Source organism: Phallusia mammillata, chromosome 5 (genome assembly GCF_965637545.1).
Source record: "Phallusia mammillata chromosome 5, kaPhaMamm4.hap1.1, whole genome shotgun sequence".
Lineage (NCBI taxonomy): Eukaryota > Metazoa > Chordata > Ascidiacea > Phlebobranchia > Ascidiidae > Phallusia > Phallusia mammillata.
The window spans coordinates 2,553,216-2,621,191 of NC_137256.1; the positions used below are offsets into that span (position 1 = coordinate 2,553,216).

The following is a 67,976-nucleotide window of genomic DNA, read 5'->3' on the forward strand; positions in this document are numbered from 1 at the left end:
GTTCGTAAAACTTTTATCCACGCAGCCGACACTTGCTTTTTACGTTTTATCATCATTTTTTGCGTTTTTTTTTGGTGTTTTCCCGTTTCGCCGCGATTTTTTGATTGCAAGTAGGGCCGGATTCGGGATTGGGTTCGAATAAAACAGACTTGATTCGGACCTGGCTTCACACTAGACCAGATTTGTGTCGTAATTTAACCTTGGCGAACCGATTTTTCGGGACTGAGTTGGACTTAGGGGGCGATACAGGGGCGTGGTTTGCTCCGGAAACAGACCGGAACTGGTGGATGGCAACGAAAACTTTCTTGACAACCCTAAACATTGGATGCATGCCAAACACGTTTTACCGGGAAAGTTACTTCCAAATAATCTGCGCAGCTGCATACCGCCTGCAAGTTATTAGCCCACACACAAATGTGCTGCACCTACAATTAGTGTGGCTGCGTCGGTATTATCTAGTTTTAATTTCAGTATACTTTTGCAATTGCTTATTTTAAGCTAAACAATCCATTCAAAATTAATGCTTACCACACGTTTGCAGGTTCCAAGTGACGAAATTCCAAATTATCGGATCCGACAAACCGTTCTTCTCACCGTACAAATAACAGGCAGCGCATCCGACTTTACAGACACCGTAGAGATATACCTGAGCAAGGACAGCGGTTATATCTTCCTGATTACTGATCGTCCGATTTACAAGTAAGTACTAGACACAGAGTCACACGTTATACCGAATCTAGTCGGTCTTCTAAGCTTAATATTTTAAAAATAGGCCTATACACTTATGAAAAGCATAGGCTAAAAATATCTAGCCTGCGGTGGGATTCGAACCCATGACAGGCGTCTATTAGGGAATCGCGCTCTACAAACTGTGCTACACAGTTTTTTGTGGTCGAATTACAAGCAACGTTGCCTGCCTCGTATGCATCGTGCTGCACATGTCAGCTTTGTGGTGGGGGATCGCCAGAACGACCGATGACTGGCTAAGCTGAACAGATACTTGTTACTGGTACAGCCTCAAAGCTAATCCCGAAGACTTCAGGCCTGATCTCAGTAATGAATGTCTGTTTAGTTTAACTTGAAACACAAAAAATGTTAAGTTATTTGGTGCATTCACTGCCATACATATGTCTTGGCAGATGCTTTGCAATTTAGGCAGCAGCGCCCTCCTTTGGGTGTTTTGTAAAATTAGGTGAAGGGTCAAATATCCCGTTTTGGGGCAACGAAAAGTTGCGTCGAAAAAACATGATTTAAGACAATTGACCCATTGCGCCGAAAAACCTTCTTAACTTTGTGGATGAAAGTAGCAAAACAAAATGTATTTTTTTCTTACAGACCCAATGAGCTGGTGAAGATTCGAGTATTTCCGCTGAAACAGAGAATGGGACCTTCCGATCAGAACGTGGAAATTCTTATTAAGGTAAAATCATAGAGGTCTGAGATTTTTAACCGGGGTATTTCAAAGCCCCAAGTCTAAAAATAGAAACGAAAATAACTCAGCTAAAGAAACTTGGGTGTAATTTATAAACTTACCGTCAAAATATGACACGGGGTAGACAGGAGAAAAAAAAAGATTAATGTTCAAACACATGTTTAGTTTATTTTTCTTCTTTTCCGCAGACCCCAGACGGAGTTGGAGTTGAGAAGCGAAATCGAAATCTTCCCGTTGCCGATTTCATCTACGCCCAGTTCAGAATTCCAGAAAATCCAGTTTTCGGTTTGTGGTCGGTAGAAGGAAGATATTCGGATAAGGTAAAGACTCCACAAAACACGATTGCTCTACACACAAATATTTGAAAACAATTGTTGATATAAAGTGGCGGATTAAGATTATATTGATTCCCAGGTTGAAACTTTGAAATTAGCTCTATTCGCATGTATATTAATACAGATAAAACTTTCGTAACTAGGGCAAAAAGGCCAAAACTTAGGAATTGTGGGGCCCTTAATTGTGACTGTAGATCAGTCAGCTATTTATATGCTTTCTAAACTTTCCTATGTTGTGGACAAATTCAAACCGATAGTACAGATTCGGGTCGACGTATAAGAGAATAAAAGCACTAATTTCCGGTAGTGCTATTTAGTCACAAAAGTTGCAAAGTTAAACCCGCGAGGCATTTAAATGATTTCAATCAGCTCTTCACAAAACAACACAATCTGCTGTTAGCGGTTTGGTATTTTCTGAAACGAAGCACATCGCCTGTGGCAGAGCAAGGTTTGATGTTGTGTCATGTGAACGCCGATTTGATCACGTTATCCAATATTACGACGTCGAAAACAATAAAAAAGAAAATAATCTTAACAAAATCCGAACCTTGTTGGTTCGAACCCGGGCCGTTTGTTTTGTGATTATAAAATAGGGAATTCAACTCAAAACCTTTAATGAAGCATTACTAAATCAGTATACAAATAGATTCATCTTGTTTACATTTTGCTATGCTTTTTGAAAACGTTTGTCCTAATCTTTCATATTGTTCACAGGGTTATGAAAGCAGCAGTACCATAAGCTTTGTAGTGCAAAGATACGGTAAGTAGACGATAATATCATATTTGGAAACAACCAGATTTTTACGAAATATTGATAGCTTTTGAAACGTTGTTTAATTCCAATTTAATGTGAGGATTAATGTCCAATAATCATGTCGTTATTTTAGAAACACGTCTGAACCTTACTGATGCGTAGTTAAGAAAACTGATGTAGGCTATCACTAACAAGATAGTAGCACCCAATTAATTCACTAAGTTTTAAGTCAGGTTCGGGCTTTAGATCGATAAAAAGAGACATGATTCGTGCCTGACGGTTCATGTGTATCGCAATTTTTCGGGTAAACGGGTGAATCGACTGAAGGGCTTTCTGTGTTGGTTTGCGGCCTACAATATAGTATGACCCTCACCCATCTCACTTAAAAGACCCAGTAAACTAAGATATGGAAATGGTTAGTAAATGAGGAAAAAAACATCTTTGAGAACCAATGGGTTGGAGAAATAAATACTTTTTTTCCTTTCAGTGTTGCCGACGTTTCAAGTAAAAATCGAAACCAAACCTTACATTCTACTTTCCGACGACGATATAAAGGGAAAGATTAAAGCTGAATACAGGTAACGCATTTAAATGTGAGATGTTGTAGTTGATAGGTTAAAAAACAAAGCATTAAATAATGACTGGTTGTATTTTTAACATACGGCTATTGCTGTTTTTCTGTGGTGGTTGACTGCTTTGGTAATAGATTTAAAAGACTTAGTGGTTTCTGATCATTTTGTTAGACAAATTTGTTTCTTACAGCCAACTAGATTATTATGTTTCCCCTTCCTTTCAAAGTTTCGTAAATTTTAAAAGTAATTGTGAGTTTAGCTAACAACGCTAACAAAATATAGAGTTTTCAACTTAAAGTTAACTCCAATCCCTCATAACGTGGACTTTCACATTTACTCCTGATCCTTATAGTTATGGAGAGAAAGTAACGGGAAGTTATTTCCTGTCGGTGAAACTGAGAAAAAATCCAGATAGCAAAGCAGTTGAAATCTTCAGGATACCGGGAGAATATGAATTCGAGGTGAGAGTTTGTTAAACCGGTGCTTCTTAACTCTTCGACTATATTTGCTTCACTATAACCATTCGCGAAATCAAATCATGAAAACAACGAATATATAGTGTTGTTGCGAGGCTTATTGCATAAACTTTCCTTTATGACTCGCGTGCTAACACGATGAAGACTCTATTAACCTGTAGTGTTCGATTTTATGTTAATGTTCGCTAATGTGTCTCAAGGTTATAACCGCGTCACTACAAATTAAAGAGGTATACCACCGTCCTTAACCTCCCAAGATCCTGAGCTTGTCAGGACAGAGTCGAGTCGAATCCTTAATTCTTTAGCCTAAAAAACGGATAAAACGTGGTCTACTAGACCAGTGGTCGGCAACCGCCGGTCCGCGGTCCGGTACCGGTCCGCGAGGAGTTCGTTACCGGGCCGTATGATTTTCCAGGTTAAATGCTATAAAATAATTTGCCTATGTATACCGGGAATGAAAAAAAAAAAAATTTAAGCCTTTTATTGCTAAATATTTGTAATTTTTGGCCGGTCCGCGAAAAAATTTCAGTTTCAAAACCGGTCCGCAGTGCAAAAAAGGTTGCCGAGCCCTGTACTAGACAACAGAATTTTTACAAAACTTAATTGTATTACATTAAGAGCGGTGGTACTATGGCAGTTACAAACTTGTTGATCAGAATATTAGAAAACACAATGGGATGTTGTCCTTTCAGGCGTTGTTCGTAAACGGAGTGACATCTTTCGAAGTTCCTATCAACTTTATCGATTTGCAACTGAATGCGGAAGAAGGTGAAACCAGAGAAAGTCTTTTCGAGGCTGGAGCTTCCATTCTTATTCTTGCGACAGTGACAGGTGATTGAGACATTCACAAAATTTGATGTCAACAAAATGTAGAGTTGTATCAATCATGTTGATCAAATACGAAACTGCCATAAAGGTCGTATACAGAGAATAAAATCTATTGCAAAACGTTTTAAAAATATATTACTTTATTTGCAGGCTCTCCGGTAAATTTTGGCTTTTGTTCAATACATTATCTTATTTCGTGCAGATTATTCTTAATTTTTTCGACAATAGTCGTTGCTTAACTCAGAGTAGTTCTCTGTAGGGACATAAAGTCATAGCTTGGGTAAATTGTTGTGAAATCTGTTTCTTGTTTTTTTGCGGTCCTATTTTCGTTCCCTTTTCGTATGTCTTAAGGCTGTTACCAAGCAAATATACGCTTGTAATCATGGTTTCACCATAGATCCATCAGAAATTACCCCCCCAAAAGATTTGAAAGTAGTAACTACCGAAAAACATAGAGATCGTTGTTAAACCTCCAATTGTTTTGTCACATGCAACGTTGTTAAATATTTTGTTCGATATTGTGCAGGATCAGCTGATGGGATTCTTGAATCCGCGCTGACTCAGGGAATTCCACTTGTCAAGTCACCCTACGTCATCGACTCTACTCGACTTTTGAAACATTACGTTCCTTCACTCAGCTACACCGTACAGGTATTTCTATTAATTAAAAGCTATTAAAACATTATGTCATATGACTACCTAAATCTTTACCTAAAACATTTTACAGCGTTAACTTTCCGCTAATTTTCTTCAAATTTACGTTAGTTTTTGTACCGTAATGTTACACACTAGTAAGCATTCTAGACATACTTCAACTTTCAAATGCAAAAAAATCAAATCAAAATCACTTCAGTAACTGCTTACGAACTGGCATTTTGTCAAAAAGGTAAAATACACTAGCTAGCCTATAAGTACCAAAAACTAAATTGTACAGATGAATGTAACCTGTCATTTATTTACAATTTTAATATCGTACACGTAACATTATAGCAGTAACTATAAAAGACTTTTTTTTCGTAACACAGGTTGACATTAAGGACGCTGTGAAAGGAGCTCATGTAAAAGATGTGCCAGTTGTCATTAAAGGTTGGTACAGCAAAGTTTAATTGAGAAAGTTGAAACAGTTAATAAATGTTGTCATCCTGAATGAGTTTGCACAAAAAATGTTTGGGTCTTTTCGTTCTCGTGTATTTCAATTTAAAAAATAATCTTTAAAAAGCCCAAGCCACTAAATTTGGGTAAAACATATTTTGATTTTCCATCATTTAAAAAAGTTATAGAGTATGTATCGAATTGACAGAGGAAAGAGTTTGCTTTAAGAGACAGTTTACTCTCAATGTTTAGTGAAGTGATTGATGTCGACTTTATAATTCCATTGATATTACAATTGTTTATAACTTTACACCTAGTTGGAGAAGGCGACGACGTCAAAAATTACGAGGATATTGCTGATGGAAATGGTCAGATCAACGTCCTGCTAGATTTTACGCAACCGGGAAATCAGGTAAAAATGTTGCTCATTTACTCGAAACAAAGATTTACCAAGACACTTGGTTGTTGGTTTAAATCCAACTAAACCCTCTAGCTGGTATAACCAAATTTGTGATCACTTTTTTGATAAGTGTAAAAAATGTGTTACACATAATCTGCGGGTTTTATTTACAATCATTTGAAACGTAACAATTTGTTTCGGCCAACTACAGAATTCACAATGTGTGGTTGTAGCAAAACGAGACTTTAAAAGTAGAGCAATCAAAAGCCAGAGACCTTGTTAACAACGAATTCATTCTATTAAATACGTTTCGACAATCGTTTGGCACTGATGATGACAATAGGGATTGTTAAAAAAAGTTTAATGATAGAATGTGCTTGCTATAAACCAACTGTCAGTCAATTTTGTTTATTCGCATCTTTGTGCCAAACGATTGTCGAAATTTTTGTTTATTCACATCTTTGTGCCAACGTTTCAACAATCAGCAGTTGACAACCTGCACTAATGATGACAACAGCGATTGTTGAAACGTCAGCTCTGGTGTGTATTCTAAATACACAAGCTATCTGGCAGTAACAGTTTTTTAGTAGTTAATTATTTACATACAAGTGTTCCTAAATTAAAAACTAAAATTAACAATCTAAATATTCTCGAATGCTTTGACAGCGCCTTGAAGTTACGACCAACGACGCAAACTTAGGCAACGCGGATCAAGCAAACGGTGTGTTCCTAATCGAACCGTACGTATCCAGCAGTAAAAGTTATTTGCAGGTGAGTGGCAATCTGTAGCTTATGTTTAAATGGTTCGGGCCTGATTTCACACATTTCAACAAAGCAAACTGAACTTCCAGGCCTAATTAGGGCTTTATTTACAAACAATCGGGTTCGGGTCGGATTTGGGGCCAGTTACTACTCTGTTTCAAACAAGTATATTTAGATAAAGTTTACATTGTAATACAACGATGAATGTTAAAACCCCTCGGTTAAAGCAAATCAATTAGTTCCAGATCAAAGTAACAACGATTTCACTTATTCACCATCGTCAGACCTTATTCAAATAGAATTAAAACAAACGTTTTAGTTTTGAAAGCATGAAACAAACTTGGTTGTGATACAGTATATCTTTAATGTTAGCTTTAATGTTTGGTTCTGTCGCGCAAAACTTTGGCTGTGTTGACATGCATTTTAAAAAGTTTTTTGAATACACAGATTACAAGCCTCGAAAAAGTTGTGGAAAGAGGACGTCGAATGTCGTTTGTTCTTGACTTCCATCCGCTGCCAGCACCTCCAGAGATCAGAATTTTGGTACGAAGTGTTAAAAGTTGAATTATAACGAAGAAACATTGTGCAAGATTTTACTTTATGTACTCCATGATCACTTTCAATGAATCAGTTACTTGATGATACTTTTAATACTTTGTTATGATGATTTTATTAAATACTTCAATAACGTGATGATTAGTTTCAATAATTCATGATCTGCATAGATTTAAATTTTACTCTAAGAATTCTCTAACTTGAAGATAATTTTTATTACTTCATAATAACCGGATAACTAGTCCATGTTGAACTAACAGCGAAAGTGCTACTGATTAAGTTTCAGCTAATCGCTTTTTGAATCGTTTCGTTTAGAGCGAGTCATGCTTTTTTAAAGCAGGGAAAAAAACTGTATAACTGTTTGAAAAAAATATATGATTTTTAATTTGACGCGTTTAAAACTATATTCTTTTGATTGTCAGAAGGTTTAATAATTAAAAAAGGTTTAGCTAAGTATGTTGCTATGAAATCTACGTTTAGTTTTCTATTTGAATTAAATAAACATGAACCGTTGGTGTTATTTAATTTAGCTTCACAGAATGTTTTTTTTTCACTTTTTAGATCCTCGCCCGTGGTTCCATCGTGTATTCAGATGTCGTTGAAACAACAGCTGACAACCAGGTAGCGACGAAACGAATCGTTACCACCCAAAGTATGATTCCTTCTGCAAGAATTGTCGCTTACTACATGAAGGGAGCCGAAGTTGTGTCCTCCTCCATGTTTTTCGAAGTTATCAACCAATGCAAAGACGTAAGACAAGATAACATAGCAAACAACATTGGGTTTAACGTTTTAAAGTTGTTTGTAAATTACACGAGTCTAAGGCGGCTAATATCCCGTTTCCATGGCCGTTGGTCCGATCGGACTTTTAAAAGTCCGATCGGACCTCCTCGCGAGGAGGTCCGCGAAAACACTGAACAAAATGCTGAGTCATTCCTTATTGCGTCCGATCGGACAGAAATAGCGGAAAAGTCCGATCGGACCAACGGCCATGGAAACGGGATATAAGTTTGGAAAATTGTCTGTAGTTAAATGTATCCAAGACCTTTGCTTAAAACATTGGAATTTTGTTTGTAATTTGTAATTATAAGCCTAACTTTATTCGTAATATAAATGAATGCTTTGTCACATAACAATGGCGTTACATGTATCATAAATCTATTAGGAAATCCCTGTATACTTTTCGTAGTCTCTTGATAACCTCTACAATGTTTTGTTTAGTAATGTTTCTATGATACGCAGCCCTCAACTTTTTTGTTCAGTTTTTGATTTTTTTTACTGAGGCTTTGTTGCAATCAGGGTTGAAATTTCGGGAAAAATTTGACAAGTACTGGTTCGTTCCGGTAACAAAATAATTATGTCATGATACTGTACACATGTGGAAATAGCTTTAATGCTGGTTTTACCGACTTTTCTTACTTGAAATGCTTTTTTAGGAATTGGAAATTTCAGGCCCGGCGGAAGTTTTGCCCGGCAGAGATATTGATTTGAATATAACAGGTGAGGATATGTAACACAATAAGTTCAAACTGCCCCAGAACATGTAACCAAATGCCAAATGTTCACTTTTTTATTCCGCTATCTAAGGTAGCAGCAGGCATTAACGCCAACTGCTTATAATGTTTAATGTAAGTTATAACAGTAAGAATCTTGTATTGTTTGACTTTTACAACGAAGTAACTCTTATTAATGAAATATCCTTGCAAACAAAGAAAAGGACTGCTATGATTCAGCGTCATTAATTTATGACTGCAGGATAATTCGAGGTAAAAACAAATTCTCGATTTTTATAAACCCTACATACTCACAACGGTTTACAAAGTTTGCAAACTGTTCGTTTCTTAGTTGTAGGAAGCAGTTTACATATGGGTCTTAATACCATGTTTTTTTGTCAAAAAACTGTTTGCCACTACTGCAACGTGTCTTTGTAAAATGCTAAACCCGTCACAACCAACATTTTGAACACTAGGGTCGCCAAACTCTATCGTGAGCTTGGTGGGAGTCGATCGAGCGGCTTATTTCTTGTACGACAAGAGCAGACTAACGAGAGATGTGATGTTCAAAAAGATGGGAACATTCGACCAAGGATGTGTACAACAGGGAGGAAAAAACGGAGAAGACGTTTTTGATGTGAGTAAACTTTTGTTATATATCAACAGTCACTTGTAGCCTTTTAAAAGCTTTTAAGATTGACATTGTTATGAAGATTTTATTTCGTAATTTTTAATAGTTTACTTTTTATTTTGTTGCTCAGGAACAATAAAAACGCGGGGTGAACTTACCTGTTATCAAAAATATAATTGACATGAAAGCCTGTTGTATAAAGTAAATACAGTATATTAGAGACTTCAGAAATCGTTGTGGCTTGTAGAAAAACAGTAAGGCAAAATAATGTTTCTTTTATTATACGTTATAGTACAAACGGCCCGGTAAATGAACACGTTTTTTCTTCCTTTGCACGATTTCAGGGTGCGGGTCTTATTATCGGCACAAACACGATACAACCAAAGGAAATCCGAAGTATTGCTTGTAATCAGGATTCTAAAAAGCGAAAGAAGCGAGACGTTGCCGATCAAAACTTTGACCTTGGTGAGATTGTGAAGGACAAAAATTTCAGTGTGACATTAAAAGCACGAAAACCGTGGTTGCTTTGAAAACTAACATTATGTGTCTTTCCGCTCACAATAACGCATTCACGATCGGTATTACATTGACAAAACCTTCTGTTTTGAAACAATAAAACCCTTAGACGACAAAACTCTTGCTTAAATTGAACTCAGTCATAACGGTAAATTCACAATTAGCATTGAAATTAGAACCTTCGACCGTTTCAAAGCAGAAAACCTTTAGAGCAAAACTCTTGCTTAAATCGAAATCAGTCAGTTTTGGGTAACACATGAACTTATATTTCGTCTACTAAGCAACATTTAATTCTTATTTAAATATAATGTTGAGATTATTTTACAAAAAAACAGGTGCAAAGCATAAATCGCTTCTGAAAAGCAAAATTTGAAATTTAAATTTGATTTAAAGAGACGATTTTACGCTTCCTGCCGTTGCAACAGGCAAAACATTCTCGTTGAAGTAGGATTGTACGTCTGATTTGAGGCAATAATTTTTCTTTTTTACGTCTATTGTCTGCGTGAGATTCCATACCTAAAAAAGTGTTTCACCTTATTCAAATAGAATTTCTTTTCTGAGTTGGTTACAACGGTATAACGCAGGGTTCTTCAACGGCGGCGATATCGCCCCCCAGGGGGCGATTTCGTCCACCGAGGGGGCGATGGTGACAATTTTTGAATTTGGGGGGCGATTTGACTTTAAAGGGGGGCGATTTCAACATTACTGATTGTATAAATATGTAACTGTGAGACTCAGCTAACTTTAACTTACACGCAGATTTTATTCGTCTTGCAAACACCAGGGACACAGGGCGCTTTAGCATAAACATGTTGCCATTTGAATACATTGTGTTTGCTGGTGATTGTTTTATTTTTTGTCAGCGAGGTTGGGCATTTCATTTGCCACAAGGGACACTTTATTCAGGCTATGTATGGTGACGGGCCATACTTTTTAAATTCAACGGTAACGAGCATTCCCTTAAGTTGGTTTGCTTTTTGCACTTTCTATAGGCCTACTGGCGCTTCCCAAACTATAAGTATTTGTAACATTCAATTTGGCAAATCCATTGCAAGTTGATGTGGAATGTACAGGTTTCTCCTCTACCGAGTAATGCCCTATTATTTTCAACAACAGAAGGCGATTGTTCGCGCATAATCGTAATATTACCTTGTCTAAGATGTAACAAATTTTCCTCAGCTGCATTATATAGAATTACCAGAAATAGATCCTGCGAGTTGTAGTAGAAATTAAATTAAGTTTTAACTATTAACTGAAGATTTTGTGTTGCTGGGTGAATCTAACCGCCCACATCAATTTTAAAGGGGGGCGATTTTGAGCCAGTGCCCTTGAAAGGGGTCAATATCGCTAAAAAGGTTGAAGACCGCTGGTATAACGGAAGAGTTTTTAATTTTAACAGAGGCAGAGTTGTATAAATGCGAGTTGCAAGGAAGACTTGAAAGCCCCAACCCTGAAGACGACTGTCTGAAACGTGGCAATCGTGTCAGGGATGCTTTTGAGGATATTTACAAAGGCTGCTGGGAACGATTCTTTCAGGCTTGTGTCAATGAAACTGGTGAAAGGTAAGAATTACTGATGCACCGAAAGTTTTCGCATTGTGAAAGTGATTTTGGTTTGTCATAATTGAGTTTACTTGCTGTATGCCTAACCCACAAGACCATATACTAGCGGTTTAACATACTTTGTCGGAAAACTTGATGTTTCAAAAAAGTATCATGCTTGAAGAAGGGAGAAATGAAAGACACTGAATGTCCAAAAATTTAACGATATCTCCTTTACTCACGTGTCTAGTGCTGTTTCCACAATCTCTGCTTTCCTACTGCATTTTGAACAAACGAAATGGGTCACGCAACTTGTTTTTGAATTGTTTAGTGTTATAGATTTTAGGCAACGCAATTCTACTGTATATAGTTTAAGCCTTCATGTACATACTGCCTATGGATCGCAAGGCGTTTGTGCCGAAAACCACTCAGTCACCTTGGTGGCCTTTATAATAACAACGGAACTTTTTTCCTTTAGAATCATTCGGTTGATTCGCAGCGAGCAGGGCAAATCTGGAGGTCAACAAGAAGCCGAGCAAGGTGTCGCCGATGCGCTGATCAGAACCGACTTCCAAGACAGTTTATTCTTTACCACTGTTGCGCTGTAAGTTCAAAGTATGACTTACGGAGCTGAACAGAATGACCCAAGTAAAAAATGACATGCAACATTAGTTGAAAATTTCAGTAGCAAGTTTGTTTAACTGTTTTTTGGTTTATCCAAATGTGCATAAATCTTAACAACCAAAGGTCCAGTGGAAAATACTAAAGAAGCGTTTCGTCCATTAGGATGCATATACGAACAAAATTTTGAAGAAGCCCTACCGTTCTGGTGGGCAACTCTTCAGCAAATTAAATTCTAAAAAAAACAACTAATATCTTGTTTGGAATCACACCAGTTGAACGAACTTTATTCAACAATGGACCAGTAACCCTTAAGGGCAGAAACAATAACAATGTGCATGACCATTTGTCTAGTTTAAATGTTTTACAAAACATATGAATACTTAAGTGACATATTATTACAGAAACAATGCCGGTGTTGGATCAAAGAGCACAACATCGCGTCACAGTATTACAACCTTCGACATCGACGCTGTGAGCATGCAAAGTTCACCAGGTAAAAAAAACGTACTGGTATGTTGCAGTAATTAGTTTTCTTTGGTACACTATACACGGATCTGAAGTTTCATGAAGGGAATAACGCTACAACTTCACGTCACTGTTTCGCACCTTTTTATCGATCTTTTATGTGAATCAAGTGTATATAAACGGTAGTAACTGATGTAGCCCTTCATATCACTGATGATGGCATGAGCATTTGCCGAAACGTTTCATTCATAAAGCCTGTTGCATTTTACGTCAATTTGGGCCGTTTTACTCGCTTAAAAACTATCATTCAACATCACAGCTACTCTGACTAATTGACGTAAAGGAACTCTATAATAGCAAGTGAGCAAATCGTTTTAATTTTTACAGATGGGTTCTGTGTTGCCGAACCCACACAAGTTCGAAGTTTCAAAAAGATTTTTGTCCAACTTTACATCCCATACTCGTTAAAGAAACGTGAGCAGGCCAACCTTAGGTTATCCGTTTTCAACTACGATCAACAGAACGACAAAGTGGTAAGTACAAAAATCTTTGTACTGTAACAACTGTGTGTGCCTAAAAGTAAATAATCAGTAAGGTTGAAAATGTTGCCCTTAATCGTTTTGTTTCCAAGTAAATAAACCACCAAAACTGCAAGACAAGTTTGTAATTTTTTTTTATTGGAGTTGTAAGCGGGTCTAAAATTGGGTCCAAAACATAAAGTACAAGCCCGAAAACCGGCACGATCAGTTTGCAAAAACAAAAGAAAGCCCATACGATGTAATAGCGGTGAAAATGATGCCGCTTGCAAAGCCAGGCCCCAGACCCGTTTGTTTCAAGCGAAAAGTCCGCCCCGACAACTCTTAACTATGCAGATTCACAGTCAAATATAAGTTCACAACGTCTAAGTATGATCATCGGTCTCCAACCACAATTTGTTAGTGTTTGCTAAAAAAATAAAAACATAATTGCTCCTGGGGTTTAATACAAAAATTTGCACCGTTTTCTTGTTAAAGTATATTGATACTTTCAAAACTACAAACACCAATCAGCTCTACAGTATAATAGTGTATGTCCTTAATCGGTTATGAGTTGAATTGGAATTTCGCAACTGCAACTTACATTGCCAGGTTTCAATTGAAGTGAATCCCGGACCAGGACTGTGTTCATACTTCAAATCAGGTAAAAATATTTTTTGACAACTTCTAAAGTGCAGGATTTTGTATTAGTTGTGCATAAATTCCCGAAATATGCGGTTTGAAACAGTCTGTAAAAGTACGGGATATTTTTTCAGTTTTTTGTTTGAAAAACCCCAAAGAAAACAGTATTAGTGTTTTTTTTCGGCCAATTTAGTCTAGCAATAACAAACCGCCTAAATTAGGGTTAACAACATTCGCTGTGAGAAAAAAGGCAGAAGAAAATATGAACAGTTACTGTGCCACCGAAATTATTTAAAGTTTATGTAAAACACAAATTGTCCAACTCATTTTAACGCCACAGAACCTCTATTGGCCTCATTTTTCTCTATCGAACCTCTATTGGCCTCAATTGTATGGCTTTCACAAACTGGAGAACTTAAACGCGAATTTGATTGGTGTTACAAACGGTTACAACCAAAAAGTTTCATTCATTTTGGGCAATAAAATTCCCGCTGTATTATTTTGGACACAAAATGGCGTCCATAAGGCCAATACAGACTTTGGAATTAACATGTTGCATTTTGTCGACAGATGATTGGTCACTTTTGAGTGTGATGCGCGTGAGACGAGGAAAATCGGCCTCTCAAACTATCACTGTGCTTCCGCTGGAAATCCCAGATAGTGGGAAGGCAATCATGCGTGTCCGGGTGAGGGCACAAGGTGGCGCTGTGCTGGATTCGGTCGAAAGAAAAATTGTTATTGAGGTAAGACAGGGTCAATCAAAACAAATTTCACTGATCACAATGGTCCTCTGTGTACTCGGGAAGCTTGTGTGTATGCCCAGTCACGTAAAAGTCTATGTCGTGGATATACCTGTGTGTAGCCACAGTGCGCACATCTAACGTTGCTTTAAGTGTTACTCAATGTACTCAGGGAGCTTGTGTGTATGTCCAGAAAGATGAACATCTATGCTGCGCATAAACTGGTATGTGGTCACAGCATGCACATCTAATGTTGCTCACAGTGGTCCTCAGTGTACTCAGGGAGCTTGTGTGTATATACCAAGACATATAAAAACCAAAACGTTCTAAAAACATTCAGTTTCCTGAATGATGGATCCCACTTTAAGTCAATAACAATCGTTTATCTTGAATTTGTTTGCAGGAAGTTGGAGAGATTAAAGATATAAGTGGAAGCGAACCGATTGATTTGAAACACGACAGACGGACGACCTTTGACCTCCAGTTCTTGTTCCAGGAACGATTTGTTTACGGGACAAGGAAGTGTTGGATTTATGCTTACAGTAAGTTGACAGCCCGACGTGCAACATCAGAAAAATCAATTGTAGGACCGAAATTTTCGGGTCGTGTTCGAGCTCTAGTTTAAATAAGCCAGACGAATTCAGGCGTGGCTTTACACTTAGCCACTTTTGTGACGTAATATTTCGAGATTTTTGTTCATCATCTTAACTGAAACTGGTCAATCTGGCGATCCCCCACTACGAAGCTGAGATGCGCGGCATGCGAGGCAGGCAACGGTGCTCGTGATTCAACTTTCGGCGGATCACCCACTGAGCCTGTGTAGCTCGGTTGGTAGAGCGCGATTCCCGGAAAGACTCCTGTCGTGGGTTCGAATCCTACGCCTTACCATATGCAGTGAATAGGCCTGGCGTACTGTGATCCAACAAGGGATGCGATCTGAACTTTTAGTCTTAATTGTACCTTTTTGTCTGGAGCTCAACTTTAGATCCATTTACAACTCTAAATTAGTTGTAATTTAATGAGTAAAATGGATAATTGTTGGGACCTGTAACGTCGTGCTTAGAACCTTAGCCGTTTTTCGTTCTCATGCATGCCATGGTGCCTAAAGGATTGCTTAACCCAACGTGTTTTAGGCAAACTAAGCGAAACAAATAAAACTTAACAATAGATAAAGACATTCTGGTAGTTTTATTTTGTTTGGCTAAATAATGCTTTGTCCAAAATACGACCAGATTTAAGCATGTTATTTGATATGGTGCATATACACTTTGCGTATTGTTACGTTGTGTTCGTTTAATAGGCAACTTCTTGGGACCTACGATTGAGGTTGACCCGATCAGCAAAGAACCGCGAGATATCAAGAGCATTTTCAGGTAAGAACAACAGTAAAAGCAAACACAGCTTACCCACATTATCATGATTAAAGGTTTTAGATCTCAGTGACAACATTTTGGTGCGCATGACAACACTAGAACTTCATTTCGTCGTTATTCGCTACCAATAACAGTCTACTAATCAAATTGAAGCAAATTAATTTGTTCAATTTTGTTTGTGAAAAGCATTTTCTCAATGAGAAATCATATGGGTTACTTAGTTCCTAAAGTGAAAGAAGAGTTTTTAAAACATTTTGAAGTTTTGATTAAATATAAATAATAATGAAAACATCAAAGTTTATCAGCAAGTGAATGAATTTCGATTTTTTTTCAGAAATCCCGGTGGTTGCGGAGAACAGACAATGCTTACCACCGGACCAAACGTGTTTGCGCTCGACTATATGGTGAGAAGCAAGAAAATGGCGGAAGGTACGCCAGAGTACATCGCAAACGTCAATCGCATACAAGCCGGTAAGTTCAAATAGATCGAACTTGGGTTCGTCACATTTTCGTAATGTCGCCCTGATCATTTGTCATCATTAAAATTACATCGCAACACAATCTGACCTTAATCCCATTTGTTACCATTATGTGTTGTGACAATGGATCCTGAACTAGTTATTATCGTTACCCTTGAGAATAGTCAGACGAAATTCATTAAACCCCCAAAAGATATTGCACTGAATTATTTCCTTTTTGCATTTCATTACGTTACCTACATTCAGTAATCAACCCCCACAAAACACAGACAGTTAACGGCACTTAATAATAAAAATACATCTATAGACACCGTTCCGTTCAGCAATTTCATCTCAATATAAATATGCTTAAATGCTTGTCAAAATATGTTCAACTCATGTACAATATCGAATCATATGCAAAACCAGACTGAACAAAAGTGGTCGTCTTTTTTAAAATTATGGTTGTACGGAAATTTTAAAAAATCTAAAAAATATCAAAGTCGACCACTTAAATATGTCAAATTTCGTCAGAATCCATTCACTATCGCAAAACACAGCACAACAAGGAAGTTATATCAAAGTAGGGCAGCAAAAGACTGGAAATAAAGTGAATCTGCAATGCTAGATCAGCAAGCAGTGGTGACCACCTAGCAACCTGATATTATTTTGTCTTATTCAATTTGATCTCACAAATGTCTTTTTCAGGTTTCAACAACGAACTTGCGTACAGAACCACAGCTGTTCCATCAAGACCATGGGCTGTGTTTACTCATTATCCTCCAAGTACATGGTAAGACAAATTTATTACCGCAGAAGTAGTTGTCCCCACGTCAATAAAATGTTCCTGTCACTATATCCGAAATGAGAGTGATCACAATATTAAATCAAGAATATGTATTCACCCTTTTTCACCACATCAAACTCAAACCTAATGTTAAAGTGGATGATTTTAAAATAATTAAACCAAAGTAAAATTTGGCTATTTCCATTGATATATACGGTCCACAGATTGAATGTAGGGGATAAATAAAATTTTGGGATATTTCGAGTTATTTTCTTAAACACAACCGAATCTAAAACTATTTCACCGCTGTGGGGGGTTAGTTCAAAAAGCTTGCAGTATATAACTTCATCACCTTTATCACAAACTTGCATTTAATTTTGACAAACAACAGGTTAAACGCTTATGTGGACAAAGTCTTCGCCAAAGGAAAGCAGTACTACAAAGCGATGGACATCACCCCCATATGTACTTCACTTGCGTGGCTTCTAACTGAACAACAAGCGGATGGTCACTTCCGCGAACAGAGACCCCCGCTTCATAGGGAAATGCACGTAAGTAAATTTTTCGTACAGTTTTTAAAATTACTTTGTGAGAAGTAAAAATGGCTAAAATGAAACGACAAAGAAAAATGAACCTGAAGTTTTAGTTTTAAATAAGTTAGTTTTATAAAGTTACAAAAAGTTTTTGCTAAAATTGAGACAACGCAACACAAATATCTTTCAGTTTGCTTGTGTTATTTTTTTCAAATATAACAGCAAGATTGCACCACAAAATAAATAATATCTACAACAGACAACCACACAACACAATTCTTCATTTTTTAACCAGAACGCTTAAACATCAATACTGTAAAGGCTTTGTTTACCTGTATATTTTTATAACACACTATAGATACATTTGAATGTGTTTGATGTTTGAGAAAAGTGTCACTACCAACTCCAGCATTTGCCCTCTGTTTTACCGAAATAAATAACATGCTGAAATCAACCATAAAAGCACATTGACCATCTTCTTATGTGATGTTCTACACAGGGGGCAGTTGGTGGATCGCTGACTCTTACCGCTTACGTATTAATCACCTTGCAAGAGACGCGAAGTCTGTGCTTGCCCGCACTTAACATGCAAGTACAGAATGCTGCCACCAAGGCAGCGACATACTTGCAGAATAACAAGGACCAGGCGGCCTTCCATCGCCCATACGGTGTCGCTTTACTGGCATACGCTCTAGCTCTACATGAACCCTTCTCAGCGTTTACTGCTGAAATCCACCAAAGGTATGTCATACTTATACTTTAAACTTGAATCCCTCAGCTCGTTGCTTAGTAGATGAAGACTTTAACAAACCGTATGTTTATTAATTCAAGTTTATGAAATCATGACGTCATTCATCCTTCAGATTTTAAGATATATATAAATGTACATATTTCGCTTTTATGGCATCATCAGTATTTAAACGCAAGTGTAAACACAGGTATGTGGTATAATTTGTTCTTTGCAGGACCTACACAATTGACATCATCTTTTTTCTAAATAATTTACGATGCACTAACATTTGAACAGTGAGTTTTGAAGTGTGTTGCTACAATTCAAGCTTGAACAAAATTCACATTACATTGTGTACATTGCAACGCTATAAGCACTTTTTTATCCCATCTATATTACCAAAAGCATTCTCAGGACTTACTTGGTGCTTTTTGACCTGTAAATGTGCCCCCCGGGTAAGAACATGTCGGTTACCAGCTTGCCACAAGACTAAAATATCTAAGAACAAGTATTGGAGTCTAATGAGTTCGGGGGATAACTGATAACCTGATGTAAATGAAACCCGGAATCTGAAGGATTCAAGGACAATTAAAAACTGAAGTCGCCCGTTTGCAATAATAGAAACAAAAATGTTTCATAATTAAATAAGACTATTTGAACAAAGTTAAAGAAAAGAAGTCTAAGACCAAGCTAGTCAAACATAAAAAAGGCAGTGAATATAAAACCAAACAATTCATTCCATTCATTCAATACAGGTTGCTGTCGATGAAGACAACTTCCGAAGACAAACGCCTTGTATACTGGCAAGCCCGTACTGCAGCTGAGATAGCTGGAACAGGCATTCATTCATACTGGTACACAACCAGGCACTCAGCCGTCACAGTGGAAGCCACTTCATACGCTTTACTGGCTCTGGTTGAATTGGCTAAACTCCAACAACCAGGTACTTGTGTCTTGCATTGTCGGCAAATAATCATTTTTATTAGATAAATGATAGACACTGGTTTTAAAACTTCGTTATTCTGTGGCCCAAATGTTTATGATTCATAAATTGTGAAAAAGCTTTAAACATTACCACAACTCTACGGTCATATAGGCAGTTAGGGTACCATCATATAGTACTACAACTTCAAAAATATCTCGGTAACATACTTAAAATGTTTTATTTGCCCTATTACTTGGCCATTGCTTACAGTTTTAACCCATTCGCTTGCTTTAGTAACACAATACCAACAGCAAAATAAAGGTATTGGTTTTGTTAAAGTTTACGTCTTGTTAATGGTTGTTTACCTGAAATTTAAAGCCATATTTTACAGACGGACCAGGTTAATTGAGATAACCGTTTGATTGCATAAGGGGCCGTTATACTTTTTGAAGACAAAGTTCCAGTTAACTGCGGTTAATCGCATAAAAAACTTAGCCATTGGTTATGCGAACAACCGGATTCGTCTGTATATCCTATGTATGGCAACTTTAACACATGAATCTTTCGCAGTCCGACAAACTGACCTTGACCTAAACCGAAAAATTGCTAAGTGGTTGATTGGCCAGAGAAACGACGGAGGAGCATTCACATCCACCCAAGACACAGTGATGGGTTTGCAAGCATTGGCGAGTTACCAAATATGGGTAGACAGCGTGGTAAGTTGGACACGAACCAAGAAAAAAAAATATAGCTATATCCAAATATAACCGGAAAAAATACATTCATCAAGACAATAATTTCGTACTTTTTGACACAGGAACCTCCGAATACAGAAACTGATATCACTCTTAGCCTAAAGGGTGCGGTAGGAACCGATTGGGCGCCTGGGTCAGAATTCATTGAGCAGTTGGATAACAACAACATAAACCTCAAGATGCAGATTGATGTTCCTGACAATGTCATGCAATCCGAGTTGGTTACAGTTACAGCGACAGGTGATAAATGCACGAAGATTAATGCTTAAATACCCAAATACCAAAAACGCCTATTTCTACTTGATAACTAATAATTGCTAGCAGGTAACACATACGATATTAGGCTTATTACAGATGTGAGAAGTCGGTTATCAGTTATGCGAATCAGAATCCAATCTTTAAAACTTTTCCGGTTCTGACTTCAAGCAAAAACCCAACATTTATGTTGCCCTTGCAAACGTTGCTGTCTATTAACAAAATTGGCCAAAGTCGCCAAACAATTACACCACTTCACAATAATTTGAAACCCAACATCGATTGCACGTTAAAAACTCGACAACCTCATATCTAATTTGTTGTGACACTTTGAAGACATCTAAGAAATCTAAGACCTCGAGTGTAAAACACATTGTTGGTAAAAGTTTAAAAATTATTTTTTCAAGCCCGCAGATTTTTATCGACCCAAGAGTACTTTTGTGCGTCAACTGCATTGTGTCGTTAGAAAAATTCTCCTACACAAGTTAAAAAAGAAAGACAGTTCAATAAATGCGAAACTTGAAGTGTATCAAGCGTTACCATGCACACTACAAAAGTGTTCAATGTTCTGCTAACTTTCCCGCATATGGACGATACGACAAAAAAATAATGTACACTGAAATGTCGTGGTCGAACGAAATAATTATCAAGAGGTCATGCGTCTTTATTGTGGGCATAACGCAGCCATTGCCTAAACAGTGGTTTAAACTACTATAAGATCAGGCCCAGTCAAACCAAAATCACTTTGTAATTTAAATATGTTGTCAACAAACAAACCAACAAGTCCGACAGGTGTCTACTAGAAACATATTAAGCTTGTAGACCAACTAGAATCATTAAACTACTTTAGAGTCTTACACCCAAAGTTTATGATGTGTACCTTGTTAAGAACAAATCCTGTGTAACTAAATCGTCCAGCAAACAAATTTACCTTTTGTCTTACACAGGTGTTGGCGAAGGTGTTATGTCGTACCGCTGCATCTACAGGACAGAAGTAGACGCAGACACTTGTGCTTTTGATCTCAGTATCAATATTCAAAAAATCCCACGCGACGTTCCACTGATGAGAGTTAAAATGACTGTAAGTTATATAAAGGCGGTGTTAAGGGACCTTAAATATTGAATTATTTCTTGAGAGTAATGGCCTAAATGCTCAGCTGCATGTCTGAATAATTTAACTGATCAATGAATTGACAGATTTTGAAATGTCTGAAGTATTTGATCCATTTTGAACATACATATTGATAAATAGACTTCTTCAGAATCTTATTTAAAAGGAACAAACTCATCAATTAATCAATGTTTGTTTTGTTTACCAAAAAGTAACCTGCGCGCATTTAAACTAAAAAGGAAACTGATGGCCGGAAGACATGAAATAAATCAATGCGTCAACAAATGTTCAGGATATTTATTATATCATTGAGAATGACATGGTAATTTCCGAAACGTTTGAGAAGAAAAGAATGTCGTTTTTACGAGCTTATAAATCTTATATAATTACCTAAAACGACTAAAATCAGATTCGCGTATAGCAGTGGTTCCCAACTTTTATCGACGAAATCCTCCCCTAAAACTTCAAAACATTTTCATTTCTCCCCAATAGACTAGGCTACATAGTACATGGTATTTGCTCACTTTTAGACATCATAAGTGTCTATTTACAAAACACATGTACAAATTAAAAAAGTAAATTTCAAACTGCACCACAATATCATATCGTTTTTAGCTTATTATTTGATTGCTCGATGTTTTTACAACGTTACTTTCCTGAAGTTTCGAAAATTCCTAGTTGGGAATTACTGGCGTTTCGTATCCCATGAAAAGTATTGGTTTGTGAAAATAGACTTATGCACACAGATCACAATTTCGAAGCCAATTGGCGATTCAGCTGGCATGTCGATTGTGGAGGTTGGACTTATGTCAGGATTTGTTCCAGTTCGGGAAACACTAAACCGACTTTCAAGAGACCACGTACGTGATGGAATAGGTCAGTAGAATATTCCCCTCCCTCCGTTCTAATCACAGCACAGAAAGTTTATTAGAGGCGTTTATACTGAATCAATGCTTAGATAACCGGCTTGTGTAGCCGATTCGGCAAACCTCCTGTCGTGGGTTCAAATCCCACCGTGAGGCTAAAGTCTGCCTTGTCTTGTCATATGTGGGAATGCTTGGTGATCGGTTGATTTAGTGTTTCGCTTTCCATAGCCCTGGCGTACCATGATTTGTTTATTGATGTGCCCTGATCGCTGATATACATACATATATATATATATATATATAAACGGTTCAGCGCCTCCCCAGCAACTGGTTCATAAGTTCGTTGCTCCCCATTTTTTTATACTCGCCCCCTCTCGCACTTATTACTTTAGCTTAATTATTATATTACTTTAGAATTAGTAGTTACCTACTTAACCAGTAGTTACTTTTGTGTGAGCAGTTGACAGGTTCGAAATCACTCAACAGTCAGTTATACTCTACCTGAACAAAGTAACTGATCTCCCAGAGTCTCTGGTTTTCGACATGGAACAGGAAATCGCTATAGCTGAACCTCAACCGGCTAAAGTCAATATCTACGATTACTACGAACCCTCAGTAAGCACGTATCTTATACACACGGTTCTGGATAATCGCATTTGCAATTATAATCCAGCTTTATAGTTAGCCAGAATATACGATTCAAGGGAATTATTTCTTAACTTATGGTTTGCTTGTAATGTAGAATTTCTATTAATGAGTATATATGCTAAACTGAAGCTTTCAGTACACTTAAATCAGTGCGTGTATTTCGTGATGCAATGCAACATATAAACACAACATTTTTTTATACCTTTTTTTAACAAGGAAACCGGTGTTTTACCCAAAATGCAATTAAAATAAATCGCCTGTGTAACTTGTTTGGATATTTATAAGCTACAGTTATGCACCTTCTTGCCGTTTTGACCTAGGCGTTTTATGCAACAAAAACACTGGGAGCACCCAATGTAAAGTTACAAACCTCATGCTATAAGTTGTTCGTAGTGTGTTGTGGAATGGTAATGCAGTGAATGTCACTATTCTAGTCGGTCTTACTACGTATTAAATAAACAAAACCTCTGTGACAAATGTGCTAAACCATCTTTGGTGTTCCATTTTCCTTATTTACTTATTTTCGACCAGGCGTAGTATAATAGCAAATATATGAAGACCAATTTGAGCCATAGTGTGTATGTAAATGTAAGCGCTCTTTACACCCCCGGATCAATACGAGTTGCCACGAAGCATGAGCAAAATAAACGCGTTGCCAGGTTTACCTTGAACCACAACCTTTGTAGATTTGATGTATATTACCGACCAAGCTCGATTGTAACTACATGAAGCCAAAAACTAACCTATAGTGTAGGTAAACGTTGCGCCCTTTTTTTCGGATCAACACAAGTTGTCATTGATCAGGGATTGAATTAGTTCGCTTTTTGGGTCTCATCTTCAAACCAACTTTTGTAGATTCGATGTGGCAAGTTTTATGCACTTCCTGGTGAGCTTACACAACTTCGAACGTCGTGTGACGATCGAAACGAACTTTGCCGATGCGCCGAGGGAGGATGTCCAAAATGCCGGTAAGTCTGAATCAACATCTAAATGTAAACAAGATATCATTAGTTATGTTTCCATTGCGTCAATGTACAAGAAAATTGAGTAAAGTTGAATGTTTGCTACCGATTAGAACTGTTACCAAATATGTGTTCTTAAAGTTATCAAATATATGAAAATAATTTGTGGTTTTAAATCAAACAATCACATAAGTCTAATAATTTAAAATATCAAAACGACATAGTAGTCTTGAGTATAAGAATTATATAATTTAATCCCTTATTTAATCACTTGAAATAAACGTCTCGATCTCATTGGTAATGTTCAGAACGAGAGACCAACAGTTGAGCGAGAGCATCTGCACTGGACAAAACGAGGAAGAATATTGTGCATCATGTGTGGGGGATACTTGTCACGATATGTACGACACTGCCTGTAAGAGGTAAGATTGGGAACTGGCGTTGGCCGAACTACTGGTTCTCAAAATTGATTCAATGAGTACCCCGTAAACTGTGCCCTAAGTTAAAAATTTTACACCATAAACTCAGTTGAAAAACAGTAAGTTTGCTATGTGCACAAATTTGTCTTACACACATAATTACTGCAGACATATTACCATTGCTGTCGGAACGATATTTTGTTCTGTGAAAAGAGATTTTTAGGCAATGTCCCTTTTTTGTTTTATAATTCTATAAGTTTGCCATGCAACTCCAACACTCATTACTACAAATATATTACCAATATCTTTGGAATGATAATGTATTCTATTCTAAGAATACTTTTTCGAACACAACAAAAATTCGTTAAGCGATAAAATAGATTCACTGAAATTGTTGTTTTTTATAACTTAGCAGTTAGAAAACACTTTTATAGCAGTTAGAAAAACACTTTAACTGCGTTTTTATTTAATAGTGCATCGGATACGTCTAAAACTTTCATTACATATTTTTCGTTTCGTTTTCAGCAAATTCGCGCTCGTTGTGACGGTGGTACGTTCCTTCCCAGCAGAATCAAATGAGATCTTTGTGGAGTTTACCGGTCAGATCGTGGAATCGTTAAAGAAAGGTGGGTGAAAATGTTTATTTGCTATTTTAACATGCAAATTTGTGTAACGTATGGCTAAGCCTATCAATTCTGTTCGATGTCACTCGAATGTTGTAGTCAAAATTTGCACGGATATATAGGTTCGAAATGAAGTTTTTGCTAACTGTATTTCAGTGACAAACAATATACAAGATCTGATACCACTAAAAAGTGCAAAAATTAAGTAACAGAATCAGTCAATGACCATGCTGTATGTTGAAAGGTCGAATACTGTTCAGTATAATCACTCTCATATTTGATACCAGCATCGATTTTGTGTGTTTAGGTACTGACGTGGGAGCGGAGAAAAACAGCAACAGGACATTTGTGGCGCGCAGTGACTGCATCCAGAGTTGTATTGATCCGGCATTAGAACAAGCAGCAAAAAGTTCCAATAAGGTACAGTTACATGGTAAACCTTCATAAGAGTTTAAAGCACGGGTGTCAAACTCATACAACTTTAAGCGCCAAAAACAAACTTTTAATTAAGTGGAGGGCGGCATTATAGAAACATTTGTTACAGTGTAACATGACAACAAAAAACTTGGCATGATTAAAAAGTAAAATGTTCATTATTGCCATGAACTACATTTACACTAATAGAGAATGATTGTATCATGTAAATCTCACTGGTCTGACAGGGTATTCCGCTTGAGTAAAACACATAACTTCTAAAAGTTACTTCGCGGGCCGCACTACTTTAATGGCATCAGCAGACTCGATTTTGCCACTTTAATGACATCAGCAGACTGATTCGAGTAGACTGAAAGTTTCCGTTGAGTATCACTATCCGCAACTAGAATCGTTTGCATTGAACGCACATGGGTTAAAACAATTTTTGTGTAGCACAGTTTTATTGCCTACGGGTATAGCTTAGGAGATCCCCCCAAAAATCGTTTTCCTTTTTTTATCAGATAGTTTCTTTGTAAAGTTTTATCTTTGGTAACTGTTTACTGTAAAACACATCACTATTGTAACTTAGCGCATATAACTCGACCTAAAAGTGGCTTTTCAACCTTATCACCTAGACCAGTGTTTCTCAAACTTTTTTTGTTGCGACGCCCCTGGACAAGTTTTTCTGGACTTGCGACGCACCAGCAAATAAAAGTTAATGAGGAAACTTATTATTAAAGTCGGGTTTATTGATACAACAACAAAAAGCCACGAAACAAAACTTTTTTGCGACGCCCTTGAAAAATTGAAACGACGCACCAGGGCGTCGCGACGCACAGTTTGAGAACCACTGACCTAGACAGTCAGACTTTGAATGTTAGAGTTAGACAGAAACAAGTATGTTTTTAAACCACAGTATGTAGGCTATATTTTTATCACAAAAACTTGTTTCGATAATTTTCACAGCGATTGCCAAAATGTCTCCAGTATCACAATATAGTATTATTAGGGGATGCTCTAAAGCAGTGCTCTTTAACCTTTTTTGGTTTGGTGAACCCTTAAAGTTGTTGTGATGAACTCATGCACCCCGTTTACTTACAAGGTAAACTTAGGTAATAAGCGACATAAAAAATCGTTATGCATATCATCACGTAACACAGACACTATCAAACTTGACACGGGGTTAAAACATTAAAAAAGTTTACCTTGGTTATACATCATTTGAAACTTACATACTTTTTTCTAATATCCTGAAATTCAAATATTAATGGTTCATTAAAAGTTTGTGATGCACCCTTGTATACCCCTTCGTACTGGTGCACCCTAGGGTGCACCGTGCACACCGGTTGAAGAGCACTGCTCTGAAGTACGCAATCTACCAATAAAACTTGTATAAATAAAGCTGTTGACGGTTAGGGCTTTAGGGTCTTGGTGTGGGTTTGTATTAACAATAACACTACAATTTAATCTCAGGTAGCCCTGATTGGCTTAATCTTATACGTGTTCAGGGTGGTACTTAACACCGTATGGTACCTCATGTTAACGCTTCTAAGAGTATTAAGCCCATAAGGGTATCTAAAATTTAATTATAACGCTATTACAAACCCTCACCTCGAATAGCCCTAAACGTCAGCATAGTTTTTTTTAGCAGTATGGATATAGATTGCGTAGTTTGAGTATTTTGGAGTGGGCCTATTAATAGTATTAGCATTACTCTTTTTGACAAAAAAGATCGTTGTTTATATTTTTTCAGACTGCCAACTACTTTAAAGAAGGTGTCATTTTGTTCGTGGTGGGAGATGTTCAAGACAAGTATCGAACTCCGGATGGCCACTGGGGGTGAGTAACTGATATTCTATGGATAAATATTACTTGAGCTGTTGCGATATCCAAACGTTTACCACGTTAGAACAAAAGACAAAAAATCGTCAAGAGCTATACAGAGCGCTTACAGAAAATTAGGATTTTTTTATAAAAAATGACAAACAATTGAAGAGTTCAGAAAATGTAACGTACTCGTCTATATAACGTGAAAAAGACATCACATAATAAAACAAAATACAATATTATATACTGCAAACTGTTGAAATTGTAAGCAACATCAACGGATCGCGAATTTCCAACTTTTAAAAATGTGAAAGCAGGCTAAAAACCCTTGATTTATAATGAAGAAATCTATTAGTTACAATAACTTTTCATAAGTTTTTATGCACTGTTTTTGCTGCTCAAATTATTTTTGTAATACATTTTATTTTTGTTATTTGAGACTCAAAAATTTACCCTAAATTATTTTCTTACAGTGAAAAGTATCATTTAACCGAGAGAGCGGTATTGGAGCGGTACATTCCGGATAAAAAGTGTAAACAGAATAGAAAGAAATACGTAGACCTGAACTGTGTCAACCCAGCACCGAATAACGTGAAGAAATGCACGAAGGCAGCTCGCTTCAAAGCTTCGTGCGATAGCATGGACAAAATCAAGGAGAGACTCGTCCATTCGTGCGATTAAATAACAAAATAAGTTGATTTATGTAAAATAATGCCTTGCCGTATGTGGTGAACTGTTTATGTGAAAGCTTGGCAAATGTTACTGTACATCTACAATAAATTGCTTGCAGCATTAAAGTTAAAAATCATAGGCAGGCTCAGGAAGAACTTGTGATTTAACAGCCCAATTTGTTCGAAAGTAAGCAGAATACTCTTGTCGCTAGTCTTGCAGCGTTAGGTACGAGCCGAAACCCAGTATTTCAATCAATCAATCACTTTTTTACCAACGAAAGCAAATTTTAAATTGAAAACAAACATGGTGGCAAGGAGGCATCGTAATAACCTGTCGGTTTTCGAGTCAAGATGCCCCCTTTAAAAACATAACTAATTGAGTAGAGTTTCAGGATTGTATGTCGCCAAAACATTAAATGATTGCGGCCGAACATAAGAACTCGGCAAAAATGTACGTTGGAGAAAAAAAATCGCAGGTTATGATATAGGTACGATTGATTGTTGATGTCATTCTGCAATACTTTTCATAATGTCACCAACTGCACAAACCACCTAAATGCAGACAATACAACCCACGTTTTGTAGGGACAAGTTTATTTGTTACGTTTGCTTTTGGCGTTTGTAAAAAATGTTGTTCAGTAAGACGTTAATGTTATATAATAATTAAGTACGGGTCAAACCGAAAAAACAACAGAATATCGCATTTGAGCTTATTGTTTTGATCCACTGTATCACTATACTTATAGTAGTAAAGTTACCTACTACGATAAAGGAAGTAACTGATCTTGTATCAAGCGGCTATGAGCCCTATAGCCAAGTTATTTCGTTAGTGACGTGATTTTGTGTATTTGCTTAGTCATACATACGTCATTGATGGGGCGTGACTCATCAAAATAGGCGGAAGGTGGAAGCGAGTTCATGATCTATATTAAACTGAATTGCACAGTTGCTGGCAGAAAAACAAACCATGTCAGTTACCTACTGAAAGGCCTGTTTAGTTTCGCACTGAAATGTTTTGTTTCCGCGACTTCCAACATATTTCCTATTTACCAGAAAACAATTTCGTGTTACTTCAAGATTTTACAGAATAATTTGCAATTCCAGGGAGACAAAATTCACTCTAAGCTATTGTTAAGACGTTGCAGGTGATATAATCAAAAAGATTGAGTATTACTAGTATTATATTGCAATGTCAACTGTTAAGATAAACAATCAACAATACACATGTAGCTACAATTTGGACGTTTAAATTTATTTGGCTAGATATAATTGTCAGCGACAAGTATGTTTGCCAATAGACATCGCAACTGCTACAAACACGACTTCTAAACGAACGTTTACACCGCAACCGTCATAGCTCTGTTTCATGAAGCGATGACAGTAACGCATACAACGTAGCGGATGCACGTCAAATATAAAACGCGTCATAATATAATTTGGCGTGAGCTCATCGCGCGCCAGCTAGTTTAAGCGGAGGTATCAGCTCTGTTGTTGTCGATGAACACAAAGCGTAGTCGAACAGCTGTGGCGTTACAACAAGGACAAAGCGGACATCACAATAGTGAACTGAGTTTTCGATGTCAGGCAGAGGAATGGCGGCGAAACGGCTTAACAAAGAACTTCGTGATCTAGCAAACGACCAATCAACTAATATTTCTGCTAGTACCGTCGGTGATAACTTGTATTCATGGACAGCTACTATCTTTGGACCACAAGGTACACCTTATGAGGGCGGATTTTTCATGTTGACCGTTAACTTTCCAACGGATTATCCATTCAAACCACCGAAAGTCAAATTTGAAACACGAATTTACCATCCAAATATCACGTCGAAAGGAGATATATGCTTGGATATACTGAAGACACAATGGTCGCCTGCACTTACAATTACTAAAGTGTTGTTATCTATTTCTTCATTATTATCTGATCCTAACCCTGACGACCCTTTAGTTCCTGACATTGCGAGGCAGTATAAGAATGATAGGGAACGTTTTAATAGAACTGCTCATGAATGGGTGGTAAAATATGCAAATTAACTTGTTTATGTTAGTAAAGTAAACCTTTTTAGAAATTATAGATTTATTATAGATGACTGTGCAATAAAGTAATTATATAATTAATTAATTTTTAAGCCTCTGTGTTCATATTGTTAACTACATTGTGACTAAATGTGTCAGTATTTACCTGAATTCAAAGTATTTGAATGTTATTTATATATTGCATTAAGTGTTAAGTTTCTACTTTTTTGTTTCACAGTTTTTCTCGACATATATTTTACAAAACGCAACACATGTTATGGGAAAAGTTTTTGTATTTTAGATGGGCAGAACTTAATATCTGCTTGTTTATGTTGAAGAAATGTGCTGGTATTTTTACAAACTTTTTGTTGTTTCCTAACGTGAGATGTATTTGTGTGATTGCTATTACATCTATAAAAGCACACCTTGTAATTGTAAGTGAAATGAACAGCAATATGTAAATGATTGCCGGATTCGTCTACACTTTTTACAGAAAGTCTAAAGCGAATACTTTGCCAACAATTTGTCTAGAAATTTCAAAAATAATATCTGACCTTTCGCTTCACTCCAGCATCATCAGGTGATGTGCTGAGATTCTTCTTGTTTCACTTTCTAACATAACTTGCCTGTTTTATCCTAAAAATATCAAAATCAACAACTTGAAACTAATAGACTTGAATGTAACTTGACACAAGACTTTGCCTCTAAACAATGATAAAAATACTGTATGAAGCAAATATTATAAAGCAGTGGGCACTTCAGGCTAAAAAGCACATTTGAAATACACTGAAAAAAATTGGTGCATTTCAAATAGCATAAAATTTCAAAAACTTTCTATCGAATATGTATTACCAATTACTTCTTAGAAAAAAAAAATTTGAGGGGCCAACCCTTTTTGTTCAAATACTGCATAGATACATAGTTGAAAAGAAGTGCATTAAGTCAAAATAGTTGTGAACTGACCCAATTTAAACACAGTTTCTTCACCCAAATCATTTCCTTGCATGTTCACCTCTTTCAACTTTGACAATTGTTCAATATGTTCTCCACTTAAGTTGGTAATCAAATTATTTGACAAGTTCAGTCTTTGTAGTGATGGACATAACACGGGTATGCTGGAAAATTTATTGCCAGCAAGGTTTAAATAAGTGAGCTTTTCATGCTGTGAAAATCCATCTGGTAACTTTGAAATGTTTTCATTTGATGCACAAATAAATTCCTCCATCTGGGTAAAGTGCTGTGGAATCTTTGATGAAATACTTTTTAGGTAGTTGCCTGACAAGTCACATTTCTTTATGCTGTGACGGTGACCATCAGGAAGCATCAGAAACATGGCTTTCGGCAATGCAGTAAGCTTACATTGTGATAAATCCAGCAGACCAGTTTCCTTTGCATCCAGACATCGTCTTGCCACCAAAGCTGCTTCTGCTGCCATGTCTTGGAACTCAATGTAGGCATAAAACAAAGTCTCAAAAATGACTTAGGGTTAACTTTAACTGCATGCAAAACTATGCAATCCCGGTAAACGGTGCCCGGCGGCGGCGCACGCACAACGGTTCTACTCCACTGGGTCTTTTAAATTCTGCAGCAAAGCCTTTTGTACTAAATGTTTCGTTTAAGAGCAGCGTTGACCACATTTATTGGCTTTTGCCATTATTTCGCAACATTTGATAGCCCAGTAGATGTTATTGGTTAGTAAATAATAATAAAAGCGCCCAAGTACGCCAATTACACAGCTAAAATACTTTTACTTGTTTTAAATTTGATTTTGCCAGTTTAAAAAGTTTTAGCAAGAGGGGATTCACCGGTATTATAAATTGTCGACATTCAACATTTAACAAATAGTTCAATACTACTGACAGCTGCAATTCGTGCGTAGCTCTTTAGTATTTTGGATAAAAAATACTTAAGCTCCAGCTTTATTTTACTTTAAAACTACAGTAGAAACTTCAATGCACCGGATTATCAAATATGCGTGACAAAAAATCACGTGACCAAATTGTCACTGTTTTTGTTTTGATTCTTAAAAAAAGGTCACGTCCGTTTTTCTGTTCGACTTGTTCACGTGTGTCAATTATTATTGGGACAATAGGCAGGTAAAAGCCAAGTATTTTTTCTGTTACTGACATGAATTTATAATTGGACAGTAGGATTTGTTTCACAATGTCGGGCCTTGCTGCACATCACATTAAAACTACCTTGGCCCAAAAGATTTTACTTGGAACAGGTTCATCGCTTGCCGCTTTGGTCAACCCATACAGAGGAGGTAACAATGTGATTTTGCAAATATTCTAGTTTTTGTCAACAATAATGCGGATGCTTATTATTTTGGTGTAGATCTTGTGATTTTTTGCACTTTAAAATGACATCTTAGCAAGTAGGCCAAATTAGAAATTACATTGCATACAGTGGGCTAAATCTTGCCTGTAAATTTGTTTTGAGCTTGTATTATTAACGGAAGTTTATGGCAGCTGTACTTACCGGTGGGTAAGTCAGGCTTATTATGGTATCATTGCCTTAATATTTCCTTTTCAAAGATTACCTAATATTTGCTTGAAATTACTTTATTTATAAAACTGTTCTGGGTGAAAAAAATTAGCTTTATGTAGCAAAATCACAATTCTGCAACAGTAATACCTCCACTTTTTTTCTTTTTCTTTAACAACCGATCTTATACGCAGACATGGTAGCAGTTTGTGGCGAAACTACTGCTTGCCGTTCACTGGAAAATATCAGAAGCAAAATGATGGAAGATGTGACAGGAAAAATAATTTTAAAAGAAAAACCGAGAATATCAAGTGAAACAATGGATTTAAAACTTCTGCGGGCGTTGCCTGAGTCTACTTTGGGAAGACAATATGTGAAAATGCTTGATAAATATGTAAGTACTGTTTAATAAATGAATTAAATGTTGCAAAGCAATATTTGTTAACATCGTAAGTTTGCTGCAAGCAGTACACTCCGTTTCAACCTTGTAGGTTACATTCAGTGAGGCAGCTGTAAAGCTTCTATCTTCCAACAAACTGTGCTGTGATGTGACTACTCTATCCTATGCAGTCAATATATTGTTATCAGTTGTACTAATGAGACAATTTCTGTCCAAACAATGTATGATTATTTACAAATTATTATTTATTTTACCATACTTACTTGTGTTTATTCATTAATCATTACAGACTGTTTTTATTTTGTTTGTGTGTTCACATTATACTAGATTTGTGTTGTATCCAATATTTACTGAATCCATGGTGTTTCAGAACATAACTCCAGACTCTAGGCTTCCAGTTCGGTTTGTAGATGACATTGAACTTGCATATGTTCTGCAAAGATACAGAGAGATCCACGACTTTAACCATTTGCTACTAGGTGGGTTTTATTGACAAGCACAGTTGTATTAATATGATTTTGACATGAATTGAATAGGACAACCAACAAACCTACGCGGGGAAGTTGTAGTAAAATGGTTTGAAGCTATCCAAACTGGATTGCCCATGTGTTGGCTGGCTGCTTTGGGTGGTTTAGCTAGGTAAGTCCACATTAGATGTGTCAGTTTTGATACTATATTCACACGACAATAGCTGGTTTGAGCTGGGTTTTTTTATTACTTAGGCTAAACAGAAAACGGAGAACAAAACTTTTAACGGAAGATTTGCAATGGGTCATTTCAACTGCACAAAATGCCGAATTTTTTATGAACTTTTATTTTGAGGAGCGTTTGGATCAGGACATTGATGAATTCCAATATGATGCTGGAATCACTGCACAAAAAAGAACAACAAAATTAAAAAAATCAAAATCTGTGTAGCATTTCTTCAGGTTTGTGTTTATTGTGTGTTTGTGTTGTGCACTTTTTGCAATGACTATCTTTTGTTTTATACCTTAATAATAACTGGCAGTGTAGTGCAATTTTTCTAAGCAAAGATTGTAGTTTCAAAATCCCGACATGTTCTAATAAGTGCTTTGGAACACTGTGGCAATTTTGAGAGGTCTTTTATTTGGCACATCTATGAATTTTCTAGTGGTTGATAAACACTATATTAGCAGGCAATGACTGTTTTGTTATCGTGGTTCACATGGTTAGCTTATTAACTTTGCCAAAGAATTCTCACATTTCCATGTAAGTCTAGTAACCATTTTGACGAAAGAACGAAGCTCGCTTCAGAACATCTTTGGAGTAATTTCCCTGATAGGTATTGGCATCAACGTTGTCGGGATCAGTCACACCGAATTCGCCGCAATTGTACGCCGCAATCCCGCCCTGGTACTTCTGTTGTTTTGTCCAACTGGGATGCATCTCTGATACTTTCTTGATCTTTTTTCGAAGAATTTTACAACCTTGATCTATGTGTTCAGCCGAATAAGGACCGCCTCGTAATTTGTACCAACGATCGTCAACCTTTAAACGTAAACAAATACGAAAAAACGCATCATCGTCACATTTGCGTTGTTAAACAATTGCGGACACAGCAAGGACACCGAAAAAAAACTTGGGCTACTAAGTCAAGTGTCGTGGCATTTGAATGGTGCTTGAATTCCGGTTATGGTTCGGTTCTTCTGCATGATCGCAACCGACCGCACGAACCTGGAGGGGGTACGTCCGGTTGCATAAGGCGGTGGTTAAACCCGCGGGTTCCGCTGGCCAAATGAAACCCGCCTAAACGAAAACACAAGCGCGATTCCCCGGCCCAAACAGGAGTGAACACCGAACAAACTAGCCGACTTATAATCTTTCTGTCGAAACTCAAAAAAATTCTAACATTTCGTGACCTTAAGAAGCAAATTTAAAAACAGTTAAGTTCATCAATGGCGTAATGATCGTTTTTTTCCTGAAAAAGGGGAACTTCTGCAAAATAAACCATTTTTACAGGAATAATGTACAGGTGGTAGAGATTTGCTTCAAAAATGGGCTTCGGGGGTTCTAGAACATGAACCACAAATAGGACAAAACCTTGAGCACTTTTTTTAAAAACAGTCGAAATAATGGGAAGGAGCAAAATTATTTCCTTACCTGCATTAAACCGTATCCGTGCCCATCAAATCCATAACCTTCCTTGTCCAGCGTTCTTCCACCGTTACTCTCACGGCTTATGATGGCTGCAACACAATTTATGTGGCTATTACATGTTAATAGGGTAGCTGTTGTAGCAAATCAGATGAACATTGGTTGCATTTCATGGTTTACATGCTAACCAGCAACAAGCGAAGGCTTTAGATCGTATTCGTCGGCAGAATCAGCGATGTAACATTTGTACTTCACCATTGCTTTTAAATCTCCTTTCAAATCAGAGTCGGACATATTGCTTTGGTTTAAAATTAAATCCTAACATAAAACAAAAAGCAGTAGAGCGTAAGATTTCGTCAGCATTTCTCAAACTTTGTTGCACAAATATCGAGAAATTCCTTCTAAATTTTTCATGGACTGAATTGTTTCTTTTCTAGAATTCTGTAGGCTACAGCATTTTTTGATGTATGGGCTATTGTTGAAACTGTGCTCAAAACTAGATCTAGCTTTAGTCCGTTCGCCAACAAACTGTCTAACGAAGCGGCTACGAGCCCGGTTTAATCCTATAGGAATGCGAAAGCGGAACTGGCAATCGAAACCTTACCAATCAATCGAAGTCTTTGATACACGCCAGCCAAATACTACTTGGTAAACATTGTCTGCAAGGAAATGGTACAACTCTCGGTGGGCGTTTGGAGTTTATGTACACAAACCTTCCTGTATTGGAGCTATTCCATAATGTAGAAGTTGTAACCTTATTTCAAATTCGAGCCAATTTACGACTGTATAATGAAGTGTAAATGGCATTTGCTTATGACCATAAATAAAGCGTCATATAGGCCTAGTTAATTTTTGTAGAGGTGTGAATGGACGTTTCCGACACTGATTTTGGGGACCGCAAAATTTGCATTCAGACAGCCTTAAGTTTGCAGAACAGGTTGTATGGATTGAATGTTATCTCATTTTGACCATAACTTCGTTGCATGTTACGAGTTCATGTAACAAGTAGTTGCAATATGTGGAATGTTTTTGTAACTTGAAACAAATGGCTCGCCATAGCTTTACCTGTTAGTTAGACTTACACCTTGGGTCTATCGCAACGAACGGTTGAGAAGCCTTTTTTAATCTTCATAACAGCGCAAGTGGGTGGCGTTTTTTGCAGAATGCTCAACAACGCAGCGTGAGTTTAGTTTCGCCTCACGTGACTTCCACCTCAATATGTTAACACCACGAGGTCACCGCGAGCGCTAGAAATTGTGGTGAAAGAGCATTTTGTCGACCAACACATATCATCAAGTATATTCCAGTCAATGAACCTAGTGATGAAAATTTTTTAACAAATAGGCATCATACAGTTTTGTTGCATGGTTTGCGTTAAGCGGACAAAACTTTATTTTGACAAATCAAACATTTATTTTAGGGTGATATTTTAAACTCTTCGATCCTATAAAAACAACTGTGGTTTGACTTTGTGTTCTAAGCTTGAAGAAGAATGCTGTATCCTTTTTGTTATTCGATGATTGTGAAAAATTCGCTTGGTGTACCGTAAACGGGTCTGAGTGTTTATAACGTCACACGTGAACAAAAATAGCCTCTTGTTACTGCAACGGTTTCAATGCTGTTGCAAACTAATGTATCAAGTCATTCTGTTCCTAACCAATAATATCGCATATTCAGCTCATGGGTGCTTATATATAAGCCTAGTAGCGGTTTTGGCGAAAGAACGAAGCGCGCTGAAGAACATCTCTGGAGTAGTTTCCTTGGTAGGTCTGCGCATCGACGTTGTTCGGGTTCGTCACGGCGTTTTGCCCGCAATTGTACGCCGCAATCCCGCCGTGATACTTCTGCTGGGCCGACCATCCCGGGTGCATTTCTGAGACTTTGTCGATCATGTAACGCATAACTCCACAACCTTGGGAAATGTTTTCGGCCGAATAAGGACCGCCTCTTATGGTGTGATAGCGGTCGTCCACCTTTAATGGTAAATAACAACAACTTAATAGCGGTCAAAGTGTGGAAAGAAGTATTAGTAGCCACCACTGGGCACCGCACTTTGTAAATAAGAAAATCATTGGGTAAAAACAAAACAACTAGGAGTCAACAAAGATGATTTTTGCATCTACATGAAGAGAATCCAAAAATACGATAAAAAGTTATTTTTGTACTGCACGCAAAAAAATGTTGTCAGGCATATAGGCTATTTGTTGCTCTTTCAACAGTTACCGACGTTTCGACGTCCCATAATTGTTGTTTCTGTTACATGAACACATTTAGATTTTTCGCCAACCAAAGTATACGGTCTTACGATCCACTTAATCACAAACCCCATTTCTAACCTGCATTACGCCGTAACCGTGCCCATCAAAACCATAACCTCTGCCGTCCAGCGTTCTTCCACCGTTACTCTCACGACTTATGATGGCTGCAATAGAGAAAGTTAATTTGTTAATTGGTTAGCGACTATTTTGTGGCCTGTACTTTGGAACTGACCCAGGTACATTTTAGCCGGGATATTTCATTGTCCCACATTAGTAATGCTCAAACTGGTGCTGCGACACACTAATGCGCCGAGATTTTTTATAATGCTGTGCAACATTAATTTTGCGAATTGGGCAACCTTTATGTTATGTTTTGAAGTTATAGGACGAAATATAAACATGCATTTCCACGCTGAACATTAATTATGGGTCCCCTTCCCTGAAGGGGACGCATCTTGATTTCACTCTGTTTTTTTCTGTTTTTTTCTTTTTTCCGCCGAAGTTTGTCCATGCACTTTTGGCATGAAATCTTTGGTGGATTTGGATAAAACTTTCACAGATGGTAGATATAGTTATGTAGATGTGCCATGTGCTTCGCCTGACTTGATAACCCCAATATTTACCCCGCTAGCCCCCAAAATGTAAAAAGTTTTTGAAAGTTGCTGCGCACCACAAACGAAAGATTTCTCTGGTGGAATAGTATAATAAAGACAACATAGTACTTGGTAGTTGTGTTGGTGCATTACTTGAGGACGTTTTTGCACATGCCAATCAGAGGTGTATTAACAGCCTTATGACGTCAGAAGGGTTAACAAATGTTGCTAATAACACCTCTAGCGGTCTAAATTTTAAACTTTGTCCGATTTGGATAAAATTTAACATGACTTTTTATTGGATCATTGTGGTTTCATATTTTATACTTTTGGGTGTTGAACCCCATCAGTTACCCCACAAACCCCCTAAAATGGGTGAGTTTTTTAACGGTGTTAAAATTGAATGAATTGTGGTCAACTTGTAGAGTTTGTCATTTATAGGTGTCAATTGTTGTGTTTAACCTTGTAGCCCCCAATATTTACCCCTCTAGCCCCCCAAAAAGGGTGAATTTTTTAAACAATGTCCGAATTGGATTAAATTTCGACAGTTTATAGAGTGTGCTATTTATAATTGTTGATTGTTATTTTTAACCTTGTTGCCCCAGCATTTACCCCGCTAGTCCCCTAAAATGGGTGAATTTTTAAAAAGTGTCGGAATTGACTGGAAATTGGATAGCTTGTACAATTTGCCATTTATAGGTGTCAATTGTTTTGTTTAACGCTGTAGCCCCACTATTTACCCCTCTAGCCCCCTAAAAAGGGTGAATTTTTTATACAATGCCTGAATTGAATGAAATTTTGAAACTTCTAGAGTGTGCTATTTGTAATTGTCGATTGTTATGTTTCACCCTGCAGCCCTATCATTTACCGCACTAGCCACCGACAATCATGAGCAATTCGCCATTGGGAGCTGATTGTTGTGTTTTAACCCATTTTCTTACTATTTCATATTTTTTCTCAGATATACCATATAATAGAAAAACCGTCAAAAATGTATGAATGGAATGAATTTGAATAGTTTGTACTCCATATAGCACATTTATTGATGCACAGGTCCGATCACTGGGTTTGACGTTACAATACCAAACCTTCTCATAGTTATCTCTTGAAATGCATTGTTTACAACTTTGCATGTGTGGGGACCCATGAGTTTCTGCTTGCAGAAACAACTAAGGTTAAAAAAGCCGGTGGCCAATATGGGACCCAATATAAAATAAGCATAGGTAATATATTATTGTTTTAAAATAGGTTATAATGTATATGCAATGGCAATATGTGCTAAGCCACCCTTCTAGTTAATTTCGCTTACTCAAATTTATGGCATTACAATTGCACTAAAACAATCAACAAGCCGGAAATAGCTGCGCAAAGTCGAAAGGTTATAAAGTACAAAATACTGCAGATTACAATTGATGGATACCGTTTTGTAAAGGCATACAACTTTGATTTTTTTTTGCGTTTTGTGCCTGAAAGTTGGCGACAAAAAGTCAGCTTTCCGCTAGCCCGAAAAGTTAGAGAACCACTAGTCACATGCTTACCAGCGACAAGAGATGGCTCCAGATTGTTTTGCCGAGCTGAAGAAACGATGTTGCTTTTGTATTTGGCCATGGCTGCCAAGTCTCCTTGAAGATCAGAGTGAGACATAATGCTTTGCTTTCGTTACTGTTACTACCTGAAACTATAATGAGGCGTCAATTTGAAAGGTGTAAGCTTTGGTGTTTGTCATTTGTTTACCCAATCTTCAAGTCGTATACAGTAAATACATTTGTTTATCTAACAAGCGTTTTTAACCGGATGCCAACAGTTGCACGAAACTTTACTTTGTGAAAAGTTTTAATCAGATAAGCACGCCGTTGGAAAAAAAACAGTCTAACTTCCTGTAGGTCAAGCAATGCAGCAAAATTTATTTCGATTCAGCTGTTGATATCGCAAGTTTATCGAACAACTGACGATCATACAAGGGCCACGGGCCCATTTAAATACTTTCGTAACGCGAAAGAGGAACTAATAATAAAAACCCATAAATTCAATTGAGGTTCAGACACCTCCGCTATATTACTCGGCAAATATTGATAAGGGAAGTAAAACAAAACTTTCGGGGGCGTACCCTCGAAAGTCAATTATGCTGCAAGAATGTATGGTGCAACATTATGTGGGCGTTGTGCATCATCTATTGAAAGGCATGCGGTACTTTTGAAGTTCAAATTTGAAGAGCATGTTGTGAGCACGAGGCTCTCACGTGGTTGAAGTGGAAGTCACGTAAGGCAAAACTAAGTTTTCGCCGTGTGGTCGATCTTTAAGACAGCGCAACCTAGCATGTGGATACATGTGTTACATGATATTTACCACGACAAGAGTCTATAAATTTTATGCTGCATTAAGTTTGACTAACCTTATTTAAAAATTATTTGTGTAGAAGCATTTAAGGGCACGCAAATTGTTGTTTTCGACAACATATATAATATCTATCTAAACCACGAGTTTGCGCCAGTTGACCATATATACTGTAGTGAAAAACACGACGCAGCAAATGTACTGGGCTAAACTCAAAATTTTTTTGTTTCGTCTGAATCAGATTTTCTAAACTTCCTTTATGTTGTGTTTGTATCGTTTCTAGCTTTACACGGAGGTTCACAGACCCCTAACATTGCATTAACCTCCAAACTACTTATTGGCATGCTGGATTTTTCATTCATCACGACTCGACGAGAATTTAGTTTCGCCATACGTGACTTTGAACTTTGTGTTCAACGCGTACTTGCTGGAATATTTGTAAAGGGCGACAAATCTTGTGGTAACCAACATGATGCACAATTTTGTGCTAGACAGCATTCATAACAACGCAATTATGACCAAGTTTCACTGAATTAAGCTGTATTCCCTTGGAATACCATTCTTCAGTTGGTTTTGTTACGGTAATCACTTGGTTATACATTATGCCCAGTTAAAGAGCAATGTCTAGGAGGGCTTAGAATTCAAATAAATTTGTCCCCCTTTTCCTTGATGCCCGATGCACATGTTTATTGTGTATTTATAATCAAGACCTGATAACACGTTACCACGTTCCACATTTGCACTACGCTTACAACGTCCTGTTTAAACTGCATCTTACATTAATCTTTCAAGTAAAGTTTTAAAATATAAGTCAAAGTAAAAATAACAAAAAAATACTTCTGAAAAGAGATAAAATGAATCAACATTAGATAGCGGCTTGGTCATTTGCCTATTACGCTATTCATTATTTATCATATGGCTGCGAGAGTTTAGTTACGTCACGCCTGTCATCACAAGCACCTATTAGTGGTTGCAGAGTAGACTACATCAGTTAGGGGTTTCCAAAGAACATCCTGTGGCGATATTCAAGTCAAGTCAAGTTTTTGTTTGCATTGTCACTTCATCATCACATTTCAAACGTACTGCGACAGTCTGTTGTGTTGCACACGGCGTGTCAAAGTTTGAAGTCTTTAAAATAGGATGGAATTCATGCAAGTGTATTCTGCATAACTTTGCTCATTAAAAAGCACATTAACATGGTTTATTACGTTTCAGACCTTATAAATACGCTCTATGACGCCACAATTTACCACGTGCTAGTGTGTTATAAACCTTTTTGTACAAGGTTGCAAACTTGCATATTTACACACGATGATATCGGGTAACGTGGATCCTAATATCTGTAGCATGGGCCTCAGTACAAAGCACGCCAACTCAATTGACACTCAATTCGTGGTCATGTCCAGGAAGCGAAGTATCAGTCGAACAAACACGAATGGCCCAAAAGCGTTTGCGTTTCCATGTCCTAGAACTTGTCCAAGTGTATTGAAAAGCGGGAAAGATTGCCGGTTTTAGTCGTCATTTGCAAAATGTGCTGATGTACACAACACCGATTGTCTAAGTACAATTACCAACAAATGTATTCTTTACATTTAACCCTATTAGCAGTTTCTTTATTGACCAAGCACGTTTATCATTCCGAGTACATAATCGCAACATCCGTAAAACCATCATAAACGCCAACTACAGCATACGATGTGACACTGGATTATCGCTAGCGTGCAAACAAGGTAAACGCCTTTCGACATTACTGTTAGCATTCAACCGTGACGTTTCAGTCAGTTGTGCAACAGGTTTGCTGCGTTTGAAAAACGTTGTTGAGCTAATATCCGGACTGTTAGATGTTCAAGATGCGGTTACTGTCAGTTGCTTACACAGGGCTGGGTGTATTTTAACGCTTGTGTTACAAAGTTTTAGTTAAGTTAGAGTTGATTTACTGAACAAAAGCTTGAGTTAAGTAGGTCATAGTTTGTTTACACAATTTAATCGTGATTTTTCTCACAGACTAAATGTGGTTGTTTTCGGTTGCTTACACAAGGTTGGGCATATTTTCCAATATTCTGTTGGACTTGATTGACTGACTAAAGATTTTAAAAAGTAGGTCCGAGTCTATGTACAGTTTGTACACAACTTAAAGAGTATGGTTTCAACCAACAGACTTAAAGCACATGTTGGGCAGCTTCCTTTTTTGTACCTTTGAAACCTACAGGTCTTGAGTCGAGGGCAACTTATTGTATTTGCTTTAGCTTATTTATTTACATGTGTCGTCTCTATAAGTTATTACTATTTAAAGTTTTCGACGCAAATGATTTAAATATCTTGCCCTCTCGCTACCTCAAACCGTAAATAACTTACAATAACATTATAAACGTAAACTTGAAATGGATGTGGAAAAGTATCTTGCGAGAATCAAGTACTCTGGGCCGAAGAACGCCAGTCCAAACGCGCTAGAAGAATTATGTATTTGTCAACTAAACCACGTTCCATTTGACATACTCGACATGTTCGGCGGACCGCGAAAAGTGTTGGACCTGCCGACGATTTACGCCAATGTAGTTGATCGGATGAGAGGAGGGTATTGTTACGAGACGAACGCTTTGTTCGGTTGGTTACTGACAAATCTGGGATTCAAGGTGGATCTACTGGCAGGGCATGTCTGGGCAGAAAAATTTGGCCCAAAATTTGATCACATGGCTTTGATGGTAAGAGCTTTATCTGAGAGACATTGTGTATTTTATTCTACGAAAACAAGCGTCAATTTCTGAACTTTTATGTGACATCATGCCGTATTACTAGGCAAACTAAGCTGGAGCCGTACTGTATGACTCAGCAAAAATATATTTATGTTTAATTGACAGGTCACGTGTGATGACGGTTCGAAATGGCTTGCTGACGTAGGGTTTGGAGCTTCGCAGAGTATTAAGAAGCCTCTGCCGTTTGTGGAAATGCAGGAAAATTCCCAAATTGATGGATTATTCCGAATTCGACGATGGGAAGGCGGTGACGGCGATGATTATGTTCTAGAACGAAAACAAAAGCAAGTACACAATAAAACAGGTGAAAAAGTCGGTTTAACGCCGAGGGCGATGCCTTCAGTGTTTTAGTTTTGTTTGTGGCGCACTTTGCAGTCAAAAACACAAAAATGGTAAATTAGTTAGTACTTATCATGATGGGGAGAATTCTTTGGGCAAGTTCGTTCGTCTTGGCTGGGGTTTTAACACTATTACACCATAACAAGTTAAAACTGGTACACTTGCCGACTACTAGTCTAGTTATTGTGCTCTATTAGATCATTTTGTTAGAAATTTTTGATTAAATTTGTTGGTTAAAGTTGTTGGTGCTTGTAGACAGCAACTTATACCGTGAGAAGCTCGTCAGCGACCCCCAGTGGAATGTAGCTTATCGGTTTGATACAAAACCGAGACGTATGGATGATTTCAAGTCAATGAACGAATTCCAACAAGACGACCCTGACGGATTTCTTAGCAACAACACACTTTGTAACAGGAAAATTGATAACGGCGACGTGGCGCTCTGGGGTTGGGTGGTTCGTACGAAGCGATACGTGGATCCTTATACTGAGGAGATAACTAACATAGAAGTGGCGAAAACTGACAAAGAACTAAAAGATCTTTTGTTGAAATACTTCGATGTAAAAGTGGACTACGAAATTTCTGTTCAAAACCGACATTTTTAACCTACATATAAAACTAAATATAATTCAAGTCCATATACGCTATTGCTGCCAGGCATAATATCAAATTTATAGAGCTCCTCTGGCAACAGTATTTTTATTCCGACGTTTTCATTCGTTATCGCGCAGTTTTTTCTTTGCGTTGTGACGTGCTTGCGTTTAATTCTTTTTTATCGTGTACTGTTCTAGTCGCATCCAGTGATATTTACCCTGATAAAGGCGGCGCCGAAACATCGGAATCAAAATGCAGTTGCCAGAAGAGCTCTGATTCGTTTTCGGGAAGCCCGTTTAGGCCCGAAAGTTTGATTATACATTGAAGCCTCGGGAAAGACCAAGACAACAAACACAATGGACAGCAATAGACAATTTGTCTCGGACAAGGCGTTTTAGGGCTCTTTGGCATTAGGTCAGGTCCAGCAACTAGCTACTTAGCTATTTAAATTCATTCAAAAATAATACTGACACAGCAGAGTTTAAAGTCAGGCCCGTTTTTGGAAGAAACCAGAACCCGGCCTAAAAAGCCCAGCCGGGTTTACTACTCTGATTTGCGGCCTTCGTTTGCATATCAAAGTTTAACTTTCCAATATTGTTTGTTTAAACGTTTGCACGGTGTAACATTTTTGAAACCTAACCAGCTTTGCACAAATGCACACATTAAGCAAACATAGGTAAATATTTGTCTAGTGGACTGCAGTACTTGAAAACCTCCTGAAAGTAACTCAGTAATTGGCTTGCAAACTGCACACGTTATGCCAATCTGTTGTGAGAATAGTTTGTAGTAAATTAGATATTAAAAGTTGTAAGAGCTTAAAAAGTGCAATGTTTATCGTAAAGACCTTCATGACGTAGCAAATTTGTGAAAAAAGTTCATTACACCATGAGTCAGCAAATTAGTTTTATTGGATAAAAGAAGTATAGGCATGTTGATGCAATTTAGGTGGAGAACAAAATACGAAAGCAAAATACTGGTAAAGTTAGCGCAGATCATATAACACAATCAAAGACCAGTTTTAACAAAACGTTTTATTGTGTCGGTTACTGTGCAGCATATAAGTTTTAAGCATGGATGTGGATCAGTATTTGAAACGTTTGAAGTACAACGGACCAAAGGACAACAAAGCTTCAACTTTGCGTGAAATATGTTTGTGTCATGCTCGTAATGTTCCATTTGAGATTCTCGATATGTTTGGGGGTCCAAGAAAGCGACTCGATTTGGAGAAAGTCTACCGAGATATTGTTGTCAATAATAGAGGAGGATTTTGTTACGAGATCAATGGGTTGATGCGCTGGTTGTTGTTACAATTTGGTTTCGAGGTTGTAATATTTCAGAGTCAAGCTTATGTTGTGGGTACAAAGTCGTTGTACCCTGAGTTTGATCACATGACCATGCTGGTGAGTTGTTGGCCATCAGCAAGTGTGCAAGTATCATTAAAAGGTCGACGTTGCCTTGCGCAACATACTTAATGCCTTAATTACCGTGGTGCTGCGGTTTCTAACCTGTTGGTCGCAAATCCAACTTGGGTCACCTGACAATTTGCCTGGGGTCGCCTAAGGCAGTGGTTCCTAACTCGTTTTAGGACATGGACCACTAGACCCAATACAATAAACTCATGGACCACTTCACTGTTGAGAAAAAATACAGTTGATGTTAATGTATAGCCTACTATAATTATATCCTTGGGGTCACCGCAACTTAGCAAAGGTTATCAAAGGGTCATGGCACCAGAAAGTTTTGAAACCGCTGCCGTAGTGGCTCCCAACCAGGGAGGAATTTTAATAGTTGAGGGGAGGAATTAACTTTTTTATGTGCTTTGTTAACATACACTTAAGGTTTAGTAATATAACCTGTGAAGTTGGAAAATACCCAATTTAAAATGCTTTGTGTGGTTTAGCATTTTCTATGTAGTGTACCGGGAAGAAATAAAAATGTTTTAAATTGATAAGGGGTTCGTCGAAAATGGTTGGCAATCAACGCTTCAGCGGAAGAGACCACAAGTAGTATGCATTCTTCCCTCTTTTAAATTTAAATGACAAAACTGGCAAGTTTAGAAATCATCAAAGTATATTAACTTTGTATTCTTCTGATAAACTGCGTTGTTCATTCCGTTTTTGACGAGTTGAGTTTTAAAGCAAGATAATTAAACTGTATGAACAGAACTACTCTGCGAGTTGCCTTGCGTTTTAACTCGGAGTATACGAGTTGCGAAAATGAACCAACAAGTCAAAAACTAATTTCCTAAATGGTTTGCACCTTTCGAAACGCAGGTCACGTGTGCTGACGGCTCGCGCTGGTTGGCTGACGTGGGTTGGGGAGGAAGTAGTTTTAAAGAACCTCTAAAGTTCGAAGTCATGCTTGAGCAATCACAGCCCAACGGAACGTACAGACTGGTTCAGTTGAGCGCGGATGAATATGTGGTGGAAAAGCGCGGAAAATGTCACATAAAGTTTACGCCAGGCAAGTTGTATTGTTTAATGTAACCACTGAAGAATAAGTCGACACAATCTGATAAGGAACGTATTTTATTATTTTAACAAACACATGACAACAGAGTTGAACTTAACTTTCATCGACACAAGAATATCTTGTTGTTTTGAACTTTACCAACTTTAAAATTTATGTTTAAACCCGAATGAACTAACTTTTCACACAAACAACTTCAAGCCGTCGTCTCTGTTCCGTGTTTTATTACCTAAAAATGTCTACAAATAATACCAAGGGTGTTAATACGACTGACCGTATTTACTCGATTGTAAGTCGCATGTTGAGGTGTTAAAAAAATAATGTATGCCGCCCTCGATTTTAAGCCGCAAGCTGGAATTTTTGATACTATTGTTTGGTAATAGATCTTTATTGTTTGTAATAGATGTTGTTACATAGTATAACTATTTGCTCATATCTGTTAGTTACGTTAATAACTGTAGCCAACAAAACGTATATCGACGTATAATCTGTACATGCATACATGTTTTGAACCCCAAATAAATTAAAAATTTGTAGTGTAAAAAATAGTATCGGTATAAAATTAAAATGTAAGCCGCCTTCGATTGTAAGCCGCCCCCGATTATAAGCCGCACAAACGGCAGCTAAAAAACAATACAAGCCGCGGCTTGCAATGGAGTAGGTACGGTATAAGTTTGCTGGTGTGTTTTAATTTGCGACATCTCACATTAGCTTGATTCTGTTATGGAGTCATTCTCACCAGCATCTTTTTTGAATTTTTACAAACTTTACCATTTATCTTGAAACCAAAACCATTTTTTCTGTCTGCTATTCAGACGGCGATAAAGTAAGAGACGAGAAGAATTACCGCCGGTGGGTGTCTCTGTACAAATTCGACACTATTCCTCGTCAGTGGAGCGACTTTGATGAAATGTGCAGCTATCAGCAAGACAGCGACAAGAGTTTTCTCAAATACAACACGCTCATATGCAGGGAGACTGAGACAGGCGACTTGACTTGGTGGGGTTGGAGGTTGCGAGAGAGACGCTACATAGACCCGGATGCTGAGGAGACTGTGATGATCCGGACTGCCAGCAATCAAAAAGAACTTCGAGAAATGATGAAAGAATATTTTGGCATTGAGATTGATTTTCATGTCAATGTTCAACTTCGGGATTTTAAAAACTTTCAGTAACTTACTGTTTTGTCTCCTGTAGCAATTAGAGAAAAGCAAAGTATTTCAAGTTCCTAGACTGATTTCAACGATGGCTGCAATGATGATGTCACAACTGATGAGACTTTATTTGCCACGTTTGTTTGCTGATCAAACTTTAACTTTTAAATATTGTTTGTTTAAACGCTTGCACGGTGTTGTGCAACAGTGTTACATTGCTGACACATAGCAGCATTGTATAAATACACTTTTGAAGCAAACCTAGGTTCATATTTTTCTGGTTGGCTTGTGGCAGAACTTTGAAACCTACTAAAAGCAATTCGAAATATTGTTAGTGATTAGAGGTTCTGTAAAACTGTACCGGGCAAGTGATAAGCTTACAAACTGTAAACTTTATGCAATGATAAAGTGAGAAGAGATTTTGGATACCCGAATGTTAAAGTTTAGAACATGAGAGCTTTTTTAATGGAATGATTATCGTAATAACTTTGCACCAAGTTGAGTGAGCACATGCGTTATGTTGAATATGTTTGAATACTGCAAGAATAATATATTGAAGAGATTTAGGAAGAAAATAAACTTTGGCAGCAAAATACTGGCGAAGTCAATGTACCAAAGACAGGATCAAACAAAAACGTTTGTGTTTGTTACTCCACAGTCTAGGAAGTTAGATTTTAGGCATGGATGTGGATCAATATCTGAAACGTTTGAAGTACAACGGACCAAAGGATAACAAAGCTTCAACTTTGCGTGAAATATGTTTGTGTCATGCTCGTAATGTTCCATTTGAGATTCTCGATATGTTTGGGGGTCCAAGAAAGCGACTGGAATTGGAGAAAGTCTACCAAGATATTGTTGTTAATAATAGAGGAGGATTTTGTTACGAGATCAACGGGTTGATGCGCTGGTTGCTGCTACAACTCGGCTTCGAGGTTGTGGTATTTCAGAGTCAAGCTTATATTGCGAGTACAGAGTCGTGGAACCCTAAGTTTGATCACATGACCATGCTGGTGAGTTGTTAGTCAATCGAAAGTTTATCTCGTTTTGTGGTAAAATAGAATTAAAACAGGTGACCTTTTTGATTCTGTTCTGCATCAGAGGTCGACCTTGCGCAGAGTAATTATTATTTTTTTGAGTAGATTCCTGTCTTTCCTTATTTGAATTTAAGTTAGCAAATCGGATTGTATTGAAAGTATTTAAACTTTGTGTTCTTTCAAAAACTGCATTGTTTCACTCCAAACGCCGCCAGTGGTAGTTTTTAGACCACCGAATTGTTGGTAGTTTTGCGGACACCGCTACTCTACGAGTTTTGTAATGCGTTGTAACAGAGGATCAAAGTCATAATAAAATCGAGTCAGCATACATTTGCTGAATGTCAAATTTACTTTTTTAAACTATTTACAACGCAGGTCACGTGTGCTGATGGCTCACGCTGGTTGGCTGACGTCGGTTGGGGAGGGAGCAGTTTTAAAGAACCTCTAAAATTCGAAGTCATGCTTGAGCAATCACAACCAAACGGAAGATACAGGTTGGTTCAGTTGGGCGCGGATGAATATCAAGTCGAAAAGCGCGGGAAGTGCCACCTCAAGTTTACGCCAGGCAAGTTTTATTTTGTTGGATTCCCACTGAAGAAATAATCGATTATTATAAAACAACAGCAATCCTATTTAAGATGTCTTATGGCCTTTAATTAAATCAAATCGCATTGTAAATTAAATTTGCAGAGAAAAAAACTTTTAAATATCGACCTATACCGTATTTTATGCTCAATCAAAAATATGTAACAACTTTATTAGAGATGTAGAAACAATTTGTAAGCTTTTTGCCTTAATGTTTGATTTCTGCTTGATTTTATAATAGTCTTCCTCACTACCATGTGTTGCAAAGTTTTACAAACGGTACAATTTATCTTGAAAATCAATCTATTTTTGCTGTTTGCTTTGCAGACGGCGGTAAAGTAAGAGACGAAAAGAATTACCGTCAGTGGAGACCGGTGTACAAATTCGACACAATTCCTCGTCAGTGGAGCGACTTCGATGAAATGTGCAGCTATCAGCAAGACAGCCACGAGAGTTTTCTCAAAAATAACACGATTGCCTGTAAGTCGACAGAAACAGGTGACTTGGCTTGGTGGGGTTGGAACTTGCGAGAGAGACGCTACATAGACCCGGATACTGAGGAGACTGTGATGATCCGGACGGCAAAAAATTTGAAAGAAGTTCGGAAATGGTTGAAAGAATATTTTGACATGGAACTTGATTTTGACGTAGATGTTCAACTTCAAGATTATAAAGATTTTTCGTAGCTAATTGTACTGTCTCTGCATTTCAGATCACTCAATTAAAACCACTAAAAATTAAATAGTTCTATTAAAGCACGATTTCCATGTAAAACTGTATTTATTCAGCAGATGTATACCTCTTTACATTCGCTTACGCGAAAAGACGTACGAATAGAAAGTTAGTCCAGACAGAAAATATAAACAACAAATCACAGGAAGTACTAAAACTGTAAACATACGGTAACAGCACTTTAAATATAACCTAGTCTGTAAAACACATTTGCAGGCGTACGGCATACATTTCCTTATACACAGGCTTTAAACGGAAACTAACGCTGTTTAATCCCCAACACACACAAATACAAACAACACGTTAATCCCGTACACAGGGCAAAACCCTGTAAAGAAATGCTTGTGCTTCTGGACTTTAGGCTCTAGTTTGCATTCCAGTTGGGTTAAGACATGAAATTGCTTCTGCAAAATCCTTTTAACCATCACGTAAACCACGTCTAAATCCTAAGTCTAGCAGCATATCCCGTCTATTTAGTACTTCAACTAAATTGAAACATTAAGCAAAATACTCAAGAAAAGCGACAGACGATCAGCGTCAGTTAAACGTCAGTTAAAATAGTCTTAATATGTATATCACAAGTTGGGAAATATTTGTTTCCTGGTTAAAACCGGTTGACAATCTTATAAAATGCTTTTTTAGCGAAATATATTTGTTCTTTATAAGATTAGCAACGGATTTTAACCTGGAAATACAGATTTCCCAAACTTGTGATTTACTAGATCTGTTTACATTGAATCTTTCGGCCTGAAACCAGTTTTTTAGACGAACTTTAATAGCTCAATATCCATCTGCAGAAGAGATTTTATGCCAATTCATTACAGAATGTACGTACGTTCTAAGATTAATGTTGGTTCTCAACAGCAAACTAACGATTCACAAATCTACATGCAACGCAAGTGATGATAGATCTTACTTGGACCTTACGTAATTTAGTTTCATCCCAATTACTTCCGGTGTAAACAGGGCTATACACACGTGCGCGGCACCAAGTCGTGCAAACTTGACTATGATTTTATAACTGGCAGTTTCAAGGACCGGGTATACGAGGGTCAGCTCACGTACGCAGAATTGTGATATTATCACGCAGCTCATGTTTGGGTTAGGTAAGGTCACACTGCACTGACGTCAAATAAAAACGTTCGTCACGTGCTTGTCTGAAGCCATTTTAGTTAGGAAAATTTAAAAAGTTGTTTTGCAAATTGCAAAGCGCCACAATTGTTACTAAAGTATAGTATGCCTCGAAGCGCATAGGACACAAGTTGTAATGGGCTTTACGTGTTGAAGGTGCGTGTCAATTAACGAGTTGCATATTTAAAGTTCGACGTCATGCTTGAGCAATCACAGAAGAACGGTAGATACAGACTGGCGCAGTTGGGCACGGATGAATATGTGGTCGAAAGACGCGGGAAATGTCACATCAAGTTTAATTCAGGTAAGTTGAGTTTTTATTGACGGAATTACCGGTTAGATCAAACCAAATACTATAAACTAACGTACTATGTATTTTTTCTGGCGATTTTCATTTGTTTTGTAAATCAAACCAGCATTTGTTGGATTAAAAGAAAAGTGTCAGATAGATTGTAAGTACAAAACGTTTCCACAAACGCTGTTGTCATCATTAGTGTTGCGTTTCTGTTGCGTTTTTGATCAATCACAATCAGGACTTTAAGTTTAAGATTGGCGTTATTACAATAGAAAAAAACATTAAAATATCGACCTAATGTCCTATTTAGTAAATAGTATTTACTGTTCTGAAAAACGTTTTTTAAGTTCAACATAGTTATGAACTTAATTTTGATCAGGTTAACCTTGCAACGGTGTAATCACAATCATAAACCTTTCACTTATGTTTATTATTTTTGTATGTTACCTTATTTAGTCACGTTTTAGTTCCCTTTTTTGTAACCTAAGACGTTTTGCTTTACTGACCTTATCTAGACGGCGTCAAGGTTAGAGACGAAAAAAATACATGAAGTGGCTGCCAGTCTTCAAATATGACATCACACCTCGTCAGTGGAGCGACTTTGAAGCGATGTGCAACTTCCATCAAGACAGCGACAAGAGTTTCCTGAAACATAACACCTTCGCATGTAGAACGCTGGAGAATGGCCACATTACTTGGCTGGGTTGGAGCTTGCGAGAGAAGCGCTACATAGACCCGGATACTGAGGAGACTGTGATGATCCGGACTGCTAAAGATTTGGCGAAAGTTCGGGAATGGTTGAAAGAATATTTTGACATGGAGATTGGATTTGACTTACAAATCGAACTAAGAGACTTCAAGGGTTTTTCATGAAGAATTGAACAATGAATAATTTGGTGTCATCTAAGACCAACATTTAAAGCAAGTCAAACTTTTAGTTTTTTACCAACCTAAAAGTAACCCCAAAACCTGATTTTGTTCAGTTTGACTATACGACAATCTGATTAAGATTTATTTGGATTTATAATCAGTACGATCTGTAATAACACTGTGCAATGTAAAAACAACTTACAACGCTAAACATAGTAGGAAGGAAAGTAACATATTTGGCTGTCTGGACGTGACAGGGTTGTAAGCTGGTTCGAAATTAGTGCCAACACCCAAAAGTGTTGGACTGAACCGAATGTTGTATATACAACCATTTAAGCCAATTGAAAAAAGCCAGACAGACTCACCAACAAAAATGAGGCTAAGTGTAAAATTAAACCGAGATTAATAGTTACTCTTTGAGTCGTTGATTCAAAGTTGCAAAACTTAAACGTTTAGCAGCTAAACATGTAATAAGATTAGCGGAAAAAATCGATTTAGTGTATATCGCATTAAGGTGGTTAAATTTCTACAGAATCAAACGAAAGGTGGCGCCAAAGGCAAATGTTGCGAATATTTCTGGAAATGGGCCGAAATGGTCCAGGTTATAAAGACTAAAAATATGTTTGGAATTTGCTTAAAAAGCGTGCTGGGTTTAAACCGCGTGAAAAAATCTACGGTTTAACTTAACCTTTCAAAATTTTCATCCCGATAGAAAAGAATATTATGTAATATCAAGAAGGAAAAAAGTTTCCGTAATTGCAAGTACGTATAAGAAATCAGACTGGAAACATCGGACAGGCTAAGCCAAGAATGCTCGCTTATAACGTCACAAACGAAATGATAACGGTTAATGACAATATGGTGGAACTACTAACACATGAGCTCGCAACACTCCAGTTTGGGAATTTCCGGTAGGTGGCGCAGCTCCGGTGTTAGTAGCTCTACCTGACAATACAATCTCGGGTTTGTGAATATTTGCAGCGTCATTTCTGGAGTAAGCGACAGTGAATGCATTTTGCCAGATCAGCTCTACATAAAATGAAACATAACTATGGCCAACTTCTACGCGATCAAAAACTTACCGGTTTAGTGAAAAGTAAATACTGGAAAGGTAGCAAATAGGTTTAATTAAAGCTCTTTTTTGACGTGCATTGGTAAGTGTAGAAATAAATTGTTTTTTAAGTTTCCTGAGAGATAAAAAAGATTTCTCTTGGTCTTTAGGTCCATATTTTTTTACAATGTCTCGTAAGTAACATGCATTATTTTTGCAACAGGCCAATTTGTTGAAAACATAGGTTAACTTCCTTTTCAACGACCACGAAATGAAACGAGAAAAAGGTTAGGAACTTCTAGGTTACACGCTTCTGGCCCATTCACAAAAAAGGCTTAACAGTGAGACTGTTGATAATTTGGCTCAGTAAGGCACCAGAAGTGCATCATGAAACACTATTTGTGTCGAACTTTAAAGGACGATTTCTTCTGCACCGGGAAACGCAAAGAGAACAAAACACAATGAAAAAGAAAAATACAGAATATCCTAATGTTACGAGCCAACGTAATGGGTAACCGCTCGCAGTCGAACCCGATTCACATATTGGTAGGGAATCCCCCTCAGGGGTATACCCTCGCCCGAACCACCATTGATCAATTTCATTCACAACTTCAGTCCGATCTTTGGGCGTCCTGATAAGTTTCTGACAAAGCGCGCAAAGGCCGTTTGCGTTTCCAGCGTTGCGGCTTGATATAAGCGCATTCCTTTTAGCGTCTATCTGGATTCCGCGTTGTTTTTCCATCCATAGCGGATCATCCATCCAGCGCAAATATTCCTTGTACATTGTGTCGTTGCGACTTAGCGCCACCAAGTGGTCAGCCAGTGCCCGAACTGTTGGAAAATCGTTTACGTGGATAAAGGAATTTGGAGGAGCCATCAGTTCGTAATCTGACCGCCGTGGTCCCATCACCACAGGGACAGCCCCGCTACCGAGACCGACCCTCCAGAATTTTTCAGTGATATAATCGCGACATTGCGAATTCTCCAGTGAAAAATAGAATCTGTACCTGTGACGAAACAAACAAAATAACAAAAGTTGTTTCTTTGCGACGGCACAGCAGTGACAAATACGCGTTAGTGCTGTATTCCACCTTTCAAAGTAAATGTTTAATATTGAATTTTCGAACGCCGTACTTGTTAGACTAGAGCAGGGGTGGCCAACCGGTCAAAGCCTAAGAGCCACTTTTTTGCTGTGTTTTCACAAAGAGCCACATTATGCACACCGGCACATAAGGTTTCAGTTTTAAGGCGTGGTTTGTGGCCATACCGAAAATAAGTTTGTTCAAAAGCAAAATTGTTAAAGCTTTACATTACATTTTACGATTTTTGTACCAGATCGCCACATACTAACCCAAATATGCACAGTGCCCCGAAACTTCGACAACGACGTAAGAGCCGCATAAAACCAGACGAAGAGCCGCATGCGGCTCGCGAGCCGCGGGTTGGCCACCCCTGGACGAAAGGTACCCAACCTTTATCAACTAAATTCTCAATTCAAAACATTTTCATTCCTCCCAAATAGACTACATAGTAGATGCTACACCATACAAAGATCACTTAAAATTTGGTCTTTTATCAACTTCGCAGATTATATTCCCAGAGCTAGTGTCTATCTACAAACCACATGTGCAAATTAAAGTTATTTTAAATTGTTCCTTTCCCTTTAAGCATTAAAATTCCAACCCTAGTTGGGAACCAATGGTTTAGACCAGTAGTTCTTAACCGGGGTTCGATCGACACCCAGGGGTTCGGCAACGCTTAATTTAGGGGTTCGATGAAGGTGTTTTTGAAGTACAATACAAATGCCCGTATAAGGTACAAATGACCAGCAAAACTTATTATATACTTCATCTTTTTCACGTTTGTGTAGTTTTGTTTAAATGCAATGCTTCATTTGGATAAAAACTAAAAATTAGCGTAATTGAAGCAATCCTGACAAGTTGCTTCATTCAACAAAATGACAAACAGTAACTTTTGCCACTATGTTGGGTCAAAAGCTAATTATAACTCACAAAACAAAATGGGTTTAAAACCAAGGATATAACTTGTTGGGGTTCGACCAAAGGGTTAAGAATATTGTTGGGAATTGGTCGTGATAAAAACGTTAAGAACCACTGGTTTACACAGTGATATTTAAAAATACCTCGACAACGTGTCAACCTGGCAGTCGCCTCTACACAGGGGGTTCCCCGAGCATTTCCCATACACGTCCACAGGAATGTACCGGCTGATTTCGTTCACAAATTCCTCCCTGGGAGGCGAGTGGCAGTTGGATACGATCCAGGCCGCCATCAGTGAAGAGTTCTTGCGTTCCATCAGCTCCGCAACTGATCTGTAACAGAATGTTTGTTTACAGAAATACTTGAACATTACAACAGGGCGAGTCAAAGTTGTAGGTCAGGCAGGGCTTGGGCTTACGTTTGAATACAACAGACTTGATTCAGACCTAACTTCACACTCGGCCTTATTTGTGTTAAAACTTAGGGTTTTCATCTGAAACAATTCGGGTTTAGACTGGATTTTGGTCTTGTACTTTCAGGTTTTTCAGTATTGTCCTAATTACCGAATGGTACATTAAATATATAGTGTTGTGACAAGCAAATTTCATTAACTATTCTGTGCTTTGCCAGCAATTGTATGTAACAATGTAATGTCAAATATGTCATGCGAGATGGCCGGTAGAGCAAAAATTGCATTTTGATACAAATGTTTTGTTTGTTGAACGTGCTTAAAGATTTGAAGCTCTTACAGCTTTAGTCCAATGTTGAGTATAGTCTAATTGTCATCAACGGCTCTATATATACCTTTTATTTGATGGGAAAGTTATGTAGGATGACAAAACATCGGAGTCTGTCCTGTACGTCATTGTCCAGTTAAAAACTCCTCTTAAAGCTGTGAGAGTTTTCTGAAAAACGTGTCTCACATTCCAGGGTGGTTCCATGCACAGCCACACCCACCTAAGTAAGAAAAAAACGATATTAACAAAGCTACTCTTTTATTTATAATGCTGTCGTTTAATCTTTTTTGATTGGTTTTATTGTATTAGGTTTTGTTTCATAGTTAAATCAATGATTTTAAAGCCAAATATGTTTCCAAAAAAATAGGACAATGCAATTCAAATCAATAAATGATTTTTAAATTTTTAAAATAAAACAAAAACATTTCAACCTCTGGGTGGCGCTCCTGTGTTGCCATGGTAACCAGTCAGGCGAATTGCGTGTTTCTGCGCAGTGAAAGATGATGGCGTCGGCTTCATCGGCGCTCGTTTGGTCGTAAGTGAGAACGCACTCGGGGCAAAGGTTAGGATTGGATTGGACTTCGCCGAACGACGGGTTCCACATAAGAATCAGAGGTTTTCTCACGCTGGTGTTGCCCTCCCTATAAAATATCAACACAACAAGCTTGCTTTAAATCAGTGGTTCTCAACGGGGGGCCCAGCGCCCCCTGGGGGCGTTTGCTCTCAATAAGGGGGCGCTGGAGAATAATTGGGCGATTGGGGGGCGTTGGGAAAATATAGAGCAGGTAAAACGAAACAAAACGTCAAAGTCAATTTTGTCATATCTCTTCCATCAGCGACCAGTAAAAGTAGATTTGACTATTCACTGTACTTTGTTTCCTGCGTGTTTTTGATGGTGATGTCACAATGCATTTTATAAAAATCACAATGAGTCATTTGTCGGGGCTTGTCTGCGCTTTGAAAGTAAAATTTGCAGATAGCAATTGACTTGTGCTTGGCCGAACCGAGCTAAACCCGAGTACTTGGTACCGAGCATCGCAATTTTGATGCTCGGCGCTCGCATTAACTAAGCCGTTAGACGAGGGGTCACCAAACTACGGCAAACTCCGACGTCATTTCATCCGGCCTTCGCGAGTGTTTGGTCCTAATATATCTTGGAAAAACTAAAGCTTGAGTTAAACGTTAAAAATTAATTTACCGAAAAAGTATTTCTGCAAGAACATGTAGGACTAAGTTCACCTAATTTGACAGAACGCACAAAATGATCCAAAATTTGTTTGTTTTATCACAGACCAAACCAAAACTATTAATGCCTTCATTATTGTGCGCGAACTAAGGGCTTTCTTTTGTTAATTGTGAGGGAATAAATAAGGGTTTGCCCGTAGAAAAGATTCTACAATTTTTAAAACAATTTTACTATTTGACAGTAGCACGATCTGACTTTAAAAAAAATTGCACTTTTGTTGGTACCGGAAAGGCGCACGTTAGGGCTGCAACCTATGTGGCCCTTGCAAGATATTTTTAATGTTATCCGGCCCGCAGTGAAAAAGTTTGGTGATCCCTGCGTTAGACAATCACTACAAAACCGTACCATGTAACAGGCAAGTCATAAACGGTTTTTGTGACATCACAATTGAACGTGTGATTTGTTTACTGCTGACGTGCAGAAGTAGGGCACCCAAGAACAAAAGTGACTGTTTTCAAACACATCAAATAGTGTTAACAATCTCAGTTGCAATTTGTTACATAAAAAACGTTTGTGTTTCACTTGGCGTTGGCTCTTTTTACGTGTTATGCAGAAAGGACCTACACATCTTACGTACTGTCCTGGGCTAGAAAGAGGGCCTTAAAAAAGTAAAAGCTTGGAATTGGAAATGTTTCTGACGTCACAATACACTAAGCGTTAACGTGAGATGCTTGCTGATCGACCAAACAAAACATTGCTCGGCCCATCACGTGTACCAAGCTAAAAGCAAAGAGCACTGCACGTAGTTGTGGTATCATGTTGAATTAACCATTAGAATATTTACAATTAAGTGCTAAAACATAGCTTGTTTAACATTCGGGTCTTAATTATCGCATTGATATTGTGAAACAATTTTTTTTTTCAGTTTTGAGGGGGGCGTTTATAAATTACGAATACGCAAAAGGGGCGGTACAAGAAAAAAAGGTTGAGAACCACTGCTTTAAATTATCGAAAGGTTGAGGCCTACGCAGGGATAAATATTCTCGCCAGAAATAGTAATAGCTAAATCAAGCTTCTTACCTAAAAGTACACGTAAAAGTCAGTTTAATTTAACTATACTTTGTTTATGAAACTAACACGAACCCTAAACATGTTGGCATGTGCACATGTGGCCCGTGCATATTTTGACATCTGCACATTTTCGAAAAAGTGCGCACGTTTACGCTTGCAAATTTCTGCACACATTGTGCAAATATTTACTACTAGCCAAGATGGGACCCAAACTCGACTCAAATCCGATTAAAAAGTGAATCTTAACTTAAATCCTAACCCTCTCGACATTCTTACTGTTTACGTAACCCTTTAACAATGGAACTGAGATGACGATGTGACTATGCAAATAACGTTTGACTTTGGCCCAAAAGCTACTGACACTGCGGCACAAGTTAGGCCGTCTGTGTTGTTAGACCCGAATCAATCTTGTTTTATTCAAGCACAGCCCTGAATCCGACCCGAGTTACACAACCCTGAATTGGTACAACTTAAAAATATTAAGAGTTTTCTGTTGTGTTTGTAAGTTTTGCAAAACCTTTATCATTTTGCAGCGTTGTATTAAGCTTTACAGTAGACTTGGCTGGCTAAAACCCGGACTTTGTAACAAAGTTAAAATAACAGCGGAATGAACTTTAATCCGTCGACGCAATTTAAAAGTTCTATGATTGATTTGATCGCAAAAGAAAAAAGTTCCCCTTAAAACCAACATAAGCATTTATCATTGCAAATCTAAAGCCACAACAGAAACGATTTAATTAGTTTACCTTATAGTTTGTTTACTTTTACTTTTATTTAGTCGCCAAATGCATACAGGCGCCCTTGTAAACTAACCAGTTCTTACCTTGAATGCAGCATTTCCCTGTCGAGATTAAACATAACTTTGGTATCACTGTGCGTGCGTAACGACATGTACGTTTTTATCCAAGTTTCGGCAAGTAAGGCGCTCTCAAAAACCTTTGCATCGTAACATAGGAACACAACCATGTAACAACACAAGGTTACCAACAGACAGAAATTGGTCTTATTTCTATTCATTCCATACACGAGATAGATTAAATGCCTGTGTAAACAAATTGCAGAAACAGTTGATGGTGTCTGTTAGCAGCCAAACAAAACTGGTTAAATTAGCACATGGTCACTGACTTACTTAAAAACAAATATGTATTCATTGCACATATGATATCACAGACATGAGTTCTGCCCCTTAACTGGTTGATAACGCTACCTACAAAAAAGATTAAACCATAATAGTATGTTAACGAAAAGGCAGAACAGAAATAAAGCTAAAATCCAACAATCTGCATGACAACAACTGTTGAAACAGTAATTGCACCCAGCTCTTTTATGTACACTGTAGTGTAAAGTAAACTGAAATCAACCACAACCACGCGTTATGCCTCACTGAACGTAAAATCCGTAAGATGTCATTTGCCCTATCCAAAACATTATGCTGTAGACTAAAAAAAAACACAACAACCACCTTTTCAATAAAGCAGGGGACAAACAGAGCTTTACAACCCTTTGATTGCCAAACAATACCTTTGTCCTGAGTGGTTTAGTGGTCAAAGGCACAAAAGATGGATTTACGACTGCTTAGGTGTAAGCCAAATTTACCTCTGTTGTCTGTCCTTAAATCAGTTGACTTTGAATCGCTCTTGGCAGTAGTTCAATGATTTGTGCTGGCAGAAACTCAAGCGCGTTTTTATCAGGCCTGCAGCAACGCCTAAAGCTCAACAAGGTAGCTAACTACAAAATCCTAGCAGTTTTGTCAGGGATCTGTTGGCTGTTGCTGTACAGAAGTCACTCTTTGTTGACAACAATCCCACTGACAATTCTGCGTTACAGTGTCAATAATAGCTTGTTTTGAAGGAAAATGAAGGTCAATATATTTCAAGTTTAGCTACCTCCTTCATAAATATTTTCTTGACAATAAACATAATAACTACACTTTTTTACAGAGATTAAATTTTTGGACACGATTCACTAGCCACCCGAAATGTGGAACTGCTACGGCTGTTTTTGCTGACTATTACAGTGTGTTTGGGCAGTTGTGTCTGCCAATCACAGATTGCGCGGGAGTGCTCAGGTTTTAATAAAATTTGTATCAAACCTTACTATTTGATTTGCCTGCAAGATATTCCTGGGTATGCTACAAGAACATGTGACAAATGACAGAATCTGCCTACTCCAAGCTTCTGAACTGGCATGCACCCGGCTACTTCCGGAAAGTTAACTGACATGCACTGGCGCCCACGTACGGCAAGGCGTGTGGAAGCCGCCGTTCCGGGTAGCTGTGCCACCACCTACGTGATAAACAAATCAATCTTTGTTCTGGGTGACACTAAAACGCTGAATGGGCGGGAGACGGCGGGGCGTCGTGAAAACCGCTGAATATCGGGTTAAATTGCTGACGGTTGTGCTATTAAGGTTGGAATAAGGTTTTATAATAGAAAATCATTAAAAATAATTCCCCCGGATACACACCGCGACCGAGGGAAACATTCAGCGGCCGAGGGAGACTTCCCGTCCAAGCCTTCTTTCTGAATGTCAGGAAACAGCTGAATAAGTTTTAGGCACGGACATTTTTTGATTCATATACTATTATAAAACCTCAACCCAAGCCTAATAGCACTAACCGTTAGCAATTTACCCGATATTTAGCGGTTCCGCGACGTCCCGCCACCCATCTCCCGCTCGTCCCGCCCATTCAGTGTTTTAGTGTCACCCTTTGTTCTAACTGCCACAACTGCACGGACTTCTACTTCAACACCGAAAAAACAATGTATATTGTTACGTCACAAACGCTTTGAGTAAATGCATAAATGCAAAATTTTTGCGTGTGGACGCCTATGCCGAAATGTTCATATTTAACTTTTAAATTCGAAACAAAAATCCCGTCAAAACTTATCACAACCGGTATTGCATTTTTAACGTAAAACGTAGTGTTGTAGACATGTTTGACTTAGAACATCAACAGCTACAGGAAAAGGAAAAGACTTTCGGGATTTTTTTCATTGTCCCCTCAAGCGCCTTGTTTTTTGTTAAAAAGGAGGATGTATGGTAGGCCTATAGTCAGGGTTGCCATCGACATGGACCGCAAAATGAGGACAACCGATCCGTCTACTTTTAGGCACTTGAAACTGTCGAATTGTGGATAATTTCAGGCGGATCGGGTGAATAAGGACAACCGAAAAATTAACTTTTTATACCAAACAAAACAAACGTTTTCAAACAAATGCTTCCTTTAATATGCGCTATGACACATCATATACCATATATTTTGCCAGTAGCACCCCTTTGTTTGTTGAAAATACTTCGTGCATCTCACGACAGCTTTTACTTTGTACGCCAAGGTTTACTTTTACCTGAGCCCGAGCCCGGAGATACAAGCCCGAAACCGAATTGTTGTTAAGATTGTTCCGTTTAGGCCCAAAAGTTTGATTGACCTATACAAGGAAACCTCAGGAAAGACCAATACACTGTTCAATAGTAGACAATTGGTTTTAAACAAGACGGTTTAGGACTATTTGACGTTAGGTCAGGTCCAGCCACTAGCTACTGAGCTAGTCAAATTTATTCAAAAAAATACTGACACACAGTGTAAAGCCAGGCCGTAATCAAGCCCATTTAGATGAAGAAACTCAAGCCCGACCCGACTTACAACTCTAACCCTACCTACAGTGTTAGGCTACGTTTGCCCAACATTTTCTCCCAAATCTAACAACCAATCACTCAACAATATGAATGCGCATAACCGCCTCCAATGATGGTCTCGCGGTAATTAATATATCCTCTTATAATTGCCATATGTACTCTACCTTACAGTATCAAATATCATATAATTTGTCAGCGACTTTCATTGCACTTTGCTACAGTTTCGCTGTAACCGCTGGCACATTTAGAGAAGAAAATGTTCTCCAGTTTACAGAAAAGGGAAAGGAAAACAGATTTGCCGTCCAACAATAGCAAGCGTTTTGGATGACTGCATGCGAAAAGTAAAATCAACGCATCACTTCCCTGTAACAAAACGTCCAAAACAGTTCGACAGGGGCTGTGTCACGTTCCCGTTTGCACGGTTACGCAAAAGTTTGGGACTGACTATCGGAAGTTCCTTTAACGACTAACGCTCGTGTACTCTGATCGGCAGCAGTCCTTTTCTTTTACATTTATTCACGTCCAACCAAAACAACAAACAAACAATCCAGCACTACTTCGCAGTTATCACTTAATTCTATCTTATTCTATGTATATAATGTTATTAGATGGGCGCTCTTATATAGCATGCGTAACAATAACGGGGAAAAAAGCGTTAACTCGCTGTGACGATTTCCTTCAGATAAAACAATGATGACTTGCACCCCGTAACAGCGCGACCTGATAAGTTGGCACATTGAACACATAAACAAAAGAAGTGGTAGTGTGAACGGCGATTCGCAACAAAAGACTTGACCCACACAGTAAACCTCAAGCGGTTGCGGGATAACGTCGCTTGAGAACTGGGTTGCGAGATGATGTCATGGGGCGGTCTAGACTCTAGAATATTTGTGACACAACCCCGTTTTTAAAAGGAGATTTTCTTCAAACAAGAAAATCTCGCGCAATCTGACACAAATGTTCCCACAACTCATCAGTGCCATCCGAAAGTCAAAGCTCTTGCTTACTGAAGATATCGCTTTTCCTATCCAATGTTTTCTTTCGTTGCCTTTTCCCTGCTTACGTCTGCACCGGAACCACGTGTGGAAATCCCCCTGATAGCGACATGGCTTCGAATCTCGGAAGGACGATTGCGCAAATTCGTTTCCTGACTGCATTTGTTGTTTCATCTGTTGGCGGGTTGGCAAGAACGACGGGAGACGGGTAAACGGGCTTGACACGTTACTCTCACTGGTCGGCGCCACGACAGTACGTGTAACGGTGCTCTTCTCCGTCGTCTGGTTTGAAGAAACCGTCTCGCCTCCCTCCACTGAATGCAGTTGTACGTTAACCAGCTCCTGAGATAACTCTGCTTGTTGCCCAACGGTCATCGTCTCAGGCGTGGCGTTTTGTCGCTTGTTGTGTCGCAGAAGCCGACTCTTCTTTGTCACACATCTGCATTTCCTCTTCAATGCATCCCTGCGAAGCATCCTCGTCATGCTGGTTAAACAGAGCATGAGCCTCGGCGCTGTCCGCTGCTTTGCTAATTGGCCCTGGAATGTGCTCTTGTTCATCCTCCACCAGGTGGACACGATCCGGGTCGACTGACTTGTTCACACAAAGCTTATGCGCGTACGTCAGGTGCTCTGGACACTCGGCCACATTAGATGTCACCGTGTTTGCTTTTTCTGCACGGCGGTTCATAGCTTCCAGCTCAAGCTCAAGCTTCTTCATCGCCAGCTCGTGCTCCATGGCTTGGCTTCGTTGCCGTTCTTCCCTTTCGGCCTCAAGGTTTCTCTGCTCGATCTCACGTTTTTTCTGTTCAGCCTCACGATTAGCCCTTCGCTCTTCGCGATCATTCTCACGGTCCTGTTTCACCTGCTCATCTACATACTTGCGTAGCTCTTCGTCAACGAGCCCCAATTGCTTCCCTAATTCCACGTACTGCAATCCAGACGCCATTGCCGATCTTACAGGGGTTAGTGTTCAACTTCGCGTTTTTAAGTCAGATCCCGGACGAGCCCCCAAATGTCACGTTCCCGTTTGCACGGTTACGCAAAAGTTTGGGACTGACTATCGGAAGTTCCTTTAACGACTAACGCTCGTGTACTCTGATCGGCAGCAGTCCTTTTCTTTTACATTTATTCACGTCCAACCAAAACAACAAACAAACAATCCAGCACTACTTCGCAGTTATCACTTAATTCTATCTTATTCTATGTATATAATGTTATTAGATGGGCGCTCTTATATAGCATGCGTAACAATAACGGGGAAAAAAGCGTTAACTCGCTGTGACGATTTCCTTCAGATAAAACAATGATGACTTGCACCCCGTAACAGCGCGACCTGATAAGTTGGCACATTGAACACATAAACAAAAGAAGTGGTAGTGTGAACGGCGATTCGCAACAAAAGACTTGACCCACACAGTAAACCTCAAGCGGTTGCGGGATAACGTCGCTTGAGAACTGGGTTGCGAGATGATGTCATGGGGCGGTCTAGACTCTAGAATATTTGTGACAGGCTGAGAAAGGAAATTATTAACGCTAAGGATTATAATTGCTATTGAAACTTGCCTCTAACACCACATTACTATGGCAGCGTTGTAGTGCGCACAATAGCGTATAAAAACTGTGTGATTCTTTGGAGCGGGGGTCACCAAACTTTTTTCACTGCGGGCCGGATAAGTTTAATAATGATTCGCGCGAGCCGCATGGTTTACATGCCCTAGCGCCGTCTTTCCAAACTTAGCCCGTAAGGCGATCTTTATAGGGGCGCCAAGATTGGCTTTTCAACAATCCCATTTAAAATGTGGTGATGCAACAGTTATAGATAATTTCAACTATGTAGGTAATTTCATCTTGCGAGCAATGCTTGTATATTACATCACAATAAAAACAAAAGAAGGCAATTGTTTGCGCACAATTAACACTTGTAGTCTTGTAAGTGACGTGACAAACTGGCTTTGCATCAATCCGGGGGGTGGTAATGCAAACTAAATAAGATCATTTCTACATATCGTGACAGGAAAACTTTCGTAACAAGTTAATTAATTTGTAATGTTACAACGTTGTCAATACCATTTGGCAAACCAAAAATGTGGTCAAACTTTATTTAGACATTTGCTGCACCAAAATATTTCTATACATTCACAGTATTTAACCACATTAGGCTAAACTGGAATTTATCTTTTGTCAAAAACCAAAACATAACAAAGTATTTAGTGGCAATCAACAAGCAATCTACACTCTGCAATATGAATGATTCCGGATTTACTACCACATGTTACTCATTCTTGATTTCTGTTTTTACTGCTTTATCTGTTGGTGCAGTCAAATCTAAAGTTTTAAAAACGCCTGTATACATCTCATACGCCATACAGCCATTATATTCTAATTCTCACAAACCATTAAAGCGTTAAAACTCCGAAACTTGCTTTAGGGCTGTGATAAAACTACCCAGCATTGTATTCATGCGAAAACATTCGGTAAACAGCTTCCTCAGTTACTGGTGGCAATATAAATGTATGTCCGCATTTGTTAATACCACTTCCTCTCTTCATAGCATTTTAGCAAACTATTACTTCCTATTTGTATTAATTTCAGCCTCGCTGTAAAAGCACATGTAAACGCTTCCAGTGGAATTTCTTTGTGGACTTTGTACGTGCTTAGAGCAGTTAAGCTATAAATGACGCGAGTCTAGCAGTAGAGTAATTGCTGGCCTGCGAAATTTTCGGCACAAAAAGGAAATTACTTGAGAAATAAACGGGAAATAAGAGGAGCATAGGAGAAAATGGAAGGAACTTTAAATACGTTGGTTTTAAACAAGCGCGACGTAATAAATTTGATGTTCGGGCGAATTTTAACTCCTAGGAGGAAATTGTATCAAGGCAAAAGGCTTTTTGTGCATTTTGTTTCATTTTCGTAAACATTTTGTATTTTGTTCAATATTGGTAACCTTTTTTTCTCCTGTTTAACAGCGGGTGCTGTGTGAATTAAGGGACGCAAACAAATCTCACGATCAGAATGACAGCCCATCATAGTCTTATTTGTTTGTTTTTATACCGTCCCTTTAATTACATGATTTTTTAAATGAAGTGACATTGTGACCTTGTTTTTTTGCATTGTTTACACACAATAAACAAACAAAAATAACGCTTTGTAGTAACTTGTAGTAACCGTGTAACTGCAGCACTTTTACCATCTATTCACTAATTGTGCCTCTATCACTAGATGAAATAGCCAACTCATAATAAAATTTAGGCTATACTGCTTCAACCAATTTGAGTCTGATTATTTGAGATAAATTTAAGCTCCTACTCCCCAAGTCGGAAACCCCAAGGAAAAATTGGTTTAACCGACTTGCAAACTGGCAGCTCGACGGCGGACTTATTGCGAACAAAAAGTATTTAGGCGTTGCCCGCCCACCGAGGATGAATATAAAACAAACTTAATTAAACTAATCCGGGACTTCAAAACATATTTAATTACAATGTTTTGTTAGTTGACGTGAAATTGTTTGCGGGAAGTTAAACAACAGAATCTGATCTCATAATCCAAGCATTGATTCACGTTGTCGGCGTTATTACATCGCAAGCCTTTCTCCGCTGCAGTGCCAGCGATCACATTTTGCCCAGTGAGTCGATAATCGAGTTAACTCGACTTTACTCGGCCTTGGATGGCGGTCGGGGAGGAGCAGATCTCAGGGTATTGTCTTCTTAAGTCGGAGAATGTTTCACAATCACAACTTCCGCTTGGGTCGTCGCGATCGAAGTATTTCGTCCATTGGTGGCCAGGTGCAGAACATGTTGGAATTGAAACTAAAAAGAACAAAATAGGTTTATAAGCAAAGTTTGAATCAAACTTGCTCTCCTACTAATTTTAGTTACACTCAAGGCTTAAAATTAAACAAATTCTGTCTTTTGCTGAAGGAAATCATTTTTAATTGAATTCAAAGCAACAATAGGTTAAGTTCATGGAATCTTAGTCCCTTATTCAAATAGAATATGACGAACAAATGTATTGTTGTTTATTTTGGAGTTTGAAATACAGAAATGTTGAAAGTTAGTTGATTTACGTAAGGCCCTTAATTAGTTTGGTTAATTCACCTGATATAAAACGTGCACATTACTAACTGAAACCAAAACATGTGATGTCACAGACTGTCCAAATACATAACAAAATGATAAGTCGTGTATTGCGTATAAAGCAGCTATGTTTGTTATATACCATATAAATCAGACATCGACTTAAGTTAAGCATTCCTTCACCGCATTGAAAACCAAAATATGAAAAAATCAATATCGTTTGTAATGGTCTTAATGTGACAAAACCTACATATCAGGTGTCTCGTTTCTTATTGTACATATATATACAACTGTATAACTGTGTATGATCAGGTGTTGTTTTTGCTTAACTGTGTGAGTTAGGTACGTGCTTGTGTGCTCAAGTCTGGCAGTGGCATAACAAGATAATTCACTGCATATAAAAGTCGGTTCAACGGACTTGTACTATAATACAGGCAGCTCGGCGGCGGACTCATCATAAGCATCAAGTATTTAGGCATTGACCGCCCACTAGGGATAAAGATAAAACAAACTGAACCAAATTAAACCGAAACAACCAAACGTGTTTAATTAAAATGACTTTTTATTTACGTGAAATTGTTTTTGGAAATTTAATTGCAACGAGCATGATATATTTCAGCAATGATATTATTAATTAGTTTCGTTTTTATTAAAAGTTTTTAACAATAATGAAACCAGACAGTAGGGCAATTGCTTCAAGCATACACAAAAAAAAATAAAGTTACATAATCATGGTAACAAGAACAGTGCACTGCAAAACAACTACTTCAATAAAATCAATTACAATATGCAGCACACAAAAAAGATAATCTTCTACTTTTCACAGCAAAATCTGATCTCATAGTCGTGGCATTCATTCTTGTTGTCGGCGTTGTAACATATCAAGCCTTTCTCCGCCTCAGTGCCTGCTTCGATGACTTGCCCAGTAAGTCGATAATCGAGTTTACTCGACTTTACTCGCGCTTGGATGGCGGTCGGGGAGGAGCAGATCTCACCGGGGTTTTCCCTTGTCAAGTCGTAGAAATCCTCGCAATCGCAATTATAGCTTGGGTCATCGCGATCAAAGTATTTCGTCCATTCGTAACCAGATGCAGAACAATTTGGAATCGAAACTGAAATGTAAAAAATAGGTTTTGTCAAGCAATATTGGCATCCGATTTTATATTCTAATAAGCTTATTTTCGATTACATTTTAGGTCTCAAATTTTGATTTAATTTTGTTAGAGCAAGTTTCATTAAAACTTTAAAATATGAATTTTTACTTCATGAATTTAAAATAAAATGAATTTTAATTCATGGAATCTTACTACCTCATTCGAATAGAATCATACGAGGAT

General features: G+C 38.0%; 12 protein-coding genes and 1 long non-coding RNA gene across 15 annotated transcripts; 9 read left to right on the forward strand and 4 right to left on the reverse strand.

Annotated features, from left to right (window-relative positions):
- The first annotated feature begins 2,927 nt into the window (after positions 1–2,927).
- On the forward strand, positions 2,928–27,968 carry LOC145228053 (complement C3-like). Its single transcript, XM_080093028.1, has 37 exons — positions 2,928–2,940; positions 3,009–3,099; positions 3,446–3,554; positions 4,262–4,400; positions 4,924–5,048; positions 5,423–5,483; positions 5,807–5,901; positions 6,556–6,660; positions 7,099–7,194; positions 7,768–7,956; positions 8,643–8,706; positions 9,176–9,336; positions 9,675–9,795; positions 11,246–11,408; positions 11,866–11,991; positions 12,413–12,504; positions 12,864–13,009; positions 13,604–13,655; positions 14,204–14,376; positions 14,777–14,915; positions 15,674–15,746; positions 16,081–16,217; positions 16,913–16,997; positions 17,383–17,542; positions 18,024–18,265; positions 19,010–19,197; positions 19,750–19,895; positions 19,997–20,174; positions 21,137–21,270; positions 22,047–22,176; positions 22,627–22,781; positions 23,670–23,782; positions 24,085–24,198; positions 24,721–24,821; positions 25,126–25,238; positions 26,986–27,071; positions 27,533–27,968. The coding sequence occupies exons 1-37, from the start codon at positions 2,928–2,930 to the stop codon at positions 27,738–27,740; spliced, it is 4,623 nt and encodes a 1,540-aa protein (XP_079949154.1). The 3' UTR covers positions 27,741–27,968.
- Positions 27,969–29,322: 1,354 nt separating this feature from the next.
- On the forward strand, positions 29,323–29,766 carry LOC145228055 (ubiquitin-conjugating enzyme E2 D2-like). Its single transcript, XM_080093029.1, has one exon. It carries the CDS (start codon positions 29,323–29,325, stop codon positions 29,764–29,766), a length of 444 nt encoding a protein of 147 aa, XP_079949155.1.
- A 641-nt stretch (positions 29,767–30,407) lies between these two features.
- On the reverse strand, positions 30,408–31,602 carry LOC145230281 (extracellular matrix protein 2-like). Its single transcript, XM_080095675.1, has one exon. It carries the CDS (start codon positions 31,181–31,183, stop codon positions 30,686–30,688), a length of 498 nt encoding a protein of 165 aa, XP_079951801.1. The 5' UTR covers positions 31,184–31,602; the 3' UTR covers positions 30,408–30,685.
- A 143-nt stretch (positions 31,603–31,745) lies between these two features.
- LOC145230278 (ubiquinone biosynthesis protein COQ4 homolog, mitochondrial-like) lies at positions 31,746–38,597 on the forward strand. Of its 3 annotated transcripts, XM_080095671.1 has the most exons (6): positions 31,754–32,014; positions 32,430–32,629; positions 33,006–33,114; positions 33,172–33,274; positions 33,358–33,564; positions 35,188–38,597. In XM_080095671.1, the coding sequence occupies exons 1-5, from the start codon at positions 31,912–31,914 to the stop codon at positions 33,551–33,553; spliced, it is 711 nt and encodes a 236-aa protein (XP_079951797.1). In that variant the 5' UTR covers positions 31,754–31,911; the 3' UTR covers positions 33,554–33,564; positions 35,188–38,597. The 3 variants fall into 3 exon arrangements, with proteins under 3 accessions (XP_079951796.1, XP_079951798.1, XP_079951797.1); XM_080095670.1 differs by lacking the exon at positions 35,188–38,597 and having other exon boundaries at positions 31,746–32,014; positions 33,358–33,796; XM_080095672.1 differs by lacking the exon at positions 35,188–38,597 and having other exon boundaries at positions 31,753–32,014; positions 33,458–33,796.
- On the reverse strand, positions 33,872–35,061 carry LOC145230282 (lysozyme g-like). The gene is made up of 3 exons (XM_080095676.1): positions 34,939–35,061; positions 34,757–34,842; positions 33,872–34,144 (listed from the first exon to the last, which is right to left on the reverse strand). The coding sequence occupies exons 1-3, from the start codon at positions 35,042–35,044 to the stop codon at positions 33,872–33,874; spliced, it is 465 nt and encodes a 154-aa protein (XP_079951802.1). The 5' UTR covers positions 35,045–35,061.
- On the reverse strand, positions 36,451–39,269 carry LOC145230283 (lysozyme g-like). Its single transcript, XM_080095677.1, has 3 exons — positions 39,140–39,269; positions 37,087–37,172; positions 36,451–36,723 (listed from the first exon to the last, which is right to left on the reverse strand). Exons 1-3 carry the CDS (start codon positions 39,243–39,245, stop codon positions 36,451–36,453), a joined length of 465 nt encoding a protein of 154 aa, XP_079951803.1. The 5' UTR covers positions 39,246–39,269.
- On the forward strand, positions 39,261–43,888 carry LOC145230275 (arylamine N-acetyltransferase 2-like). Its single transcript, XM_080095668.1, has 3 exons — positions 39,261–42,637; positions 42,794–42,992; positions 43,283–43,888. The coding sequence occupies exons 1-3, from the start codon at positions 42,317–42,319 to the stop codon at positions 43,630–43,632; spliced, it is 870 nt and encodes a 289-aa protein (XP_079951794.1). The 5' UTR covers positions 39,261–42,316; the 3' UTR covers positions 43,633–43,888.
- A 67-nt stretch (positions 43,889–43,955) lies between these two features.
- Positions 43,956–47,873, forward strand: LOC145230279 (arylamine N-acetyltransferase 1-like). Its single transcript, XM_080095674.1, has 2 exons — positions 43,956–45,021; positions 45,895–47,873. Exons 1-2 carry the CDS (start codon positions 44,692–44,694, stop codon positions 46,105–46,107), a joined length of 543 nt encoding a protein of 180 aa, XP_079951800.1. The 5' UTR covers positions 43,956–44,691; the 3' UTR covers positions 46,108–47,873.
- LOC145228057 (uncharacterized) lies at positions 46,326–47,264 on the forward strand. The gene is made up of 2 exons (XM_080093034.1): positions 46,326–46,365; positions 46,906–47,264. Exons 1-2 carry the CDS (start codon positions 46,326–46,328, stop codon positions 47,262–47,264), a joined length of 399 nt encoding a protein of 132 aa, XP_079949160.1.
- A 15-nt stretch (positions 47,874–47,888) lies between the features above and the next one.
- LOC145230273 (arylamine N-acetyltransferase, liver isozyme-like) lies at positions 47,889–49,720 on the forward strand. Its single transcript, XM_080095666.1, has 3 exons — positions 47,889–48,253; positions 48,653–48,842; positions 49,190–49,720. The coding sequence occupies exons 1-3, from the start codon at positions 47,924–47,926 to the stop codon at positions 49,546–49,548; spliced, it is 879 nt and encodes a 292-aa protein (XP_079951792.1). The 5' UTR covers positions 47,889–47,923; the 3' UTR covers positions 49,549–49,720.
- A 36-nt stretch (positions 49,721–49,756) lies between these two features.
- On the forward strand, positions 49,757–52,452 carry LOC145230284 (uncharacterized). Its single transcript, XM_080095678.1, has 3 exons — positions 49,757–50,700; positions 50,915–51,029; positions 51,536–52,452. The coding sequence occupies exon 3, from the start codon at positions 51,567–51,569 to the stop codon at positions 51,891–51,893; it is 327 nt and encodes a 108-aa protein (XP_079951804.1). The 5' UTR covers positions 49,757–50,700; positions 50,915–51,029; positions 51,536–51,566; the 3' UTR covers positions 51,894–52,452.
- LOC145230262 (alpha-(1,3)-fucosyltransferase 7-like) lies at positions 52,012–59,595 on the reverse strand. Its single transcript, XM_080095652.1, has 7 exons — positions 59,532–59,595; positions 59,065–59,142; positions 58,759–58,977; positions 56,110–56,319; positions 55,746–55,898; positions 55,085–55,273; positions 52,012–53,948 (listed from the first exon to the last, which is right to left on the reverse strand). The coding sequence occupies exons 2-7, from the start codon at positions 59,091–59,093 to the stop codon at positions 53,327–53,329; spliced, it is 1,422 nt and encodes a 473-aa protein (XP_079951778.1). The 5' UTR covers positions 59,094–59,142; positions 59,532–59,595; the 3' UTR covers positions 52,012–53,326.
- Positions 59,596–59,734: 139 nt separating this feature from the next.
- Positions 59,735–60,031, forward strand: LOC145230293 (uncharacterized). The gene is made up of 2 exons (XR_013860621.1): positions 59,735–59,796; positions 59,876–60,031. It is a non-coding gene; the product is annotated as an uncharacterized LOC145230293 (long non-coding RNA).
- The last annotated feature ends 7,945 nt before the right edge of the window (positions 60,032–67,976 follow it).

Bases quoted from the DNA above. Each gene is read 5' to 3' on its own strand.
- LOC145228053 (XM_080093028.1), top strand. The intron at 7,957-8,642 runs GTAAGACAAGAT...ATGCTTTTTTAG, and splicing joins TTATCAACCAATGCAAAGAC to GAATTGGAAATTTCAGGCCC. The intron at 23,783-24,084 runs GTAAGTCTGAAT...GGTAATGTTCAG, and splicing joins GGAGGATGTCCAAAATGCCG to AACGAGAGACCAACAGTTGA.
- LOC145230275 (XM_080095668.1), top strand. From the start codon at position 42,317: ATGGATGTGGAAAAGTATCTTGCGAGAATCAAGTACTCTGGGCCGAAG. The intron at 42,638-42,793 runs GTAAGAGCTTTA...TTTAATTGACAG, and splicing joins TTGATCACATGGCTTTGATG to GTCACGTGTGATGACGGTTC. The intron at 42,993-43,282 runs GTGAAAAAGTCG...TGGTGCTTGTAG, and splicing joins GCAAGTACACAATAAAACAG to ACAGCAACTTATACCGTGAG.
- LOC145230281 (XM_080095675.1), bottom strand. From the start codon at position 31,183: ATGGCAGCAGAAGCAGCTTTGGTGGCAAGACGATGTCTGGATGCAAAG.
- LOC145230273 (XM_080095666.1), top strand. From the start codon at position 47,924: ATGGATGTGGATCAATATCTGAAACGTTTGAAGTACAACGGACCAAAG. The intron at 48,254-48,652 runs GTGAGTTGTTAG...TTTACAACGCAG, and splicing joins TTGATCACATGACCATGCTG to GTCACGTGTGCTGATGGCTC. The intron at 48,843-49,189 runs GCAAGTTTTATT...TTTGCTTTGCAG, and splicing joins CCACCTCAAGTTTACGCCAG to ACGGCGGTAAAGTAAGAGAC.
- LOC145230284 (XM_080095678.1), top strand. From the start codon at position 51,567: ATGAAGTGGCTGCCAGTCTTCAAATATGACATCACACCTCGTCAGTGG.
- LOC145228057 (XM_080093034.1), top strand. From the start codon at position 46,326: ATGTCTACAAATAATACCAAGGGTGTTAATACGACTGACC. The intron at 46,366-46,905 runs GTATTTACTCGA...TCTGCTATTCAG, and splicing joins GGGTGTTAATACGACTGACC to ACGGCGATAAAGTAAGAGAC.
- LOC145228055 (XM_080093029.1), top strand. From the start codon at position 29,323: ATGGCGGCGAAACGGCTTAACAAAGAACTTCGTGATCTAGCAAACGAC.
- LOC145230279 (XM_080095674.1), top strand. From the start codon at position 44,692: ATGGATGTGGATCAGTATTTGAAACGTTTGAAGTACAACGGACCAAAG. The intron at 45,022-45,894 runs GTGAGTTGTTGG...TTCGAAACGCAG, and splicing joins TTGATCACATGACCATGCTG to GTCACGTGTGCTGACGGCTC.
- LOC145230262 (XM_080095652.1), bottom strand. From the start codon at position 59,093: ATGTGCAATGAATACATATTTGTTTTTAA. The intron at 55,899-56,109 runs GTTGAAATGTTT...TTTCTTACTTAG, and splicing joins CACAGGAGCGCCACCCAGAG to GTGGGTGTGGCTGTGCATGG. The intron at 55,274-55,745 runs GTATATATAGAG...ATTCTGTTACAG, and splicing joins ACTTTCCCATCAAATAAAAG to ATCAGTTGCGGAGCTGATGG.
- LOC145230278 (XM_080095670.1), top strand. From the start codon at position 31,912: ATGTCGGGCCTTGCTGCACATCACATTAAAACTACCTTGGCCCAAAAG. The intron at 32,630-33,005 runs GTAAGTACTGTT...ATGGTGTTTCAG, and splicing joins TGAAAATGCTTGATAAATAT to AACATAACTCCAGACTCTAG. The intron at 33,115-33,171 runs GTGGGTTTTATT...TGAATTGAATAG, and splicing joins CTTTAACCATTTGCTACTAG to GACAACCAACAAACCTACGC.
- LOC145230283 (XM_080095677.1), bottom strand. From the start codon at position 39,245: ATGTCTCACTCTGATCTTCAAGGAGACTTGGCAGCCATGGCCAAATAC. The intron at 37,173-39,139 runs GTAAGCATGTGA...TCTCTATTGCAG, and splicing joins GGAGCCATCTCTTGTCGCTG to CCATCATAAGTCGTGAGAGT. The intron at 36,724-37,086 runs GTTAGAAATGGG...TTACCATTAAAG, and splicing joins ACGGTTACGGCGTAATGCAG to GTGGACGACCGCTATCACAC.
- LOC145230282 (XM_080095676.1), bottom strand. From the start codon at position 35,044: ATGTCCGACTCTGATTTGAAAGGAGATTTAAAAGCAATGGTGAAGTAC. The intron at 34,843-34,938 runs GTTAGCATGTAA...ATTGTGTTGCAG, and splicing joins AAAGCCTTCGCTTGTTGCTG to CCATCATAAGCCGTGAGAGT. The intron at 34,145-34,756 runs GTAAGGAAATAA...TTACGTTTAAAG, and splicing joins ACGGATACGGTTTAATGCAG to GTTGACGATCGTTGGTACAA.